The 72,089-nt window shown below is 36.6% G+C and overlaps 1 long non-coding RNA gene across 2 annotated transcripts; it reads right to left on the reverse strand.

Annotated features, from left to right (window-relative positions):
- Positions 1–22,867: 22,867 nt before the first annotated feature.
- On the reverse strand, positions 22,868–55,705 carry LOC149193172 (uncharacterized). 2 transcript variants are annotated; one of them, XR_016254424.1, is made up of 4 exons: positions 55,441–55,705; positions 55,151–55,230; positions 32,161–32,262; positions 22,868–23,159 (listed from the first exon to the last, which is right to left on the reverse strand). It is a non-coding gene; the product is annotated as an uncharacterized LOC149193172 (long non-coding RNA). The 2 variants fall into 2 exon arrangements; XR_016254423.1 differs by lacking the exon at positions 22,868–23,159 and adding an exon at positions 24,834–25,172.
- Positions 55,706–72,089: the final 16,384 nt, after the last annotated feature.

Genomic DNA, 72,089 nt, shown 5'->3' on the forward strand with positions numbered 1-72,089 from the left:
TTATGTTAACATGTAGCTAGTATAACAGAAACATTTGGTCTATTGAATCCACTCTCAGTATATCAATTAGAGTAGAATTCACCGTCACTATTTGTTATAGAGTTTTTGACGAAATGTGTTTGTCTCTATAATTATCTTAAAACGTTCTCTCTTTCAATTCTCCTTTCATTTATGTGCTTCACTCCTTTGTATAGTTTCTTGTAAACCATAAATCACTAAATCAATTTCTACTTAGGAATTGGTAGCGTACCTAGTCAGAAGAGTATGAGTTCGTTAATTGTTAATGCAATTATGGGTAATCCCATTAGTTCCTTTCGATTTGGTTAAATACTATAATGTTTTGATTGCTACATATAATGGATTATATTCCCCTTAAACCCCACATGGGCTTCAAAACAACCCATCTCATGAACTAAACCTTTATACCCAAATCCATAGTTTCGATGTTTCTATGTTTCTGGTATGTGATTTATTATACATATATTACATCAGCCCCACAATCATATTAATTCATATTCCAATATTTATCGTGACCATTATCTTTACCGTGATAGTGGTGTGTGAGGTAGGCAGCACACCTAACACTACAACCAATCTACTTTCTCTAGGTGCTCCATTTCCATGTGTTATTCACATGGGGTGCTCCATTAACTAAAATATAGATAGAATTAATGATTTCATTCATGGCCTCCATGAATTACCACCTGCCAAATTGCATGGTAGGTTCTGCAACTTGTTTGTTGCCACATGGTGATTAGATTTTGGCATTGCTATTGCTTTAGACTTTTCAACTCACTGTGCTGCACAATTGTGTTTTGGGCACCTTTTATATATATATATATATATATATATATATATATATATATATATATATATATATATATATATATATATATATATATATATATATATATATATATATAACCCACACACATGATTTTCATAATAGATAAGCCATTAAAGAAGTTAAGTCGGTAAAAGAAAGAAAGAAATGGATAGAGCTAGTGTGTCGAATATCATGGTGAAAATGGTGATGATTTTGTGGTTTGCTATCATGGAAACCACAATACCTCTGCATACTAGAACTATGACTATTAGTTTCCCAATGAAGAAGCCATATTATTCCTCCCATATTCATGGGGAACGTGCTTTACGCCATCATCATTTCTTTAGCCACATACCAGGTCCCAATACTTCTCTTCATCTTCATGATGACGATCTTTGTTTTATGACATCACCCATGAATGCACTTATCGATAGAAAGGAAGTGCATGCACTTTTTTCGTTCAGAAATGTGGTCATATCTGATCCATTTTGATACCTCCTCAACTAGACATCACAAAACTCACACAATGTCTGCTCCTGGAATGGAATCCGATGCAGGAAGGGCACAAAGAGAGAGGTGGCCATAACACTTTCTGGCATGGGATTAAAAGGTAGTCTTTCACCATATCTCGGTAGCCTTTAATTATTACGTACTTTCAATCTTTCTGGTAATAATTTGTCGGGAACAATTCCATCGGAGCTGGGTCAACTAAAAGCTCTGGGAATACTAGACATTCACTCTAATATGCTTTGGGGTCCCAGTCCAAGATCACTAACTAATTGCATGCACTTTCAGTGGCTCTGACTTTCTGTAAACAACTTGACAGGGACTATACCCACAGAATTCAGTTGTCTACTCAAGTTGGAACATCTTCGCTTGACTGACAATAATCTTACTAGACGTATTCCAATTTCTCTGAGGAACTGGACATTTCTCCAAGATTTGTCCATTGGATATAACAATCTCACTAGTCCAATCCCTTCAGAGTTGGGTATGCTCATAAATCTATCTGATATTTACCTTGAAGGAAACTCACTAAGTGGCCATATCCCTTTAACTCTTAGCAATTGTACTCAGCTGTGGTATATATATTTTTCTCACAATAGTTTGAGTGGAACAATTCTTGTTGAATTGGGGTTGCTGCACGAATTAAAGTACTTGTATCTACAAACAAACCCTTTTGAGAATTCCATTCCTCCATTTATGGGAAACCTCTCTTCCATGTGGATTTTATTTTTGGGGACAATAGATGGTAGTGAAGTGTACCACCTAATTTGGGAAGTTTGAAAAACATTGGTCAACTATCTATATATGGTCTCAGTAATATTTCATGTGCTATCCCTTCCGAACTAGGAAATTGCAATGGTTTAGAATGGCTAGATTTAGGAGCCAACAATATTCAGGGCTCCATCCTGAAAAGTGTATTCCAGCTTCTCCTGTTGACCTTAAGTCTAGTTAAGAATAATATGAGCGATGATATACCTAAAGCCATTGCACATTTTACTCGATTGAAATTCCTAACTTTGGGTATAAATATGTTCTCTGGTGTCATTCCCGAATCCATTGCCACATTGAACCAATTAACCTATTTAAATCTTGGTACAAATAGGTTAAAATGCAACATACCTCAAGGGATTGGTAATTTAAGTATGCTAGAAAAGATTTACTTTTATAACAATTGTTTAACATATGGCATACCCCAAGAAATTGCTAATTTAACCCGATTGATCTAGGTAAATTTGGGTGGAAATAATATCACTAGATGCATACTCGAAGAAGCCATTACAAAAATTACTCACTTGTCCTTCCTACATCTAGGTTCAAATATGCTCAAAGGTGGCATACCAAAAGTCATTACAACGTTGATTAACTTGACCTTCTTACATCTCGGTTCCAACATGCTAGTTGGTAGCATACTTGAAGGCATTGGTAATTTGAGTAAGCTTCAAAATATCTACTAGGATACTAACAATCTCACAGGTACAATCCCTGAAGGTATTGGACATTGTGTGGAATTGTTGTAGTTAGATTTGTCAAAAAACAAGTTGAATGGAACTATCCCTGATTCTATAGGGAACTGCAAGTCTTTGATGGTTTTGACACTTATGGATAACTTGCTTTCAGGTACACTACCATCAATAAAGAGGTGTACAAAATTGCAAAGGCTGAAGGTATTTGAAAACAAACTTAGTGGAGCTCTAGATATAGACTTTCTTGTGTTTATGAAAGTCATTTTTTCTTATTCTAATAACTTGTTTGGGATCATTCCTAAATCATTGTCCATTTGTACCCAACTTTAGCTACTAGATTTAAGAAAAAATTGATTAACAGGGGAGCTTCCTCCATACGTTGCATTTTTTAATGACTTAAGAGTTTTAAGTCTTGGTTATAACAAGTTCTCTAGTGGTATTCCTCAATGGATTACAAATCTCACGCAGTTGCAAGTGTTAGATTTATCCAACAATGAATTCAGTGGAAGAATGCCATCCAACCTCTAAAGATTAAAGGGGTTCAAAATTCTTGGGTCTTCTCAACTGAGTTATAATACACTCTATGAGGATTTGAGTATTGTAATGAAAGGAGTTGAATATGCTTTAACATATGTGCTAGCTACAAATACCATATTTGACTTTTTTAGCAACAATCTCACTAAAGAAATACCTCAAAGCATAGGAAGTCTTATTGGTTTAAGATTATTGAATTTATCTAGAAATCATCTGAATGGAAAAATCCCTACATCTCTCACTGAGATATCTACTTTGGAGTAATTGGACTTGTCTAGAATTTTTTTAAATGGAACCATTTGTCAAGAGCTCTCTATATTAACTAAGTTGGCATCTTTGGACCTTTCCTAGAATATACTTTGTGGTAAAATCACGAAACGAACATTGGTTGACACTTTTAGTGAGAATTCATTTAAATAAAACAAATGCTTATGTTCATATCCTTTACAATTGTGTAAGGAGAATAATAACACAGTGGAAGGTGTTTTCATTACTAAAGGAAAGAGATGGCTAAGTCATGTAGATGAACATGTCTCATTATTTGCATTGGGATTGGCACTGGGGATTGGATTTGCTGGAGTTGTAAGTGTGATGATATTGTGGGATGGTGCTATACATTGGGTGATGCCCCCCAATATACAACCATATTATGGAGTGTACAAATTCTCTAAATAGCTTGAAGGTTTGATCTATCTCCAACAATAAGTTATTGCCACAAAAATTATAAAATATAACTCTAATATTTTCCATAAAATTGTCAATTGGGTTATCTTAGGTGGTATGATTGTTATCCTTCGCACCTAGGCTTAATTATTGTAAATGATATGCCTAGCTCATATTAAGTATATTGTTGCAATGGCTTTGAGCCCTCTTGTTATAGGACCTTGAGTCACCTAACTCATATTAAGTATATCATTGTAATGGCTTTGAGCCTTGTTGTTATAGGAACTTGAGCCTTGAAACATATCTTCTGCTTACTTACAAGCTAGAAGGTGGATGTATAAACGCATAATAATGAAATTATTATTTGGATGTAGTATGAGTGGTCAGAAAAATGATGTATATTAAGCTTATAATGAATATTTTCACTTAAAATATTTTATCTAAATATCAATGTATTTCAATTTTTTTCTACAATTATATATATATATAATCAATCTTCGTCCACAAAAATACAAAATATAAAAATTATATTGCAAATTTGATTTTACTTAACAATTTGTAAACCATTTTTTGCATTTACATGTTACTTATTGTTATATTGGAATACTTATAGAATTTTGTGGCCTACCTTCCCTTAACAATGATATATTATTTACTTTTCATTTCATATTTTTTGTGATGCTCTATCGACCCACTATGAGGAATATGTCCCATAAAGTTACATTTAAAAATAATAAAATAATACATATATTCATCAAATTAAAAAAAAATAGTAATAATAATAAAAATATCAATATCAGGAATAAATGAAATATGTCAGTTACCACCTTAATTTTACATCAACTTTATATCAAGAGATAGAATAATTGAATGAAAAAAAAAAAAAAACCTAACTAATTTACTTAGGTTAGAATTATGGAGATATGTAACTCCTTCAATACTTAATATGGAGTTGATAGATGGCATGTAAAAATAATATTAGTGATATTACATGATATGTAGCCATTCTATGTTCGCTTTACATATAATATTTAAAATAAAAATATATCAATAACAAAAAAATATGTTAGCATTAGCAATAACTAAAAATATCTCAATGTCCATAATCTTCTCTGTCCATTTAAATGGAAATTATGTTTCAAGAAAGAAAAAAAAGCAAATTGATATATTAAGTGAAAAATCTGCATTTCTAGTTGTCAATAATCTAGTGCTCTTACCTTACAACCAAAACATCTCATTTAAATTAGTGAATATTCGTCATGTAAAGAATACAGTGAAAATATGAAAATTTGTGCGTTTGACAAAATAAGAAATAATTACAACACAACTGAATATGTCATGCATAAGTGGCCACAATACAATTTTAATGTATGACAGAATACACTTACCAAGGATAGAGAAAAGAAGCATTGAAGGGATAGGAAAAATGAATCTTACAGTAAGTTAATATGGTAGAAAGCCTCTTTTCCATAAGAGATTTGATAAAAAAAAATCGTTGAAATTTCATCTGTAACATATTCGATAAAAAATTAGCTAGAGTATAATGGGTTGCAACATGGTCCAAAAATTTTTCACATTTAATGTCTAAGTTATGAGAAGGAGAAAAGAGTTACATTAACGAATTCAACTAAAGTTTTAATCAGCTGGGAGTGATATTTGCATTTTATCTCGAACTTGGATTACAAGATCATCCTCAAAAAGCTATTGCCAAAATCATGATGCTTGCACTGAATATTTGCAATTGCTAAGGGTTATCAAACTTTATCGGTGACATGGGAGAGATGACACCAAGTTTGGAAAAAGAGATACAATTTTTTGTCTTAACGAAATATTTTTTTCAATATTAATATTTATACTTTATTTATTTCTAAATTTAAGCATTATAATTTGTACTATTTACTGCTAAACTAATAGTAGTCAAGAGGAAAATCAATTTCTAGATTCCTTTTTGGGTAGGGATTAATAAATATAATTTTATACCTACCATTTTCTTTTGTAATTCGAGGTATTTTATTAACTAAAAAAGTTAAATTTTGCAATTTACATCTCCAAAATTCTACTAGCGTCACTCTAAATTTGTTGACTAGAAAATATGAACCCATATACTTAGACAGCCTACCAAATGCATAAGAGAACCAAATTTTTACTTGCTAAAAATGCCAAAATACATGCAAATTTAGAAAAATTCCCACGGTCATCCTTAACCAACAACATTAACTGGAACAGGGTTGTCTAGACGGGGGCGGTTTGAAATCACAGTGAACATTTCCCTCCATATGGGTCAACCTTGCTTCTAGTCTCTTTATTTTTTCCAGAGCGTGACAGTGACCATACCATAGACTCACCATTTCACACAACTTCCACTAGTTATGTTGGTGTTGTAGTGGCTACAATCACCCTCCAAAATTTTACCTGTGTTTCGTTTTGGAGCCCCACCTAAATCATAGTAGATTATCTCACACTGACCCAGGTACTTGTGCTTTGATTGAGCTTTATCTTTTGCATTTTGGCTTGTGTTTTCTTACTTTCTTTACTTCCTAACCCACAATCCAATATCTTGACTTGGTTTTCAACTTGGTTCGAGGCTTGCCTTAGTGAATTGGGAAAATCTTGAGGGAAACCAACCTTGCTCTCAGGACTTGGGAAGTCCAATATGACAAGGATCCTTTAGCTCCAAAATTGTGCAGAGCTAGCTGACAGCCAGCCTTCAGCTAGGAAACTACGTAGAGCATGAGAGGCAACCCAAAGCCACTCAACCCAGAAATTGCGCAGAAGTCTTCTACTCAGAAACTGCTCGGTGCATGAACCAAAGAGTTGTCGAGTTCTTCCTAGAACTCTGCAATCTTTCTGAGCAATGCATGGAAAGTTTCCCCCGGAAAGGAAATAAATCTAAAGGAAAAAAACATCCCTAGGAAGTAGGGATCTATTATTAGTTTCCCAAAGGTGACACATTACTATCTTTAGAAGTTTCTGCCAAGTGTTGTTGTTGTCTATGATGTCAAATATGCATGCCACAAATTCCATTTTTTCTCAACTCTATGTCATGGATGCCTCTAGAGCTCATTTGTACATTTTGTCATCAATCTCTAGTATTCTCGAGTAGACCAAGGAACCTTCAACGCATTGTCGTCACTTTTCGGGGTGAGTTTTGCTTTTATCACCTTATGTCACTTTTTCTATTTCTTTTTGTTGCTCAACTTGTGAGAGTATTGTTTCATTTGTTTCTATCAAAAATTGTTGGCATTTTAACTTGTTTTAGCTTGTAGAAGTCTTTTTTTTTCAAGTTATAGATTGCCTTTCTCAAGTGTTGCATGAGTTTTCTCATTTTTGCACCAACGGCCACCTTTATGGCGACTCCCTTTACATGCCTCATTTCCCTTTAGTTCAATCAATTTATGCACTTGTTTCACATGCATACATATACACTTAATGAGATCTACATTCATCCTCACATCATCCTTCAGATTTTCTTGTTTGCACACTCCCCATCGGAAAATATGGGATCCCCTTTCTCAGATCTCACATTTCAATGCTCGGATCTCAAGGGATTTTGCTTGGCTTATGGAATTGTGCAGAGGTTGTCCTGGCCTGGCTCCAATTGTGCACTACACAATTCTAGGAACCAATCTACCAGCTTGGTCACTAAGACTGTGCAATGCACAGTCTCTCCCAGGCCCTGGCCTAGACTAAACTGGACATTACGTTGTTCTAGTCATCAAGCTTCCATACTGTCTGTTGGGACTACGTAGTGCACAATTCCCATAGTGAATCAGTCACCCCTGTCAGTCAAAATTGCACCATCCCTCTCATCAGATGCCCTAGTTGCTACTTCATCATGATGTGAAGTTAAATTTTCAAGAGTTAATGTTTGCTTGCCATGAGTGTCCTTTCTGTCCCACAGGTACCACACTTGCGAAGCACTTCTCTCCAGTAGTCATTATACCATGGAACTAGAGAGAACTACTTCAAGAGTGACCACTAAAAGTAGTACTATGGAAGTAATTGAGCAAGTGTTAGTTTACTTCCCAACATATGTGAATTCCCAACTTTTTACAGAAAATGAGTCAACACTAACATGGAAACAAGACCAACAACAGTGGTAGAAGACAACAATCGAGTACAAGATCAGAGAAAGAGGAAATTTCTGACATAATAAAGGGAGAACAAAGCCACAGAGCAAAAGCAGATTCAAGCTTCATGCATGGATCTTTGACAACAGAAGCAAAAGGAAGTAGAGGACACAAATAGTAGAATAAAAGAAAAGAGAAAAGAAGAGCTTGCAGAACTGAGATCGTAGCAAGAAAAACAAGAACCCAAGGAAGAATGGGAGCTGAGGAGGAAAGAATAGGAAGAGAAGTAGAAGAAGGAATAAGAACAAAGGCAAGGTGCAATGACAAAGAAAACAACACCAATATAGGTTGATGAGCCGTAACAGCTCACAATTGAGGAAGAGAGTGAATAGATTTAGGTTCCCTCACCGATGCTAAACATAAGAACCAAGTTCGACTAGAGGTCGACAGGTACATGGAGCATCTCAGGTGAGAGGACACCAGCGAAGACTTAGAGCTGAGCATAGAAAACATGCATAATTGCATTGGTGGTCCTGCCATATTCAAGACCATGTTGCACATGCTTCAAGATGAGTTGGAAAAGGGTTCCAAGACCACATACCCAGAAGCTATGCAGGCAAGAGTCCTCTATCAGAAAGACACCATCAAGCAGTTTGGGGACACCATAACACAGTAACAAGCTTGGTATTAGTACATCACCAAGAAGCATCAAGTGGAGGTTGTCGAGTTGGTCTTTCCTCAAACATTTGAGTCATACTATTTTGTTTTGTTAGGCTATCTGTAGCCTATCTTTTCTCACATGGGTACATGTGGAAAATGTGTTTTATTTTTAAATATGGTGTAAGTGAAATTCCAAGTGTCACTAGTGGAATGTGAACAGTCATTATGTAATGTGATGATTTTTTATAAAGAAGTTGAAGAGTCATGAGGGTAGTCAAAGAGTCACAAAGGGGAATGTCAAGGCCCACCCCACCCTTTTTTGTAAATAGAACCTCATAAATCATAGAACAGGATTTTGGGAGCCAAGAGTTTGGCTAGGCTTAGGCTTAAAGAAGGCTTGGGAGAATTGTGACGAGCCTTAGCTTCTCCAAAGCATAAAGTGAGTATACTTATTTAGAGGAGAAGGTGTTCTTGACTATAATGTTCCACTCTTGGGGCTAGTGGTTGTCAATGGTGTATGTATAGATGGGACTTTCACTTATAATAATAATAACATAGCCATCATGATTTCATGCATATGTTGTTATTGTAGTTGGACTATTCTGGCTACCTTAGAAATGTATGTTGTTTAACTTACACATTTTCTTATGAACTAGTTTGTATGCAAGTGTGTGAATCTTGTTGAATGCATGTTGTTAGATTAACCCGTCACTTTAGTTTGTGGACTATTTCGCTTTCCAAATTGTGATTTCATTCTGCTCATGTGTTCCTTTCAAGTTATGTACTATTACAGGATTCTAATGGGAACACTTCCTTTCCCCCTCTGTGTGTTATAACCCCCATGCATCTCACTTACCTTGTTGCAAGGTCACACACTTGCTTCTAACCAAAGCCATCATACTTATCTCTATGTACTATCATGGTCAAGGAACTATATTCCCACCCACTGCTAGGACTCCTACTCCAAATGGTCTAAGGTCTTGTTGGGACTTATTACTGGTGAGATCCCCATGAATGTCGGTGGGTCAAGCGCCATCAACATTTTTGGAGCTAGAAGGAGGGCCAAATGAAAATCTGAGCCCTTGAAGTCTATCTTGAATTTATGCACATCATTCATGACTTGTATCACAATCTCAACCCCGACATGTTGTTCTCATGCTATTGATTTTGATGCGCCAGTGGATGTTATAGATGAGTTGTCATAACTTAAATATGATGGTGAAAGTGGAACATCCCTATTAATTCAGGAAGTTTCCTTTTTGGGTTTTTTCCATAGGAATGAAGTCCCCTCGGATGACATTCCATGTGGGTTGTTCGCTTACACATTCGAAGGGTGCGTCAAGCAATGGTGTCACAAATTGTTCGTGTTGGGTGTGGAGCCTTATTATCTTCTTTATTCAGAGGTATATTCTTTATTTTGAGGTAGAAGTTATGTTTTCTTTAGGGTTTTTTTCCCTAGAAGGAAACACCTCGCTATATATGAGGGAATTGTATTGCGTCTATGTAGATCTGTATTCTGAGTGAGAAAGAGAGAGGAGATTGTGTGAGAGCGAAGAGGGAATTACAATAGATCTGTTGTAGGTTGTATCTCTTCATTTTGCTAGATAATATAAAAGGAAGGACTGGTTGTTTCTCCTTGGATGTAGCCCAAACTGGCTGAACAACGTATATCTATGTCTCTCTTGTTTTATGTGTTTTCTGTGTTTATATTTTTGCAATATATTTTAAGTGTTCCATTGCTCTGCAATATATAATTTTCTAACAGCTGGTATTAGAGCCGAAGGTCTATTTGGTTGATAAACTCACAGGAGAGAAGGGTTCCTGGTTCTAGTGGGAGCAATGATGGAAGATGGTAGGTTTAGGGTCAAAAACGTTAATGGCCAAAACTGCCAGCTATGGAAGATGCAGATGGAATATTATTTATATCAGAGAGATCTTTACCTACTATTGAGTGGAAAGACAAAGAAGCCGATGAGTATGACAGACACAAATGAGATATTCTCGACATAAAGGTGCTTGGAACAATATGGCTATGCCTAGCGGCCTCCATAGCCTTTAATATTTCAAAGGAAATGACAACATAGGGCTTAATGTCGGCATTGGCCAAACTATATGAAAAACCCTTGGCCTCGAATAAGGTATTTCTTATGAAGTTTTTATTTAATATGAAGATGTCAAAAGGTGGATATTTTGTTGATCACTTAAATGAATTTAATACAGTTACCAGTCAGTTAAGTTTTGTAGGGGTAACTTTTGAAGATGAAGTTAGGGATCTGTTATTTTTGTGCTCATTTCCAGAAAGTTGGAATGGTTTAGTTATGGCTATTAGTAACTCTGTCTCTGGATCTAGTACTTTAATGTTTGATGATGTTGTTAGTGCAATCCTTAGCGAGGAAATGTGACGGAAAAGCTCCACTGAGACATCAGGTAAGGCTTTGACTGCAGAGACTAGGGGAAGAAAAATGGAAAGAGGAAAGAGCCTAGGATATCGCAGTAAGTCAAGGAAAGGCAGATCTAAGTCCACATCGGGGATAGTGTGTTGGAAATGTGAGAATAAAGGACACCTAAAGAAAGACTGCAAGTATCGAAAGGGAAAAGAAGGAGACACACAAGAAGAAAAAAAAATCATGAAGCGAATGTGATAAGTGATGTGTTGCAAGATGCTTTGATTCTTTCATTAGAAAATATTATTGATGCCTAGGTGGTAGATTCAGGGGCCTCATTCCATGCCACACCTGATAGGAAACATTTTCATGATTATGTTCAAGGAGATTTTGGACAGGTTCGATTGGGTGATGATAAAACTTGTAAAATCATCAGAATGGGTATATTTTTCATAAAACAGTGGAATGGAAATCAATGGCTATTGAAGGAGGTAAGGCATGTTCCAGATCTAAAGAAAAGTCTGCTTTCAATAGGGCAGTTGGGAGGTGAAGGCTGTGTGACTACTTTTACAGATAAAACCTGGAAGGTCACTAAAGGAGCCCTGGTAATAGCCAAAGGAGAAAAGGTTGGTACATTGTATTTATGCAATGGTATTTCTAATTATGCTAATGCTTTAACCTCTATAGGAGAAGATACAACATTGTGGCATCATAGGCTCGAGCACGAGTGAGAAGGGGATGCAAATTATTCACTCAAGAAATTTGTTGCCATGTTTCAAGCATGTTGATTTAAAATTCTGTGAGAATTGTATTTATGGAAAATAGAAGAGAGTCGGATTCCTCAGAGTTGGGAAAGAAAAGAAGAGAAAAAAATTAGAGCTTGTGCATACAGATGTATGGGGACCTGCTCAGGTATCATCTCTCGGTGGCTCTCATTATTAAGTTACTTTTATTGATGATACAACCAGAAAAACCTGGATTTATTGTATTCGAAATAAATATGATGTATTTGATACCTTCAAGAAATGGAAAGCTTTGGTTGAAAATGAGACTAGAAAAAGGTTGAAGTGTCTCAGATCAGACAATGGAGGTGAATATTGCAGCAGGGAGTTTGATAGGTACTATTCAAAGAATGGAATTTGCGGAGAGAAGATAGTTGCAGGAACACCACAAGAAAATGGTGTGTCAGAAAGGATGAACATGAAAATCATGGACCGTGCAAGGTGCATGATATTTCATGCGGGATTGCCCTTACAATTTTGGGCAGATGTTGTAAATACTATTTTTATCTAATAAACAGAGGGCCTCCAAGTTCCTTGGATGGTGGTATTCCAGAGGAGGTATGGACAAGTAAAAAGGTAAACTGCTCATTTTTAAAGACTTTTGGTTGTGAAGCCTTTGTCCACATTAATAAAGAAAGTAGAACAAAGCTTGAGGCAAAATCAAATAAATGTACCTTTATTGGATATGGTGTTAATGATTTTGGTTATCACTTTTATGATTATTAAAAACACAAAATCATTAGGAGTGGAGATGTCATATTCAATGAAAAGGTTTTGTATAAGGATCAGATGCAGGAAAAGAAACAGGAAAAAGAAAACAGTGAATACACAATGTTTGATGAGATCACAAAAAAAGTGAAGTTGCCTGAAAATCATAATGATCGACAGCCAGAACAAGAACAACAACCACAACAACAACAACAAGCACATTAAATTCCTAAAATGGTGTTAGAAGATCTACCAGGGTAAGTAGACCCCCTGAACGATACTCTCCTTCATCATATTATGTATTGTTGACTGATTCTGGTGAACCATAATGTTATGGAGAAGCAGTGTAAGTAGAAACTAGGAAGAAGTGGGAGCAAGCCATGAAAGAAGAGATGGACTCCTTAGCACATAACCAGACTTGAGACTTAGTTAGGTTGTTTGTAGGTAAAACAACATTGCAGAATAAATGGGTTTACAAGTTCAAGGAAGAGGATGGAGGCAGAAAAAGGTATAAAACTAGACTTGTGGTGAAGGGGTTTGCACAGAAAAAGGGTATAGACATTGATGAGATATTTTCTCATGTTGTTAAAATGACTTCAATCAAAAATATTTTAATTCTAATAGCAGCTGAAGATTTTCATCTTGAGCAGTTAGATGTAAAGACAACCTTTCTCCATGGGGATTTGGAGGAAGAGATATATATGCAAAAACCACAAGGATATGAGGTAAAAGGGAAGGAGAAATGTGTGTGCAATTTGAAGAAGATATTGTACAGCTTAAAACAGGCTCCAAGGCAATGGTATCTAAAATTTGACAGCTTTATGTCTGAACAAGGTTATACTAGATGTCACTTTGATCATTGTGTTTATCTCAAAAGGCAAAATGATGGCAGTTATATTATATTGTTATTATATGCAGATGACATGCTTGTTGCAGGTTCTAACATGCATGAAATAAATGTGCTCAAAAGAAAATTGGTGAACTCATTTGCAATGAAGGATTTGGGTGCTGCAAAACGAATCCTTGGTATGAGAATAACTAGAGATAGGAAGAATCAAAAATTAACATTGTCTCAAAGTGAGTACATAGAAAAGGTGTTGAAAATATTTAATATGCAGAATGCAAACCCAATTAGTATACCTTTGGCTAGCCATTTCAAACTATGTAAGGAAGTGTGTCCCAAGACTCAGGAGGAAATGGCTTATATGTCTAAAGTTCCATATACATCAGAAGTTGGAAGTTTAATGTATGCAATGGTCTGCATAAGGCCTGATATTTCACATGTAGTGGGAGTTGTAAGAAGGTACATGAACAATCCAGGAAAAGAACATTGGATGGTGGTGAAGTGGATACTCAGGTATTTGAGAGGTACCACAAATAAATCATTATGCTTTGGTGGTTCAAACATTGCTCTACAGGGATATGTTGATGCAAATATGGCGGGTGATAGAGATAACAAGAGGAGCACTAGAGGGTATGTGTTTACTGTAGGTGGAACATCTGTCAGTTGGGTTTCAAAACTGCAAAGTTTTGTTGCACTCTCAACAATGGAAGCAGAGTATGTTGCTGCTATAGAGGATAGTAAAGAAATGATTTGGTTACAAAGGTTTCTGGATAAATTAGTTAAGAAGCAGGAGTTGGGCAGGTTATACAATGATAGCCCGAGTGCCATACATCTTGAAAAGAACTCTACATTTCATTCCAAGACTAAACATATACATGTCAAGTACCATTTCATATAGTCAGTGTGGGAAGATGGAGAGTTGAAGCTGGGAAAGATACACACTAGCCAGAATCCTACAGATATGTTAACAAAAGTTGTAACCAGGGATAAACTGAGATTCTGCTCAGTTTCAATTGGTCTTCAAGTATGATGAAGAAGATGAGAAACAACCAGGTCTAAGGTGGAGTCATTTTCCAACAAATGAAGCAACGGTGGAGTTTCTCTAATCAGTCTCCAAGTGGGAGATTGTTAGGTGTGGAGCCTGATTATCTTCTTTATTAAGAGGTATCATTGCATTGGACCCTAGTTCGTATCCATAAAATGTACACTGCCAAGGGGGTTTGGGGGCGGCGATGACAATTATTTGTAGCCCCCCCCCAGCAGGGGATCGGGGTAGCACCCCCGAAGCTAAAAATAGATGTAAAATTTCCTTGTAAAATGTTGTAATTTCATAGTCAATTTGGGTCATTCATTAGGTGGAGATCTGATAGTAGAAGTTATGTTTAATTTAGGTTTGTTTTTCCATAGAAGGCAACACCTCGATATATATGAGGGAATTGTATTGCGTCTATGTAGATCTATTCTCTGAGTGAGAAAAGGAGAGGAGATTGTGTGAGAGCACAGAGAGGATTACAACGGATCTGTTGTAGGTTGTATCTCTTCATTTTGCTAGATAATATAAAAGAAAGGACTAGCTATTTCTCCATGGACGTAGCCCAAATTGGGTGAACCACGTATTTTTGTGTCTCTCTTGTTTTATGTGTTTTCTGTGTTTATATTTCTCCAATATATTTTATGTGTTCCATTGCTCTGTAATATATAATTTTCTAACAGTTCGCAACCTCTATAGACTCTTTCAACCACATGATTAGAGAGTTAGGCCATTCTTTCTTTTTTTATGATTGTAAAGAACTTAATCAAAAAAATTTAAAATAATGAAAAGGACATGATGAATCTATTGTGCACTTTTATCATCGTTTTCTTCATTAATGTTTTGAATTTCCAAAAGATGAAGTTGACTAGAAATTTCTAACTAAAAGATTTTAATATCTTGTCCACATCTTGGAAAATCCACTTGAGTTATAATCTTTCGAACCCCTCCCAACATATCTCAGTGTTAGAGCTTCTAAATCTGAGATGGATCAGGTTGTTGTCCCAAGTGACCCTACATGCCCTTCTCATCAAACAGTTCTAGCTCTGAAGGACAAGGTGGGAGAAGTTTTGAAATTACCTGTTGAACTGTCACCTTCTCCTCCCACCCCACATGCTTTGGATTACTATGCATATTTGGATTGCAAACTTGATGTTTAATAGGTGGTCTCGTCTGCTCAACCTCCATCCACTGGTGACTTTGATCATCTAGATTTTGGTTTGTTGTGTTCATCCTTTCTAGATTCCACATATGATGTTCACGGGGATCAAGTTATGGACGAGGTTGGTGTGCGCTATCATTTTTTATGAGTATGTGTGGGAATCTCAACAAGAAGTTGCAGTGAAGGAAGAACGCCTTATATCCACACCTCGCCTGCTTTATCCTGACATCTTTTGTGATTCTTCCATTTCGGATTCATCTTATGAAAATCCATCTCTGAATGTTTCTACTTATGATCATTCACATAATGCATAGGATGTCAGTCTATCATTTGATTATGGAGAGGAAAAATATTTCTTCCTAGATCCACTCGATCTCTCATCTTTCATCTCTAGAAACTCAAACAGTAATTTTTTTTTGTTTTTCATCAACCCCTCTTTATGATTCATCAGATCATGAGGATGTCGATATCCATCTTGAATTTTCTGATCATGGTTGTCATGATATTTTCACTCATTCACTTGATCATGATTTTGATTCAACTATTGTTGATATTTCTAAGCCACTGGTCTTTGATGATCTATCTTTCTATGAAGTGGAAACTCCTCAAGTTGTCGAGGCACTTCAGCCCGATCTAATGGTTATGTCACGTTCACGTAGCCTTGAGTTTAGTTCCACCTCCAATCATAAATTTGTTCAACCTACCCAAGCTCCTCATCACTCTCGTGCTCATATTGAAAATCAATCTAGTTTACATTTTTTACATCCTTGACCAGAATCACACAACCCTATCACTCATGCATTGGAGGACTCATACATAGCAATAACTGTTGCGAAACGAAAATTTTATTCTTTTTTCATGTTTTCACGTCTACCAAGTTCGAAGGAGTGTACATGCTTGTTATCCACACGCAATGTGACAAAATACCATGATACGTCTACAAAGTGCTTTTCATGTGCTTTTATTCTTTTCTTTTCTATGGACGCATTCAAACTTTGAAAATTTTGGTTTTCATTGCTTCATATTTATTGTTTGTTGGTATGCTTGAATAGCTTTCTTGTTAGTCATGCCATCACCTACATGGGTTAACCAATGTGCTGGAGGCTGCATTGGAAATATCACTTCACGTGAGTTGGACCATGTTTGCTTAGCTTAGGAGTAGCAATAGTGTTTTCTTTCCTATTTTATTTTTCTTACCTGGTTTTTTTTTCATCTTACTTCTTTCCTTTGCTTGTTTGTTGTTTATGCACCTGTACTATTAGTTTCAGCATGAAATCGTGTTTGCCTTCTTGAGATAAGCAGAGTGAAATATAAGAGGACTTGTACAACTATCAACACTTATTTACCTGTCTATTCCCTCTCTTTATAAATATCTTTCATTTCTTATAGTCAATGATACCCTGATGGAAAATGCATTCCTTTCAGAGTAAGTCTTTGTGAAATCACAAGGCTTTCACTTTTTAATTAGTACCGCCTACTCTAATAGGTTTTCTATATTCAGTTAACCCTTGTCAACTCAGTAAAGTAGAGTAAGGTGAAGGGAGAAATCCTTAGCAAGTATGTCAGAGGTATATATAAACATCCTTCTCTGAAGGGACAACCTCTTTTGCTCTCAATAAGTCAGGATCCCTATTCCACCTCATGAAATAAATAAGTGCCTATGCACAGTTCTTTGAAAAATGAAAAATGAAAAATGAATGGAAAAAATAAAATAAAGGCAAAAGAAGAGAAAGGCTTCCTGCGTAGAGAGGTGAAGTAAGTAACTCCATTAGGGAACTATCCAGGCTTTCTGGTATTGGAGCAATGCTTGTGTTCCTGAATTGACTCCATTGGGGTACTGTCCAGGCCTATTGGCAACAGAGCAACACAAGAGATGAAACTAAAACTATGACAGTATATATTACTTGTGCATCAATATATCCCTCATAACCAAAGAAACAACTCAGTTGACTTGGCTTGGTATGTGTGTTGTCAATAAAGAGAATGGTAGGGGCTACTTATTTAACTCAATCTAGTGAGGAAGCTATGATGATCAAAGAATTGAACAATACTTCAAGAAGAACTAGACTCGCTTTGCACAAGACAAGGTCCATACAAAGAGATGGAGCTCTACTAGTGTGTTGTCAATATTGTAGCGGCTACAACCAAGTAGAAATGTTTTTCAATCATTTGTACACAACCACCCGGGGTTTGGTGTCATGCTTATTTTCATGATATATTGTTGGCCTATGCATCTTTTTGTGCATGCACTTGTGTTATTTTTAAGAAAATCTCATCATGCAAAATGTAGAATTTGTGGTAGAAGTTTATGTCCGTTGATGTTTTTATTTAGGTTATCTCACTACATTTGTTGTGAGCTTCTTCAATAATCTCTTGTTGTCCAAATTTTATATGAAAAATTGCAGTACAAAGTTAGTTTAATCAAGAGTTATGTAGGTATGGTTTCAATTTATGTTTGGATATCTTTGATGCTAGTAAGTCATACACTTAAACTCTTTACACACCCTCATATTTCAAATATTAATTATTTCACAATAAGAATTATCAAGGTTATCAAATAATCACTTCAGTTTACTATTTTCACAAAGGGTATTGTCTTTGTTATTTGTTCAAACAGACTTGGTCTCATCCACATTACTTATACGCCAGTAATTTCATGTAAATGTAGTTTTTAACCGTGTAAAAAAATTACTTGCATATGAATTATAAAAATAGAAAATAAGCAATGTTGAGAACATAAAACGTAAAATAGATATACACATAGACTTCCCTCGAATCCCAAAACCGACATTAACAATTTTTTTTTCATTATGTTCCTTTCAATGTTACAATACATATATATAGATGATCAAGCATTCATAAACCCCAATTCATAAACCATCAATTAGAACATAACTATAGTTCCCTTAATCGGATCTACAAAATACCATGGGAAAAAACCTAGCATGCCCAAAAATGTGTGCAAAACCCATGCACAAAACCATTGGTCTAGCTCTACAACACCCATTTTTTCTTTACACAAAGAAAAATTATCAATGCTCACAGAGTTTTTCAATGCATCTGCAACATTATTCAAAGTGTCCACATTTACCAACAACACCTTTTTGTCCTTAATCATATCCATCACAAAGTGACACTGAACATCAATATGCTTTGTCCTTCAATGATAAGCATGGTTCTTTGCCAAGAAAATGGCACTTTGGATATCACAATCTATCCTTATAACTCGTTGTACTAAACCCATACTTGAACACAATCTTTGCAAACACACAGCTTCCTTGCTTGCATGAGTGGTTTCCATGTATTCTTCCTTTGTAGTTGAAAGTGCCACTACAAACTCTCTCTTTCCCATCCAACTATCTGCATATCCAAATAGGTTAAGCACATACCCAGATGTAGATCTTCTCTAATCCAAATATCTAGCCCAATATTCATCAACAATGCCATGGATGTCCAAAAATCTCTCTAATCTTGATCTTCCTTGGTAACACAGACCATAATCACTAGTGCCACACAAATACTTGAAAAATCGTTTCGCTGTTGTCCAATGCTCCTTCTCTAGTTTTGACATAAACATGTTCAATACTCCAACTACATGTGCAATGCCTTGTCTAGTACAAACCATTGCATACATTAGGCTACCAAATGCACTTGCATATGGAACATGAGACATGTCCTCTTCCTATTTTTGTGTCTTGGGACACAAAAAAGTAGATAAATTTACACCTACTGGAGTAGTGATATTCATTGGTTTACTATATTTATATTAAACCTTCGTAATATTGTCTCAACATACTTCTTTTTCTTTAACTAGAGCTTCCTTTTGTCTCGATATCATTTAATTTCCATGTCCAAAATAGAGTTTTCAACACCAAGATCCTTCATGTCGAATTTGGAGAACAATTGGGTCTTCAAATCTTGCATAATTTATTTTTCATTTCCAATCAGCAACATATCGTCCACATACAAGACCAAATAACTAACACGGTCACCAATTAATCTAAAATACACACAGTGATATGATTTTCTTATGGTGAAGCCATGTCCCTGAATACATGTATCAAATTTCTCATACCACATCCTTGGTGACTATTTTAACCCATACCAGTGCTTTCTTACCCCTCACCACAAAGCCTTCAGGTTGCTTCATGCAAATCTCTTCTTCTAGATCTCCGTGAAGAAATGTTGTCTTCACATCCATCTATTCTACCTCAAAATCAAAAGCAGCAACAACAAATAAAAGTAATCCAATAGAATCTACCTTGGCAACAGAAGAAAAATATCACCAAAATCAATTCCCAACAATTGGGAATAACCTTTTTCTACCAATTGAGCTTTGTATTTCTCCACCTTGCCTTCTGCATTCATCTTCTTCTTAAATACCCATTTGCTTCCAATGGGTTTCCTTCCAATCAGAAACTCCACCAGATCTCAAGCCTCATTTTTGTCCAAAGATGTCATTTCATCAACCATGGCCTCTTTCTAGAGTTTTCCATCCTCTAAATTATTGCCTCCCTGACAGTTCTGGGATCATCATCAGTAATAGATAAAGCAAAATTTGAATAGAAAGCAGATGGGATATACCTTTCTGGTTGCCTTCTTTCTCAAACTAGCCTTCTCATAGCTAGATTTTGTGGCTGTTCATCTTCTGATTCTTGTTCTGATGTAGATTCTGATTCTTCCTCCTTTAGTTAAAACTCTATTTTTTCAAGTTCCTTTGGTAGGACTTCATGTTTAATAACATCTTTCACCTCTCTAAATACCACTTCTCAATTGCACACAACCTTCCTTGTTTTTGGGTTCCAAAGCTTATAACCTTTTAAACCATCCCTATACCCATTAAAGATGCACCTTTAAGATTTACTATCCTAGGAATCAAGTTCTACATTGAGATTAAAATTAAAGATAGAATGGAAATCATTAAAGAACTATGGGAAATTGATCTCCATTTTAGGAATCTAGCGAAAACAATTTGTTCACTTTTTTATTATATTAAGAAGGATATAGAAAATGATTGAGAATTCATTAATAATGAATTTCCAAACTTTGTGAACAATATTATCTTACTTAGTGAGTTCCAAAGCACACAACATAGCCTCATAGGGCATAAAAGACTAAAGCATATCAAAGCTAGTTGGTCTCCTATATTTAATATGTTAGAGGAGGCTATTGTTGATTGCACAAATGTTGATAGTAAAAGGAGCAATGCCTTTTTCAAAGTCATTCCAGTTATTGATGATGTTAATGGCCCTCCCATGATTATAAATGTTATGCTTATCTCTAAATATATTTTAAATGAAGAGATATAGATTATAAAGACTTCATTGGATTAGAAATTAGACACCTCACCAATTTATCAGAAGATGCATTAAACAGTGGTTAGTTACATTTGTAAATTATAATGAAAACTAGTTAGCTACAACAACAGAGTTGCAAGAATATATCTGGAGTATTGACAAGGAGATGTTTGACTTACATGTCAAGTAGGACATAACTGTTCCTCAAATGATAGAATATATTTAAGAATTTCCAAAGAAATAACTGAAAGATATTGTTAGTCTGCAAAAATTTTCAAATAGTTAGATTAACAACATCTCTCAAACCATATAATGGAGCATCTTCTTCAACACAAAATAAAGTCCCTTGACATCATTCTTGTGAGTAGAAAAATCCTTCCAAGCATTTACCCTCTTTCTTCCCATTATTTGATCATTTAAATTTCTTTATTCTTTCTTTACATCATTCAATCTTATCATGAACTATATAACTTTATTTTTCTTTAGCCATCTCAAATATTTACTGGTCAATAGGAGCCCAATACTAGTCGCCTTATGGGATGAATGCAATTACTTTTACAACATTAGGTGTCAGCATTTTGAAGAGTGTTTTAGGCGCCTAAAATTTCTAAGACTTTAAAATTATATATATATATTTTTTTATTCTTGCAAAGATATCCATTTCAAGAAAGCTATTCACTTGTGATTTTGAGACTTATTTAAAGCAATATAAATATTTTTAATGTTTTCCTATTCCTTTTATGATTTCCATGATCAAATTATTCTGTAGCTCTTTCAACGTCTGGAAAATTATTATTTTGTCTCTATCTATTATCTTGCTTCAATGGTGCTTATCTCATGAATGTTGAATCAAATGGACATGATTGGTTATATTTTCTTTATATTTATACTTTTAATATATTTTTTGGTTACAATTCCTAGTCCACTCACATGCATATGATTTGAAATATATTATTTTTTTATTTATACATATATTATAAATTTGAGTGTGATGAAAAGATGACCACTAGCTCTCAAAAACTGAATAGAAACCTATTTCTTGGCCCTATGAGCCCTAATAAAAAAAGGCTAATTAGTTACTAAAAAAATGACCGAAATTTGCATATAAACGACAATTTTTCAGTCGATGACCAATAGTAGCTAATTTACAGTATCTTATAACACGACCAACTTTTATTCGTTTTTAACTTAGTCATTAATTGGTTGTCTCAATTTTATTGTCTAGTAGTATATTTACTCATAAATTTGGTCATTGATTTAGTCATTAATTGCCACAATTAATGACCAAATATACAACAAAATATATTACTATATGGTCACCTGAGAAAACCAATTAATGACTAAAGAAATATGACCAAAATGTTGGTCGTGTTATAAGATACTGTAAATTAGCTACTAATAGTCATATTTATGCAAATTTTAATTATCGTTTGAAACTAATTAATGACCAAAAAAATATGACTAAATTTCGGTCATGTTATAAGATACAGTAAATTAGCTACTAATAGTCGTATATATGCAAAATTTAGTTGTCATTTGTAATCACAAATTTATCATTTGTAGTAGTCATTTATTATTTTTTGGTAGTTTCATATTCATTATTATAAATGACTGAGTCAGTAGTTTATATTCATTTCAATTAATTTCATTAATAATCATTATAAACAACTAACTTAGTCTTATATTCATTTTATTTGTATTCATCATTAATCAATATAAACTACTAATTTACTAGTTTTAGATTGATTTTATGTGTTCATTATTAATCAACATAAATTAATTAGTATGATTTTGTGAAAAAATTAAAAAAAAAATATCATCTAATGTGCATGTTCATCCAATATGAAAACGAAAATTTACATATGTTAATTACAATACTAAATAATATCAAGTTCAACTATAAATAATTTCAACCACATAAATTATATTATATAAAATGTCAAGTATTACAATATGGTTTTCCAACTTAATATTGGTTGGACAACAGTTTAAACATAAAATATTGTTTCATCACTTCAAAACATTATCATTGTGTTGCCAAGGAAATATAGGTGAATTCACCAACTCTAAAGACTTGACAATCAATTTGTATATGTGTGTCTCATGTGGGATGTTAGCTTTAAGGGCTATACCGGCTCTCTTGTCTCTCTTTTTCATTTCTGACTTCATTGTTATTGTTCTCCTCTTTCTTCAATTCCTGCTTGTTACCATCAACACTGACTTCCTCTTCTGAAAAATGAAAGAAGATATAATGTAAAGTATAAGAAATGAAAGACGAACACTAAAATATAAAATAAAGTAGACTATAAGTAATTGATTTGACATATACCTCAACATCAACAATTGCAATGTCATTTTTTCCTGGAAAAGAAAGAAAATCAAGCAAATTTTCTTTTGTTAGGCGATAGTGGCCACTATGTAGCGAGATTACTTGTATAAACAAAGGAAATAAAATGTCACCATAGAAAATAACACCTTAGGACTTATCATTCAACCTTCAGGAAAAACTTAAGCACAATCATGCTAACTAAGTTACATGCCAAAAAGCTCAAGTTGTAAATAACTTGTTAAAATAAAAGGACATAAAAAGACAACATGCAATAAATAATGTATGAAAGTTGGCTAAAAAATTGCATCATAGAAGAAAACATTCTCCTAAAGTTACCCATACATGTGGGTGTGTAGCCTACCCCAATATGTCGTGATGCTTAGGATCCATATAAAATAAACCTCTTACTAACATAATAATTTATTAGTTGCATCTTGGCCTCCAAACAACTACCATGATTTCCCTTACACATCATAATATTCAAATATTTAGAAAACAACACAAGAACCAAGGATATAAAATTTCGTTCAATAATGATGATACATTCAAAGCGTTGTGAGGTTAATAAATTAGTTTTGTGTAAATCTAACAAATATGGTAATCTGAAAAGTTTCACTATGCCTTTTTTATCACAAATCTAAAAATGTGAAACAAAGATCTCTGTAATTATTAGATGAAGATCTTTGTAACCCTTTATGCTGCTATTTTATCCATTATTAGAAATCTTAGAGGCAACATAAAGGGCTCTATTTCATATCACAACATACACAACAGACCTATGACCAACCATTTAGAGTCCTCCAAATAAAAATTATGCAAAGGAGTTGTCCACTAAGAGGATCTGCTCATATTATGACTAGTAACTACTATAAACAACAAAGAAGGGCACCCAGAGCAAAGGACTTACTATCCTTCAATTTATTAAAATGGGATAAAATCTAGAAGGGCTCTAATCATACTCTGAGCTCACCAGGATTCCAAAAGACACCTCTAACTAAAATGGAACATTCCCAAATTAAAGCAACTACATGTAAATTATTGAACTTGTAAATTTTAGAGTTAACATCTTGTAATTGTTGGTCATGTTATTGAATTAAATTACGGATGGTTGAGCTAGTCATAGGTTATCATATTTAAAAATTTATATCATATGAAGTGCTTAATTCACCATCCATCATCCTTGATAATTATATTCCTCAATACCAAATATAATATAGGGTGAAGGTATAAACAGAGTGCCACTACTTATGTATAATTTATCTAATATGAAAACCATTGATCTAGTGGCCTCTCACTCCTTCTCAAGGCCAAAAGGCCCTCTACTATGGGGAATAGATAAGATAAGATAATGTCGTTTGTTGGACGTTATTAAACTTATCTTATCATCGCCCTCCAGGGAGAAAAGATAGTGGGCTTGATAACGAGAATGTCTCGAAATAAATTTGTGTAGGTAAATACTCACTATAGATAGTTTTGTAGTAGTTGCATGAATCCTTACAATTTGATTTATCCTCCCTCTAGGAAATAATTATTCTCTCATTTGAGCAACCTTAGCAATATTTTTATTAACAACATAGGTTTTGAATACTACACAATTATCGGTTAAACCAAGTTACAAAAAAATCAATATGAATCATAAAGGTTTACCTATAATAAAATGAATGGCAACATCATGACTCTTTATGAAAAATTACAAGAAGATCACATCCCAATTTCATAAACAAAATTACAATTTGTATTATAAGATAGTTCAAATGGGGATGGGAAAAATATATTGGATAATGAATCTAACTAGTAATCACAATGTCATGAAGATGCTTCCCATGAATAAGACTACCATAACATGGCCCGAGACGCTCTCTTCCTTAGGCATGTGATGGTAATGGGGGAATCAATGGCCAATACTTTTCATCCTACAAAAAGAAAATCAACATTGGAATTTAGTAACATTTCATCAAGATACCAAAGTACATGGAAGAGACACATCAAGAGGAATTAGCAATATCATATAGACAACTTCAACACAAATGAAAGAATCAAGGCCCAAGACTACCTGAAACATAGTATCCCTGGATGAAAAAGATAGGTCATAGCTCATTGTTCAGCTAAGAATGAACTCTCATGGGAAAATTTCTGAATCTAGAAATATAAATCCTATTGCAGTGATTGGTTTAACATCTCCTACTTGTTATTTCATTCAAAAAGTTATTTAATTACATAAACATTGATGTAAACACTATTGCAACCTACACTGATATACAGATCATAAGCTGAAGCAATAATTGAAACACACACACAAGAGACACCATTATTTTTGGACAACACGTCCCTAGAAAAACCCAACTTGGGAAAACCAATGCAACAGAGAGAGGGTTTTATATTATTAAGCAAGCAGAATCTAGGTACAACAAGTTACCTCTCACACCGAAAACCTTACAAAGAAATCACGACAACAAGAAATACATACGATGGTTTACCTCGTCCCCAAGCCCCAACTAATTCAATGAGCGATCTGGAACCCTCCCTGAAAATACTCCACAGTCCCTATGTGATCACTGCATGGATTTGCGTCCTACCTCTAGAGGACTGTGTCACCCGATCTGCTGGATCGATTTGCTGGATGAAGATTGTCGTTCAACCCTCTTGGCTCAGAACTTCACTTTCCCAACAAAATCTCGGACTATAGATGACACTTTGCACCACCACTACATGAGGCCCTCTTGGACTGTGTAGGCTCTACGTGAGCCCCTCTTGGGCGGTGTAGTCCTCTGCGCTGTCTTCTTTTCACTCAAGTTGCCTCTCTGCCATGTACTCTTTAGCTCAAAACTTAATTTCTGATCCAAATCTCTGCTTTTTCCCCTCTCACTGCAACAGATCACTGGTTCGATTCTCTCATGAAACCGTGGCCCAGAAAATTGAACTAACTGATCAATATGCTCTCTTGGTGTATCTCCAACTGAACGTCAAGCCTCCTCTTATACTTTTCCCATTGATGAATCAACGACTGAGATTAATTCTCTAATCAATGATTAAGATTAAATTAGACTTGATCCTCATCTCTTAGAAGCTTCTCACCCATACTTTTATTAATACCCATTAATAATATAATTTTCCTAGGTTTAGACTTAAGAACCGCATTAAAAATATTTATTATTTTAATAAAATACAATCCGAGTGGAATTTGACCAAACGATTTCTGGGTCTTGGATATCTCATGTGTTCTAGCCCCTCCAAAAAATTTCAAAGCTGGAGCACATCCAATGCTACCCTAAAATCATCATCTCATAGGCTGAGATGAGTAATAAGAAGGTGTGAACAACCCAAAGAAGAATGGGATGAAAGGGTATGCAAGATGTCGGAGAAAGGAGAGGTAAAGACCAAATGGAATTTCTTGTTGCATTGCAAGGTGTATTCTCACACCCAAATAGGATATCAGTGAATTGACAGTTGGCAGGCTATTTTAGGAAAATCATGTTGAAGACATAATAAGCAAGTACTTATTTTGGCCAACGAGTTCCTCACTGCAGAGTTAAAAACACAACATGTTTACAGTAAGTTTTATTAACATGTAGTGATCTTTACACTCTCGAGTCTACTTATAAATACGTACCTATACTTCTGGCAATCCTCTTGCCTACTTGTATGGCAACTTTTCTTTATTTTCATAACTCTGATGGACAAAGAAAAGAATTGAATTGCAACATAAGATAAACAAGTCAAATTAAACTTTGATGGACACACTCAGATAAACTGTTGCAATTTATAGTATTACCTAGGCTCTATATTATTATCATTTTCACATGAAGGTCGATCTCTCTTCTAAACAATAAGACCAATGACCAACAAGGGCAACATAATACAAACATAAATATCATAAGACATAATTATTGGAAAATGTCAATTTCAACTCTAGTCAAATTTCTCAAAATATAATGTAAAAATTCCAAGAGAATTGCCTAAAATGATAAAATCTATTTCAAAGGACAAGGGTTTTTAAAACCAACCAAACTAGAACCAGAACCAACCAATTCAACCTGTTTGACCCTGAAAGAGGATGTTCTGGCCCTTGCACTGGTTTAGTGACCGGTTCCATATCAAACTGGTTCGTTTAGTACAAAACTAGTATGGCGGGCCAATTCACCATATATATAATCAATACTTTATGTATTTTCTAGTAAACTAGTTCCTAAATTGATTCTATGTCCAATTCCAACTTTTCAAGCATGGAAAACCATGGAACCATTTGAACACCATAATCAAAAGCATTTAACTGTCCATGATTAACTAACTAAAAATAATATGAAATGGACACCATGACTCTTCCCCCTTATCTCCATTTTTCTCAAAAGACGACCCTCTCTCCTATTCTAGAACAAAATCACTAGGACCAATTGTACGCATTTCCTTCTTCTGGCCAACAAAATTGGATATCGGAGTTTCTTTTCGTATTTTTCCAGACGCTCGAGATGCAACCAATTATTGTGGACGTAAAACTGCCCAACTACTAAAATTATAAGAGACATGGCGTTAACATTATGAATATAGGTCCCACAGAGATGCACAAGACACAACATAGTTTGAAACAAAGATTTTAGTTGAATACAATTATACAACTATATACTCTTATATAGAGATTTTAGTTGAATACAACCATATAGTCTTAAACATAGACTTTAGTTTAATACAAGTATATAAGGTCATCAAGTGTATTTTCTTCTCTCATGAACAATAGTATAAATGTTTCACTCATAGCACTCAAAAGTCACAAGAGCTCTCCAAATCATTATGAGGAAATGATTATGCATGCCCAAAGAGTGAGATTCATCTCTCTTTTATCATCAGAATGACATGAGTCTCTTTTTTATATCTTTTTTTCCCCTTGGTGTGATCATTTGGAGAGGGACATTACACTTGCACCAATATTGACTCCTTTGAAAATCACGTTATACATGATACAAGTCGGGTTGGCCATAAAAATTGGTGGATGGCTTAACATTTTGTTTATACAAGTAGGGGGCTGAATACAAGCTTTGGTTGATGGCTTAGCATTTTATGATTTTATCAATCTCTTAGGTGAAAATCAATGGCCTGATGGTAACATGATAGTTTTTTCCAGTCATTTCTTTGTAAGAAATGGCTACTCTCACTATTAAATGTAGAATGGTCAATTAGTACCCCGATAGTTTTTTTGGGTCATTTTTTGGTAGGAAATCGTACTTGAACTATGAATATTTCAATGTTATGCAATAGTATATAATCAATTTTTATGAGCTACAGGGACAACCACCCATATTACTAACCATTAGGGCATCAAAAGCCTCAATCTATTTCAATCTTATTCTAAGTCCTACCTGCTAAACAAAAATATCATACCCACTTATGGGAGTAACAAAAATATTTTGGCATCCAAAACATGGGAGTTCCACAAGGACATGTACAAGGAATAAATTGGATGGGGTTTTGAATAGTTGATTCAACATGGCCTCATCGAGGCTTTGGAACTTTGATTAGTGCTACAACTTTGTCTATTGGCTAGGAGGTAAAATTGGACTTAATTGAGGCATCTAAAAGTTTGATCAATGGGGTTTCAACATTCACATGTTGCTTGCCATACTTTGGGACATATCATATTGTTTTATAGATTAAGAGAAGTTTGGTATGAGAATATAACAATTTGGATTAAAACTCTAAATGTTTCTTTGAATCCTACATATTTTTTATTTTTATTCTTTTAGGTCATTTTGGATAGAACTATATAGTTTTGTTATGAGAATTGAACTAAGGTTTATTTCTTAGCATTTGATATACCTAGCCATTGAGTTTTGAACTAAGCACCCTATTGGTAACCTATTAGGGTTTTGAATTGGTAATACTGCAGGGAAAAACCAAGGATTTTCCCTAATTAGTGCTACAACTCTAGTTAGGTTTGGTTTTGGATGAGTTAAAAAAGTCTACAATGAAGTATGTAAAGGTTAGATTAATGTGTTATTAACTTATTATCATTCATGGTATTTTGGTCATAGGCACGATTTTTTTTCTTTGTTGTTAAATAGCCCTTTGTTAACTGTTGACTCTTCCTTTGGCTCAAATTCCATGAACAAGAAGTATCTATTCTATAAAGTCCATATAAGGCTTGACCTGACATCATTCATTGAGATACTCTACATCCTTAGGTCATCCATGTTACTTGGACTTCTACTGAACATGGATGCAAAAGTTAACTTTGTCGGCAGCATTGGTGTGACATGTCTTCTGGGTTTTGAACCCAACTCTGAGCACAGAAAGTGCTTTAATCACTTGACCATGTGCTCAATAAATTAATATGTGTTTGGTATTTAATATATCAATTTGTAGTCCATTATTTCAAGGTTTTTAAAAGCGAGAAGTAATTAAAATTTGACAGAATCCTACATTTTTTAGATGCATCATATATTACTTTAAGGGACAATGAGTACATCATGGAGAAAAGAGAGCTACAAAAATCTAATGACAAGAATACAAGGGAATCAACATCCTCATTAAGCTATAAATGCTAGCATATGAGTTTGTGCACTTGTAGGAAACGACTGGAATGGAAAAAGTTGAATTTGTCTTGAACAAGTAAAACCAATTCTTGTTTAAAAAGCCTCAACTCCCCAGAGCTAAGAGGGGATGGCTCTTCATGAAAAGTATCCTTACACTAATAATTCTAATGTTCCACCAAATTTATGAAACATGGGGATGCAGGAGCTGGGAAACACACTTGAGAGTCATATGAAGACACCCCCCCCCCCCCCAAATTTTAGGGGGCCTCATGGGGGACAGGGGGATGTTAGTGTCACTAGCATGGGAGACCCCATATCTAGATGACTGTAACTAGGAAGGGTCTCAAGAGGAAAAAATTAAATTTGGATTTAACAAGTAAACCCAGTTCTTGTTAAAATTATTTAGTTTCACTTGTCTAAGATGGGGTGCTTCCTCATGAGAAGAAACCTTACACTGATAATTCCAATGTTCCACCAAGTTTCTGAATGTGGGGATGCACGAGCTGGAAAATGCACTTTTAGGACAAGTGGAGACACCCCTTGAATTTTAGAGAGCATCATGGGGGATAAGGGGATGTTGGGGTCCCTATAATAGCGGACCCCATCTTTAAGTGACCATAACCATCTTCCTGGTTGTTAAATGTTGGACTGTAGGTTTCACCTTTCAAGTTAAATACTTAAACGATAAACCCTTAGCTATCAAATATCATAAACTGAGGTTGTTGATAGTTAAACACAGACTAGCCCAACAAAATCCAAAATCAGAATGATGAATCTATTTGGTGGCTTGGTTTTAGCTTTCTAATACCTCCTCCTAGTGGATCAGCTATAAACAACACCTTCTTCCTTCGCAAATTGACTCTCTTTGCAAAGAGAATTTGAAAGCTGAAAGAGAATTTTGAATGGTAAGTATAAATATCAAATGGAGATGGAAATGGTGTAGAGACACTAGGTTAGGTTAGGTGATTTAAGCTTTTTTAGCCTTTTTTTTCTCACTTTTTTATGTTAAAAAAAAACATGCCAGTTGTCCAAATTTCCCCCTTTGCAGGAGGGGGCATCCACAAGCCCAACTTTTTGGGAAGTGTCCCTGCACACCAACAAAAAATTTCACTGTGCATTTCATGTATTTTTTGAAAAAGAGAAGATGTAATGAAATCTTTTGCTAGGTTTCCTTGAGGCCTGTGGTCGTGAGGATGCAAGGAGCATGTCCCCAATCTTGGGAGTATGTCCTTGTGTAACACTGGATATTTCCATAGAAAGCTATTAGCAGATACTTGGGGTGCTGGCCTCTGTCATAATTATTTGCATCTATCCCTAATTGTCTGCGTGTGTTGAAAAAAAGTACCTTTCTAAGCAATTGGGAGGTTATAAATTATTAAAATCAGCCCGAAACCATGCCCAAAAAGTCTTGGCAGACAGGCATGTGTGCTTGCTTTGTCTTGGACTCTTGTTATATCCTCTTGACCATTTGAACATTCAACATTACATTTATCTGTTTACAAAAATTAACATGTGAATTATTATCCTTATGCATCACATGACTACCTTCATATATGCTACACTTACAAATGCACACAAAATAATGGACAAGAAATAATGTTATTATAACCATAAAAACTCAAAACATCCTAGGTTGGCATCCAAATCAAGAAATCATAGTCTTACAAGTGCGAAGAAAGTACATATCTTTTTTTTGGAAGAACAAAAATATTCACTCTCATTGGTAGAAGTGTAATAGAATGTGAAGGAGAGTGGAGTAATATATTGGTCCTAAAATTAATTTTGTGTCCAAGCAACAGATCAAGTCCATGATCTATCTTCTAGAGGGCTGAGGATCATCAACACGTAGGGGGATGAATTGCAAGCAGAGTTAAGAAGTTGAGAGCCTTGACTTGGTGCCAAAGTAAATATAAAATACGGAGGCCGAATAGCTATCCTTCTCTCAAAAGTAATCACTGATTTTGGTAGTCACCAAGCAGATTGATCAGCAAATATTAGGGCAGTATTGTTTCTTCAAAGAGGTTGAAAGTTCCAGCATATTTACTCCACATATTTTTCGAACGAGTCTCATCAAGGAAGTCGAGCCCTTTTTTGCATTAAAAGAAATCAATTGAGGTCAAATTAGTGCACTAAGAAGGAAGGCTCGAATGCTTAGACAAACTGAGAATTCCGCTCCAGAATTAGAAATATATTACGTTGCATGGGTCATTATAGAAAAATCATTGTTCCAGGAGTCAAGCGAGCCGAGTAATTACCTTCCTTACACTGTCCATAAGGGAGGAGATGAACCATAAAATTTAGAACATTATTTTGCTTGGGAAACATTGTTGCTAGTCATAAACAAGGGATCAAACTTGCAAGGATAAGATCATTGTACCAGATTTGTAGACCGAATTGTTCCTATCTATGTATAACAAAATTCCTTGAGATGCTCCTCCAGTCACCTTTGCCAAATTTTTCCCAACCAAGCAAGAACATCCTGCATCAGCAAAGATACACACATTATTATTAAAATCAGCCAAGGTAGAGTATTTGATGTCCTACTTTTTCCCAAACATTCCTCCATCTTGAACAAAGTCAATTTCAACAAGTTCTCATCTGTCAACATTTTTGAAACATTTCTCACTAGTCCAATACCACTGGAGACATCAATGAAAACACAAAATGGATTACAACATTGACAGTTGTCTAATGACTCTGTACTATATGCCTAGCAGCAGGGGAACAGGGGGTTATGATCCCAGTTTTAGGTGTGGCTAGGATACATGGTTTTGCACAGTTTTCTTTTACTTCTCATTCTCTATTTAGTGAGATTGAAGACGTCAACTCTCAAGCATTCATTAAGCTCAATAACAACCAACTCACGAGCCCTCAATGTTCACTTTACAAATGGAGATGCATGAAATATTCAAGTAGATAAGGACTATTTACTACTGATAGTTATATTTAATTTCAGGGGGAACTTTAAGGCTGTTTAGCACAATAGTATGTTCACCAATTCTTTTGATGATAACTAATTTTAAATTTATAACAATTTAACCCAAACAAAACCAACTTGCACAAGATTATGGGGTTGAGGGAATGGCAAGATGTGAGGATTATTTTATGATAGAGGGCACACTTTCAGAGCGCAGCACCATAGGTGGTGAAATAGATAAGGCACATGAATGAAAACCATAAAACACAAGTAACACATAAGGGACAGCTAGTTGGAAGGTTTGTTCCCAACTTGAGATTGAAAAGAGAAACTTTTCTTATTTTTATTCATTGTTTATGGGCATTGGGGAGATTATGTGACAGTTAGTTGGAAGGTTTTCTCCCAAATTGAGATTGAAAAGAGAAACTTCTCTTGATTTTATTCATTATTTATGGGTATTAGGGAGTAGGAGATGATAATTTGTCTATTCGAGGTTCCTGGGCCATCTCCCAACTTGTTTGAGGATAGCCAGAGATGGTTTTAGACTACCCCTTGTATTGAGCTTATGGAAAAGAGGGGGAAGAACATGCTGGAAAATTTCATTATACAACACAAGAAAATATAATATTGGAGTAAAAGAACGTCCCAATATATCCAAGGACTTTCTTCAAGAAATTTGGTACTATGGGACTTGCAAAGACTATTTGCTGCTTCAAGAAATCAATATATAAATGATGCACACGAATTTAAAATTTGCACGATTTATGAATATTAAAAGGCTTCACATAAAAATTGCCACTAACTAGACTCACAGGTTGAACTCACGGGTCACTGATTCATGAAGAAACTATTTTGGCCCATTTCCACTACTATCTTCTGCAGATTTTCAACTGTAGTTGTCAAGTTTTTTAAAAGAGAATGTCAAATTATTGACTCTTTTTCATAGCCAATTTTTTTCCAAGCCAAGTCGCTATACTTCACACACAGATACCTGAGCTACGATTCTATTTAATTTTCCCATAAAGTAATCTTTTTTTACTCTATTATGTAAGTGGATTTTTTGTTCAATCAAATCTAATGCAGAGAGTTGTCTGAAATGACCCTTGTTTTCCAAAATCATTATTTTTCCCAAATATTTTTTTTTCCTAGTCAATATTCGAAAATACCCACAGGAGATGAGAAATGATTATTTGAAAAATCACCAGTTTTAACAAGGAGTTATTTAAGCAAAGATCTCGAGTGTCTCCACCCTGAAATTAATTAATCAAATCCACCTAATGTATGCAGGCTCTTACAGTGCCTCAAGCCTACTTTAAGAGTCCTACTTTGGCAACAATGTTTTATTTTAATTATCAGTTGTCACAACCTAAGTCAGGTGGCCTTAAATTTGTTTATCAACTTTGTAGGATGAGGCCTCAAGAAACCAGATAGGAGAATCAAAATCATTATCCTTCTAACAAGTTTCAACATATTCACCATAAATAAAACCTTCGCAAAAACCGAATGATTCAATCCAATTTGTTTATTTTCATGCAGGAAATGGAATCAATTAAGATACTAAGTTCATATCCACATCCTTCCAATTAAAAAATACTCTCAATAATAGCCCACCGCCAGAACCTCATGCATTCATTGTTTGCAGGAAAAATTCAGAACTCAATTGGGTTATATTTTATAAATAATAACTTTTCCTGTACTCAACCCTCAGATGACACTAAGGGCATAAAGCCAGAGTGGCAATAAAAATATTTGTGGAAGAGACCCAACTACCAATTTATATAAGGAGGCAAAGTTATTTCTCTGTTGTTCATACACCTCCAAAAATCTGTGTATAACAGTTTACTTGGGGAGCTGAGTTTAGGTTCTGCTTGAGGGACCAAAACTGATAATAAAGTGGAACTTGGGGGAGACTTTATAGTTGTTGGAAGGAGGTCTGATTACCGGTGTATTAATCAGGTTCCAGTCTGAATTTTAGTGCTCTATAACAACTGTTTACTAGACTGTGAGCCATTTTATTGACTGCTGTCATAATTCTGGGTTAAGACATTAATGAAAAGTGATCATTCCATCGACACATGGCATATATCCATGGTATTTTCTAGTTTAATGTTTGTGAAAGATATGTTACCATCCTGTACTATCTCATTTGGAACCAAAACAATGAAAGTACACATACAATGCTCTGACATCTAACGTTTTCACTAAAACCTTCACCAGAAAAATTCATAAACTTAGAAAACTCAGTGCTATATTGGAAAATTTCAATTTGGGAATATTACACTTACAAGTTTAACTGTAGTGACCCAGTGAATGGTCAAGAGGTATATGATGTCGATGGGTAGTTTGTTTCCTCTGTGTGCTAAACAGGGCAGACCCAAACTTTGGTTGCATCACCATTGTTAACATCTAGAGGCATTTATTACCCTTCATTTGCAAAACAGATTAGATGTAAGGTGAAAATCAAACTCCTTGCAACTCATGAAGTTGTCAAGGCAATATGCATATTGTTGCATGAAGAGCATGCCTGACATAACAGAATATCAGGTATTTGTACCATTTTTTTCAAATGACCCAACCGTCCTAAAACAGTGTTGGATTGGGCTTCTCCAAAATCATACACTTCTACATACATGTGTGCTCTCAAAGGAGTACAATCTATTTTTGGATGGCACTCAATCAATAGCCATTGGATCAGTTGTGCTACCATATCTACATGAAGTCATACCAATTATTCTTCAATCTAGCACTTTGGATGCAACCAACGAAATTTGGGCATGGAAACCCTTACACCCAAAATACCAAATAAATGAATTCATTGGATACCAACACATCTGGTTGCATCATGGTTCAATTGGGAATACAAGATTTTAGTTTTCTTTGGGGCCTTGCAATACTAATTTTCTGTGAGAAATACCATGCAAAATCATTACCATCCTCCAGCTCTTGCATCTACATTATAAATGGTAAACTAGATCAAGACATTCATACAAATGTAGGCTCTAGGTTTCTCTCAAAACAAGGCTTTTATGAAAAATAGATGATTTCCTACAAATTTTGTCTCGATTTCTTGCAGATTCTTATATGGGTAATCATATTAGTCTTATCAATCTTGGAACAGGTTGTCAAGTTTTATCCGAATGATCGCATAAACGATGATATCTTTTTATTTATTGGACCTGAACTTTGTATGTACTGCAACATTTTTGGAAATCATAACTCTGATATTCCTAATCATGGTGATCTAATAGGTACCTTTTTAGGAATTGTTGGAAGCCTTCAGTATTGGCTAGCTCACAGTTTGTTACTTTCAAAGGTCCCAAACAACAGGTTTAAGCATGCTAAGCTTTTGAACAAGTGTTTGGAATTTTTGAATGAACAAGAGCATTTGCTGGTTTTTGCATGTGCTCATGAAGAACTCAATTCCATGATGAACACTGAAAGCGTTGCACAAGTTCATGATGTTGGGGACCTTCTTGCTATGCTGCAACAAGATATGTTTTTCAACACATATGAAATGAAGGAATATGACACCACACCAATAAAATTCGATAGGGTTTCAGAGATCTCATTAAATAAATTTCTGAAAATTGATGCTACATGTTATGATGCCTTGCAAATTTTTCAAGTTGATAAGCATCCAAGGAACATGGGCATTGGCAAAGCCAAGAAAGGATTTTTTGTTGAGAATGCAACAAGATGATGGAGCTTAGTGGAAAGAAGTCGCCTTCACTAAGTGGGCCCGCAGGCTATTTTTGGTGCAAAGTCCATTTTTAGACTATGTCTATTTTTAGACATATGGATCATGGTCTATGAGTTGCAGAATGCTATTTGTGGATGATTGGTCATGTTGGTAAAAATAGATGGACTTCTATTTTTAGACATATGGGCGGTTTCTATTTTTAGACTGCCAGGCTAAAAATAGAACAGTCGAATATTATTGTCTCATAATAATATTTGGACTATAAACATTATCTTATCCTCTTGGAGCACTTCAGTTTGAGCTACAGATGTGGCACATGCAGCTGTCAGAAGGAAATACACTTTTCTTGTGGGTCAGTTGAGCTATTGCATGCAGGACTTCAGTTAGAACTCATGTGGTTGAGTTTCGGTGGAGTTGATTGTGGAGTTGATGGAGTTGTGTTCAGTTTGACTTGGTTAAACTAGTTGTATTTAGTCTAACTGCAAATAGACTAGTGATGAGTGATGTGAATTAATTGTTAAATTAATTCACTAATTATTAACTCATAAAGCAACTGAAGAATGCATTAGTTAACTCAGTGCATGGACAATTCAGTGGAGACAGGTGTTAGAGGTTGAGATTTCTATTAGTTGTGACTATAGTTGTGCATGAGATCTTGCACAATCAGTGAGATTGAGTAATGCCAATGAGGATTGTGTGGTTCAGCCAAGGAAATACGAGTTTGCTTCAGCCATTCATCATTATTCTCTTGCAGGATTGCGCAGTGGAGGCAAGCAAACAGTGGAGGAGATTTGAGGCATCAGATCTGAGCTAGTTTGTGTGTAACAGGTGGAGATAGTACTGAGTACTTGTGAGGAGTATTGTACTATGTATTGTTACATGTTCTCAATCAATATAATATACAGATAGTGTGGGGTTTTCAGCTGTATGCTTTCCCCGGGTTACATACTGTGTTAATGTGTGCATGCGATTGATGTTTCATTGATTTTAATGCTGTTAAATTGATGATCAACGTAGAGGAGGTTATGTATTATGCATGTATTCCGCAATAATGTATAATCAGGATAATCTCTGTGAATAAGTGTCATATTATTCAAAATTTCTACGTGGTATCGGAGCAGTTGATCATCAGATCTATTATTCAGAAAGTGTTTACATTTTATTTCTTCAGGCAGAGTCTGTAATCGGGCCAAGTAGCCTCTGGATTCATCCTTCCTTTGGAAGGTGAGATATCCAGTAAAAGCCCATATAGTCAATCTTTGTACGAGAAATACTTTGTTCTCATGAATTTTAGATCAGAAGCGGTTGAGTTTGAGCTGGTGGAATTCGAATTTGCAGCAGTGTTTTCTTGGTGTCAACATTGCAATGCCTTTCAATGGATTGCGATTGGAGTATGCTCTTGAGAGCAGCTCGAACTATATTGCATGGAAGGACAGGTTGGAGGCAGTGTTAGATGATAATGGGCTGAAGGAGTTCATAGGGGCTGAGGTCCCAAAGCTTACTGATGCTACTGAAGCTGAGGTTTGGTAAAAGAAGACAGCAAATTGTCGAAGGATTCTGTTGGAGGGCGTGAAGGATCACATTGTGTCCAACCTGCATGGAAAGGCTTCTCCATACTTGATGTGGAAAGCGTTGATAGATCTATTCCAAAGCAAGAGTGATCAGAGGACGCTGGTGCTCAAGGATAAACTTAGAAACATTAAGTGCGAGAAGGGAGACAATATGCCCAAGTATCTCACGAAGTTCACTCAGTGCAGGGATGAGCTGGGAAGTGTGGGGGTGTCTGTCGATGATCAGGACTTGGTGAGCTTGGCTCTCCTTGGTCTTCTGAAGAGTTGGCATTCCTATCAGGACTCTGTCAATGGTCAGGAGAAATTTCCAGGACGGGAGAGACTTTGGTCAGATCTTGTGCAGGAGGAGATCTGTTATGAAACCAGCTCACAAAAAGATAGAAAAGAGAGATCCACGACTTAGAATTCAGCCTCTTCGAGGGGGCAACCTCCTTTACATTACATAAATGAACAATTCTTGGATGATACAAATGAAAATACCTCCTTTCTATATATAGGAGTCTAAGTGGTCCCAATACAATCAAAGCCTACATAACAATAATATTGTAGGGCACAACAATAACAATAGTGGGCTTCTATGTGGCACAATAGTAACAATATGGGCACTACATGGGTACAACAATATAAATAAGGGGTATAACTACAATAGTAATGGGGTAATCACTAGTATTATAGGGACCCAACATGCCCCTCTCCTTCAAAAAAGTGTTGTCCTCAACGCTTGAGTAGTTCTGGATACTTCTGCATAAAATTCTCATCCTCCCATGTGGAATCTTCAGCGGATAAGTTCTTCCACTTGATAAGATACTCTGAAATTGATCGATTTCGTAGCTGTCGAGTTCTTGTTTCTATGACTGCTTCCGGTTCCAATATAATTTTTCCTTCCTCGTCAAGTTCTGGCAATATTGTTTGAACTGGGAGCTTGTCGCCTATAACCTTCTTTAAACATGAAACATGGAAAACTGGGTGCAATCGAGAAGCTGCAGGAAGCTCCAATTTGTATGCCATAGTACCAATCTTTTGCAACACCTTGTACGGACCATAATACTTTGGTGATAATTTATTATCCTTCTTAGCTTGCTTGAGGGACATTTGCTTATATGGTTGTAGCCGTAGGAATACCCAATCACCTACATCAAAACTTCTTTCACTGCGATGTTGATCTGCCTGTTGTTTCATTCTATTCTGTGCCAACACGAGGTTATCCTTTAAGAGTTGGAGGACTTGTTGTTGATGTTCGATGTGATGTTCCACTGCCTGAACCTTAGAATTTTCTCTTAAATATGATGTGATGGATGGTGGTTGATACCCATAAAGTGCCATAAATGGGGTCATTTTTGTTGCTGTATGGAAGGAAGTGTTATACCACCATTCAGCCAGAGGCAACCATTTGACCCATTGTGTCTGTTTATCAGATACAAAGCAACGAAGATATCCTTCCAAACATTTGTTTACTATCTCAGTTTGCCCATCAGATTGAGGATGATAAGATGAGCTATGAGCTAACTGAGTACCAAGACAAGAAAATAATTCTGTCCAAAAATTTCCAGTGAAAATGGGATCTCTGTCACTTACAATAATCTTTGGGTTTCCATGTAGCTTTTGAATTGTTTCCATAAATGCAGTAGAAACTGTACTGGCTTTAAATGGATGTGATAATGCACAAAAGTGTGCATACTTGGTAAGTCTGTCAACTACCACCATGATGACACTCTTTCCCTCAGACTTGGGTAAACCTGTGATAAAATCCATTGAAACCTCCTCCCAACGTTGGCTTGGAATGGATAAAGGTTGTAATAGACCCGGTGTCTTAATTGTTTCAACTTTATTTTGCTGGCAAACCAAACATTCTGCCACAAACTTTTGAATATCTGATTTAAGGCCATCCCAAAAAAATTCCTTCTTAACCCTGTGGTAAGTTTTTAAAAATCCTGAGTGCCCTCCTAAGGGAGAAGTGTGCAATTCCATAAGAATCTTTTGTTTTAGCTGGGAATTCTTACAGAGGTATAAGCGATCTTTGTACCATAACGAATCATTTTTCCAGCTAAATGTATCAGATGTACTGGAATCTTGTTGTAGCTTTCGAATAAGTGCCCACACTTCTTCGTCATTCTTCCATTCCTCCCTTGCTTCGTTTATCCAATCTGGTTGGATAATAGAAATGGCGCACAACAATGCTTCCACATCCTCATCCTTTCTTGAGAGTGCATCTGCCACCACATTTTGCTTCCCTTTTTTGTAGATGATTTCAAAGTCATAACCCAACATCTTTGTGACCCACTTTTGTTGCTCTTCAGAGGATAATCTTTGTTCTAAAAAGTATTTAAGGCTATCATGATCCGTTTTTACCTTGAAGTGTCTTCCCATTAGGTAGGGTCGCCATTTCTTAAGTGCATGGAGTATTGCCAACATTTCCTTCTCATAAATAGCTTTGCTTAAAAACTTTCCCTTGATTGGACGACTTTCAAAAGCAATGGGTCTTTCATCTTGCATTAGAACAGCACCAATTCCATTTCCTGAAGCATCACATTCCACAATAAAGGTTTTTGTGAAGTCCGGTGTAGCTAAGACCGGTGCTTGGCACATTGCCTCTTTAAGATGTTCAAAGGCCTTTGTTGCTTCCGGAGTCCATGAAAATGCATCTTTCTTCAATAATGTTGTTAGAGGTGCTGCTATTCTCCCATAATTCTTAACAAACTTGCGATAATACCCTGTCAACCCAAGAAATCCTCGCAGATGCTTTATGGATGTGGGGATTTTCCATTCCTTAATGGCTTTAATTTTGCTAGGGTCTACCTTAACTCCTTCATGAGATACAATATGACCCAAATATTCCACCTCCTGGACTCCAAAGAAACATTTGGATCTTTTTGCATATAATTGTTTCTCCTCCAATAGTTGTAGCACCCTGTCAACATGTTCAACATGATCCTTCCAAGACTTGCTGTAGATTAGTATATCATCAAAAAATACTAACACAAATTTTCTAAGGAATGGTTTGAAAATTGAATTCATCAAACCTTGAAATGTTGAAGGTGCATTGGTAAGGCCAAAAGGCATGACCAAAAATTCATAATGACCCTCATGAGTTCTAAATGCCGTTTTCGGAATGTCTTCAATCTTCATTCTGATTTGATGATATCCTGAACGAAGATCCAACTTGGTGAAGTAAATTGATCCATGCAATTCATCCAGTAATTCATCAATGACAGGAATGGGGAACTTATCTTTAATAGTGAGCTTGTTGAGCTCCCTATAATCCGGACACATGCGCCATGATCCATCCTTCTTGTGCACCAATACTACTGGAGCAGAGAAAGAACTTTGACTCGGTTGAATTATACCAGCCTCTAGCATTTCTGCAACCATACGTTCAATTTCACTTTTTTGGACATAGGGATATCTGTACGGCCTGATGTTTGGAGGAACACTTCCTGGAATCAGATGAATAGCATGATCATGATCACGCATAGGTGGGAGACCTTTGGGAGTCTCAAATACCTTGGAATGATTGTCCAAGACTTTTTGGAGATCTGGAGAAATAGATGATTCCAATGTGGAAACATCTAGCGAACATAATTGTGCAATTACACCTCTTTGCTCCTTTTTTAGAAGCTTTGTCATACCATTAGAGCTGATTATCTTTCCTGGTTTCCCTGCAATACCCCTTAATTCAACTTCCTTTCCTTCCACAGAAAATTTCATGAAAAGTTCTTGAAAATTAAAAGCTATTGTACCCAAGGATTGTAGCCATTGGACTCCTAGTACAACATCAGCACCTCCCATTGGAATGGAAAGCATTGGGCTAGTCAATACATATTCTCCCATGGATAGCTTGATATTATGGCACTTTCCAGAGCAATTTATTGTTCCTCCATTTGCAATCATCACTTGACACTCTGGTGCTGGATATAGGAAGCAATTCAATTCTTTTGCTACCCTACAATGAATAAAATTGTGGGTGCTTCCTGAATCAATCAACACTATTACCTTTTTCTTCTTGATTTGTCCTTCTATCTTGATGGTTTGAGGAGTGGTAATTCCCGCCAATGCATTACAAGATATGGTCGGATTTATTTGTTCTTCATCTAGGCTTTGTTCCTGGAATATATCCTCTTCTTTTGACCTTTCTTGCTCCTTTTCTTCTTCCTCTTCACAATCTATGTAGAATAATTTCTTCTCAGCACACTTATGACCTTTTGTGTATTTGCTATCACAATTGTAACAAAGCCCTTTTGCTCTTTTTTCTTCCAATTGTTGTGGTGTCAACCTTGTAGGTTGTGGAAGACTATGGGCAACAACACTTCCATCTTTATAGTTGTGAATGGTATGCTTCCTAGTTGCCATAATTTTGCTTTCCATTTTTCTTGCTAACCTGAATGCCTTCTCTAATGAATCAGGTTCCCAAAGGCGCACATCATGTTGGATATTATCCTTTAAAGACCCTATGAACACATCAATCCTATGCTCCTCTGGAATATCTTTTACCCTTATGTTCAATTTTTGGAACTCCTCAATGTGCTCCATTATTGAACCCTTTTGTTTGAGACTTATCAATTGGCTAAAAAAAGTGTTGCTTTTTGTATCCTCATAATGTGCTATCAATTCTTCCGTAAAAATTGCCCAAGTGATAAATTGTTTACGAGAACAAAGCCATTGATACCATACAAACTGATTTGGTTCCAAATATAAAGTTGCCATACGTACCTTTTGTGTGTTTTGCACATTATTGAGATCGAAGAATTGCTCCATCTGTAATATCCATGTGGCGGGATCCTTGCCATCAAACTTCCTCATATCGATTTTTGGAACATGGTGAGTCTTCGATCCAACATTAGAGTCTATGGAATCATGATTAACATTTCTTTTGTTCTCATCATGAGTTTCCTTTACTACCTTTTCACCATTAGTGACCCTTTCTTGTAGCAACTTCTTCAATTCATCCATCTTATCATCCATGCCCTCAAATTTAGCGTCAATCTTAGCTTCCATGCCATCCATCTTAGCTTCCATGCCCTTTATCTTAGATTCCACGCCATTTACCTTAGATTCCACGCCATTTATCTTAGATTCCACGCCACTTATCTTAGCTTCTGTTAGCTTTTGTGAGCGTGACATTTGTTGCACTTGTTCTTGTAATTTTGATATATCATGTAGCATTTCTTCCTCTTCTTCATGAGTCATGCTAGAGCTTTCAGGTTCCTTACTAGGTGTTTGCATTTTCTTTCCTCGGGGCATCAGTTACCGATAATAATGCTTTACTATGCCCTTTGAATTCCGTTAAACCAAGCTTACACAAAAATTTAAAAAAAAACTACACACCTTTTTTCACTTTATAGAAGCCTGATATTGAATCTGATGTATCTCTGTAATTTCGGATCATCCAGTTCTGAAATTGCTATCTGTAGTAGCCTTCTGCGTCCTCTTTCCAATGCCACAAGTCTGAGCCAAATTGGATTCTCCAAGGAAGAGTTATGTGAAATCTCCCACAGTGACTTGCTTTTAGACTGGTTCAGTAGAGCGAACTTGTACGACGTGCCACGAGTCACTGTTTCAACCTTTGAATCTGAAACTCACCCACAAGAAACTACAGTCCGTCCTCTTTCTGTACCTTTTACGAAATTTCAATCCGATCCTCAGAGAGAGAGTTATGACGATTTTCCCCAGGTCACCTGTTTTGAATGTAATTCAGGAGTCTGCAAAAAGACCAAATTCCTCAGATCATATCTCCGAAAATATCGCGAGAAAAGCTCTGAAATTCGGACCCAAGGTTCAGCGCCAATTCTTCTCAAATGGGTTTTTTTTGTGACTTCTGAAACGTCACAGAAAAAAAGTTATAGCGAAAATGCCACGATGACCTGTTTGGAGCAGCGAAACCCTAGAATCCAAAGCTCTGATACCAAATGTTATGAAACCAGCTCACAAAAAGATAGAAAAGAGAGATCCACGCCTTAGAATTCAGCCTCTTCGAGGGGGCAACCTCCTTTACATTACATAAATGAACAATTCTTGGATGATACAAATGAAAATACCTCCTTTCTATATATAGGAGTCTAAGTGGTCCCAATACAATCAAAGCCTACATAACAATAATATTGTAGGGCACAACAATAACAATAGTGGGCTTCTATGTGGCACAATAGTAACAATATGGGCACTACATGGGTACATCAATATAAATAAGGGGTATAACTACAATAGTAATGGGGTAATCACTAGTATTATAGGGACCCAACAAGATCAGGCGGAATACCAGGGACGGATCTTCATCAAAGGCACCTGATGAATAAAATTGCGCTTTGGATGCCAAAGAAAAGAAGGGGAAGAACAAGAAAGCTTCTCATTCCTGTGCGAAAGGCAAGAAGCAGGACATGTCCAAGGTGAAGTTCTTTCATTGTCACCAGCACGGACACTATGCCACAAATTGTCCGCAGAAGAAGAAGAACAAGCAAGCTGCTGGATCTGCAGTGGGAGAGGCCTTAGCCTTGCAGTTTGAGCTTGATTTTTCATTGATCGCATGCTTGGTATCAAGTGTGATGGGATCAGTATGGTTCTTGGACAGTGGTGCGTCTTTTCACATGACAAGAGATTGAGATTTGTTTTCTGATCTAGAGGAGAAAGATCTTGTAGTGCACATCGAGATGGGCGATGATGGTAGATACAGTGCGACCGGTATCGGTACCATTTCCTTTGAGAGGGAGTCTGGTAAACCCTCCGTATTGAAGGAAGTGATGCATGTTCCAGGATTGAAGAAGAATCTTATCTCTGTGGCGATGTTAGAAGACAAGGGATATGATGTTTTCAGCAAGGGAAAGGCTTTCCTGTGCAGTAAGACAACTAGAGAAACCCGGAAGATAGGGGTTCGAGTCAGGAACCTTTATCAGTTGCATGTAGATGGCTATATAGCAATGGCATGCAAGGCAGAAGGATTGGTGAGCCGGGATGATGGCAAGCTATGGCACAGGAGATTGGGCCACCTTCACCATGGAGCCTTGAAGATACTGCAGCAGATCACTACTGGGCTTCCTAAAGGCACTCTTGTGCAGTCAGATCAGTGCAAGGGGTGTACTTTGGGAAAGTTTGTGAAAGCCACCTTTCACGAGAAGGATAGTCGTGCCACGACGATCCTTGAGAGAATTCACACAGACGTGTGTGGACCTTTCTCAGTAGCTTCGATAGCAAAGCACAGGTATTATGTGATCTTTGTTGATGATTTCTCTCAAAAGTGCTGGATCTTCTTCATGCAGAAGAAGAACGAGACATACTCAAAGTTCTGTGAGTTTATAGCATTGGTCGAGAAGGAGTCAGGGAAGAAGGTGAAGGCTCTTAGGAGTGACAATGGTGGTGAATACATCTCTAGCGAGTTCAAGGACTTTTGCAGTGCAGAAGGGATTCGAAGAGAGCTCATAGCTCCCCATAACCCACAGCAGAACGGGGTTGCTGAGCGGAAGAACAAAACGATCGTGGGTGTTGCACGGGCGATGTTGCATGATCAGAGCCTACCCCTTCATTTATGGGTAGAAGCATGCAATACTGCAGTATATGTGCAGAACCGTTGTCCTCACAGGATACTTGGCATGTGTACACCCGAGGAGGCTTATTCTGGTAAGAGGCTTGATATTTCTCATTTGAGGATTTTTGGTTCTAACATTTACATGCATGTGACGAAGGATGCCAGGAAGAAGTTGGAGCCGACCGCAGAGGTTGGGATATTTGTGGGGTACACTGATACGCCCCACAACTATCGTGTGTATTTGCCAGACAGTGGCAAGACTGTTGTGCGATGGGATATAAAATTTCAGGAGGAGAAAGCCATGAAGTGTTCGCCTGAGAGGGAGCCACACTTGCATTCAGATGAGGAGCTATTAGTTCCTAAGGATGAGCTTCAGGATGTGGATCAGCCACAGGACGAATTTCATGGAGTGGAAGAGACCACTCATGCAGCGCCAACCATCAGAGGGTGAAAGAACTTGATAGAAGCTGAGCGACTGGCTCAAGATGCAGAGAAGGTTGTAGGACCACCTACAGCTCAACGTAGACAGAGATAGTCACTCGATCGGTACACTGGATACATGGCTCTTGTGAGAAAATGTGTTGTGACTGAGCCATCCTCTTTCGAGGAAGCTGTGGAGGATCCCGCATGGGTAGATTCCATGGTGGAAGAGTATGATTCGATTGTCAGAAACAGTGCATGGGAGATTGTCCCAAGACCGAAAGGGAAATCAGTGGTGGGTTTGAGATGGATCTACAAAGTTAAGCAGGCAGCTGATGGGAGTGTGGAGAAGTATAAGGCAAGATTTGTTGCCCGAGGCTTTTCATAGATAGAGGGGATCGATTATGAGGAGACCTTTGCACCTGTCGCAAGGTATTCTTCCATACGGACGATTCTTGCTCTCTTAGCGCGGATTAGGTGGCACATTCATCAGATGGATGTGAAGACTGTGTTCCTCAACGGAGTCATTGAGGAGGAGGTGTACATAGAGCAGCCCGAAGGTTTCAAGATCTTCAGCAGCGAGTAACATGTGTGCAGGCTCAAGAGAGCACTGTATGGGTTGAAACAAGCACCACGTGCTTGGTACACATGGATAGATAGTTATTTCACCAAACTTAGATTCTCCAAGAGTGAGGCGGATCCTAACCTATACCAGATTGTGGTGGAGGGTAAGTTTCTTATCAATGTACTTTATGTAGATGATTTGATTCTAATAGGTGATGAGTTGTTGATACTTTCATGCAAAGATGATCTTGCTAAGGAGTTTGAGATGAAGGACTTGGGCCTCCTTCATTATCTCCTGGGATTGGAAATCTAGCAGCGCAGTGATGGACTATTTGTTTTTCAGGGTAAGTATGCTCGGGAGATATTGGAGAAGTTCAACATGCATGGTTGCAAGCCTGTTGATACTCCTCTTCCTGGAGGTTGGAGGAAGGAGGATGCTACTTCAGCAAAAGTAGTGGATGCCACTGTTTATCGACAGTTGGTGGGGTCGCTTATGTATCTGGTCAATACACGACCCGATATATGCTATGTTGTTAACCAGCTTTCACAAACTATGGTTAAGCCAACCAAGCTCTTCTGGAAGGCAGGCAAGCATGTATTGCGTTATCTCAGAGGCACATCGGGATATGGATTGTGGTACAGGCAGGAGGATGAGGTGAAGCTGTGTGGCTTCACGGATGCAGATTGGGCAGGGAGCCCAACGGACAGAAAGAGCACATCAGGAGGGGTCTTCAGTATCAGGTCGACAATAGTTTCTTGGTATAGCAGGAAGCAGAGATTCGTGGCACTCAGTTCCGTAGAGCCCGAGTATATGGCAGCAAGTTTGGCTGCATGCGAGGCTATATGGATGAGGAAGATCCTGGTCGGGTTGTTCGGTTCTTACTTGGAGCCTACTGTGATTTACTATGATAACCAGAGTTGCATTAAACTCTCGGCTAATCCAGTATTTCATGATAGATCTAAGCACATTGACATCAAGTACCATCATATCAGAGATTGTGTGCAGCGGAGAATCATGTTACTCTCATACATTCCAATGGAGGATCAGGATGCTGATATCTTGACGAAGGCGCTCACCAGGAGCAAATTCGAATACCACCGAGGCAGGATAAGGGTTGCTGATAATCCATATCTTGTTGAGAGGGAGTGTTGAAAATGTAACAAGATGATGGAGCTTAGTGGAAAGAAGTCGCCTTCACTAAGTGGGCCCGCAGGCTATTTTTGGCGCAAAGTCTATTTTTAGACTATGTCTATTTTTAGACATATGGATCATGGTCTATGAGTTGCAGAATGCTATTTGTGGATGATTGGTCATGTTGGTAAAAATATATGGACTTCTATTTTTAGACATATGGGCGGTTTCTATTTTTAGACTGCCCGGCTAAAAATAGAATAGTCGAATATTATTGTCTCATAATAATATTTGGACTATAAACATTATCTTATCCTATTGGAGCACTTCAGTTTGAGCTACAGATGTGGCACATGCAGCTGTCAGAAGGAAATACGCTTTTCTTGTGGGTCAGTTGAGCTATTGCACATAGGACATTGGTTAGAACTCATGTGGTTGAGTTTCGGTGGAGTTGATTGTGGAGTTGATGGAGTTGTGTTCAGTTTGACTTGGTTAAACTAGTTGTATTTAGTCTAACTATAAATAGACTAGTGATGAGTGATGTGAATTAATTGTTAAATTAATTCACTAATTATTAACTCATAAAGCAACTGAAGAATACATCAGTTAACTCAGTGCATGGACAATTCAGTGGAGACAGGTGTAAGAGGTTGAGATTGCTATCAGTTGTGACTATAGTTGTGCATGAGATCTTGTACAATCAGTGGGATTGAGTAATGCCAATGAGGATTGCGTGGTTCAGCCAAGGAAATACGAGTTTGTTTCAGCCATTCATCATTATTCTCTTGCAGGATTGCGCAGTGGAGGGAGGCAAACAATGGAGGAGATTTGAGGCATCAGATCTGAGCTAGTTTGTGTGTAACAAGTGGAGATAGTACTGAGTACTGGTGAGGAGTATTGTACTATGTATTGTTACATGTTCTCAATCAATATAATATACAGATAGTGTGGGGTTTTCAGCTGTATGCTTTCCCCAGGTTACATACTGTGTTAATGTGTGCATGCGATTGATGTTTCATTGATTTTAATGCTGCTAAATTGATGATCAACGTAGAGGAGGTTATGTATTATGCACGTATTCTACAATAATGTATAATCGGGATAATCTCTATGAATAAGTGTCATATTATTCAAAATTTCTACATTTTTGTTACTTGGCATGTTTAACAAGTGTGTCATTGTCATGCAGTGACATTTTTTAACGACTTGGTCCTTAAGGCCTATATTAGATCTCAACATTTTGAATGGTCATCTTAACACCATACTACTGCTCCATCATTGTTATGAAATGGTACTAGCCTTGCACAACACTTTGAAATCTATGAAATATTTTCCACATCTACTCGAGATTTCAGTGTTTAGGTTACCTATCAACATTGGATGATTGGACAACAATGTCAAAGCATATGAGTTCCATTTTACATACAAGGAAAATTTTTGAAATTGGGATTTCAGAAAGACAACATGAGCATGCAATAATGTTCAATTTGAATATTTCAATAGAAACAAATATGGAATGATGATTTCTTTTGGGATTTGTCTAAAGTTGGATGAATTGAAGGAAATATATGAGGGCTTACTTGAGGAGATTTTAGCACTTGAGGTAAAATGCCTCCCATGCCAAGCTAATAATCCCCAAACACGGGTCGATTTTGTATATACCTGGAGATTTCAACACTTGAGTTAAAATGCCTCCCATGCCATGCTAATAATCCCCAAACATGGGTCAATTGTGTATATACCTCAAATTGGTTATCAATTGTGCCATTCTGGACTAAAACTCGATGATAGTGAATTGGAAAATCTTAAAGACACAGTTTGCTTTTGCACGTGAAAAGGATCACCAGGAAGCATATTTTTATCGTACTTCAATGACAAAAGAGTTGGATCTTCTTCTAGGATACGTCTATCATAAAATGTTAGATATGGAAAGAGCCATAATAAGAGATTTAGAATTGCAGCTTTAGCCTTTCTCAATGCATTTTCATATGACATCAAAGTTCACTGGGGAGCTGGGCTACATGCTCTCATTGGAATTAGTTGAACACCAGTACAAATATGTCAGGCCAGTGCTCAATGCAGAGGATGCACTTGAGATTTAAAAAAAAAAGAGAGGAAAGCACTCATTTTCTATAGGGAATAATGCCTTCTCCCTCTCAGGATCCCCTGAAAGCATTGACAACCTTCCTGTAATGAATTTTGATTGCACTATTGTCCCTATGATAAAAAGGTCAATACATAAAAAATTAGAGACTAAAGAATCTAATCTATCCTAGACTGGTTATGTCCAGATTGCTTACAACAGAAAACCATCAGACAATGAAGAAGGGGATCCTATTAAGTCCAGCCTTGGAGTATTAGCAAACAAAAAAGTGGCAAAAAAATAAGTGGAAGATATGAATGCAAACAAATTACAATTTTCTATTTCTAATAAAAAGGGTTGCATAGTAGTACAACTCCCTCCAGTCCAGGTTATCACAGAGATGTATCATATGCATGGACACCAACTATCAGCAGCTAAGTCAATGGAACTTCCAAACATACTCTATGCAAAGGCAGTGAACCATGACTATGCTCTACATTTGAAACTTCAGAATATTTCTAGTGGAAGTAGGCACATTGCCTGGGTCATGAAGCAGGGAGAGAACTTCTGTCGGACAAAGGAATCGGGAGGTTGACTTGGGCATGGAGTGACTTAGTTCCATATCTGGGATCCTGGTATTAAATTTAGTCTAGGTCAGTTGGTGAAGCAGTGATTGGTGATGTCATTGCTTGAGGACAAGCAATATTGGGTGGGGAGGATTGTGATATCCCCAATCCCCTGAGCATGGTGATATCTTTCCACTAGCTTAACTTGTCTCCTTTAGGTTAGAAAAAGGGAAATTATTAATGGGACAAAAGGATTTTTTGCCCAACTCACTTTGATATTACTATTATAATAAAAGGAGAAAATTATTATTAATAAAAAAGGGGCAAAATTACTAATAATAATAAAAGGAGGAAAACGTTATTTGGAGGGGATAAGTAAATTAATCAATAAAATAATAAAAAGGAAATTTCTAGAGGATCCAACAAATTCTTTTAAAAGGGAGAATGGAGGCCATTTCAAATCATCCTATTTTTGTTAATTTTTCATTGTGTTTTGGTTTGAGCTCAAGCAAGTTCCTACAAGAGGGTTTCAGGTGATATCCTCAACTAGTTTTGGTGGAAAATCTCTACCACTATAGCTAGTACCTTACCAATTTTGGTGGATTCCATATGCCACCCTAGTTGGTACCTTGTAGAAGGTGATTTGTATTCTTATAAAGTTTGGAATTTCAGATGATATTCAGCTACCAAAGAAAATATTTTTGGGGGGTTTGTATAATTTTCAAGTGTCGATCTCTCTATTCCCCAAAAGGCCAAGTTACTCTAGTAGTTCTATATATTCTTGGAGGCCAAATTATTTTATTGCATATGTTTGGGTTGCCATTGTGATAAAGGTTGAGAAACTTGCATATTCTTGGCGTGATCTCCCTTGTTGGCAGGCCAAAATCTCTTATATTCTGGATGTTACCATTATCAGTCTGGCAGGGGAGATTATATTCATTTTATGGGCACTATTGTTATTATTTGGCACACCAGAATATTTGTATTTCTGAGCACTATTGTTACTAGGTTAGCAGACCAAAGCACACTTTGTAAGGGGGCTGAGGACCTTGTACCAAAGAGGCTAAATACCATCATTTTCTAAGTGTGAGTGTTGGGTTTGAGCAAGCAACCTTACACATGCCAAGAGCACCTAAGATGAGGGTCATACTCATGGCCAAGTTCATCATTAATATGCTGATAATATATTCTTGAGGGAGGGCTGAGATTTCAAGGGTGATTATTCTCAGATTTGGCACCATATATCAGTGTTTTCAAGAGGACAGATTGGAGATCAATCATCATATTATGAAGATGAGATAATATGCATGTTTCCTATAGAAATTTGAGGCCAAATTCTCTGTACTAAGCAACATCATTAAAGGGTTCGGAATTTCTGAAGGAGGCTAACATTATGGACCTTCTTTCTGAGTTTATACCAATGGGCATTGGTCAAGACTCAAAAGTTGTCACCAAGTGAACGTTACATCAAAAGTTGTCACCAAGTGAACGTTACATCAAGAGTTTCCTTCATCTTCCTATATTGTAATAACTCTTTGAATTAAGCAATAGAATTAATGATTGCCTCTTATTTCTACTTGCTATAGTATTTTCCTTATTTCTTATTGAATGTTTGATGAAATTATTACACTGTAACTGTTTGTAAGACTTTGTGAAAGAAATTTTGTTTATGAAGGAAATTTTTTATAATTTATTATTGGTACATCACAGATCAACTAACAACATATCATATCTTCAAATATAATTTCACCACGAAATCAAGGAGCCAGAACATACCACACTTAACCTACTTTCTTAGTTACAACAAACTTCAAACTATGAGTGAACAACTATAACCAGAGAACATATCATATCTTCAAATCTAATTTCACCACAAAATCAAGGAGCTAGAACATACCACACTTAACCTACTTTCTTAGTTACAACAAACTTCAGATTATGAATGAACAACTATAACTAGAGAATTCCAACAACAAATTTCTTCAACCATCTGACGTTACATCAAGAGTTTGAGAAGTTTAAATCTTTTACCTTAGTCCTAACATCCTCTTATTGGTGTAATAATTCCCTTCTACAAATAATATTCCAGTAACAACATACAATGGAAATCTTTACAAAATCCTAGTCATCCATGCAAAATAAAGAATAAATGGAGGAAACTTACATTGAACTTGACCATTAACTTATTTCCATGAAGAGATCTTCAACTAAGCTTGGAAGGAAAATACCACTCATCCAACCATGCCTTGGAAATGAGAACTGCTCCTCATTTTGTAGCTTCTTTCATCAACCACTTTCTAAGAAAATATTATCATGAGTTCTCTACAAAGTTATGGATCCCCCTTTTCCTCCAAAACATAATTCTAAACTATACATAAGGTCTGGAAGCCTCCTTGAAGGAGAGCGCTCATACAGGTTCTTATTTACGATTGGGAAATGTGATAGATACTTCCTTGCTACTATGTGTCACTCCTCCAAAAATATTCTAATATGATGGGTGTTCCTCCTAGGATATATCTTTGACCTTCGAAGAAGAGTTTTAAATGTCACTTGTCACCATCTCATGAATGCTGCTCTCTATAAACCTCCCCATTGCTTGTAAATCCCATTATAAAATGAGTCACGCCTCAAAATATGTAGTTTTTCATAGTGAAGTGTGAAATGCATCAGAAGATGCTCCTCTATGGAAGAATATGTATGAGAATATGTAGAAATGGAAACATTTGTCACCAAGTGCATCATATGATAGTCTACTAGCCTCCACTAAGATCACCATGCCTCTTTAGGTGGCAATAGTGATGACACAAATGAAACTCATTCCATTCTGATAGTCGTAGAATGTCTTTGTCACATGGTATGATCAATAATAAAAATGTGTTTGATGTTTTAACTGAACTCTAAGGCATTAAAGACCAACTATTAAAAAAAATTAGGATGCCATAGTTCTTCTAAAGAACACTTGGTCAAGACCTTTATTAATCATTCAACCATTTTCTCATGAATATCCAATAATTTTCATCCATAAACCCCATTAATGATTTCCTGTAATGTTAGTAACTTAGTTCTTAATATCTAGATTCTTGAGTTTGTCTTTCTAGACATATTAGTACAACCCATGCAGAATGTATATCATCAATGAACTTCTCCAGATCACATTGAATGAACATTACCATATTTTTATTTTCTTGGTTTATCAATCCTCCCAGGTATTTGGAAGTTACTTTCACTAGACAAAAAAGGTTTCTCCAATACCACTTGTAGCTTCTCCTAGAAGGTACCTATTTATGAAGACAAAATCTACAGTAAAGTTGACAATGAACCAAAAGAAAACTTTCCAAGTCCAAAAAAGTGATTATTATTGAATCTTGATAATTAAGATATATAAAAGAGTCAGAATAGAAAACAAACAAGTTTTGGTGACTCAAAAAAAGACATGGAAAGTATTATCAAATAACAGAGACAAAAAAGGAAAACACCCAAAACTGAATAAAATATGTTTGAATGGAGATTTTCACAGCTATTCATATTGTAGATAGACTTCTGGAGATGAACTGTGCAAGTAAGATGAAATGTCTCATGTTTCAAGAAGACACTCTACCCATCCTTAGGGAAAAAGAAGTTTTTTGAATAATGAAGCTTTTTAAATAAAATATTAATTTACTTTGAATGAGTGTTCAAAATCTGCAAGTATGACTCATTTGGCTGCTTCAAATATTGTTTGGGTTGAAAAACAATTACATGGATATCAACAAGATACATAGCCTTTACCCAGAGTAATGTATTTTCCCCTTAAAATGTCTATTGTAGATTACTTCCTTACTTTTTTCCAACCTAGTTTCAAATTTTCAACCATAGATATAAGAAATTTTTCAGTCTCTACTTCTGCAAACTACAAATTTTTTATGATAAAGGAATGTAACATTTGCTACTGAATACTTCAAGAAATCATCAAAAACTAATTTTGAAGAGGGAGCAAAAAAGGTGCTTGGCCCTCTCTATTCCATGAAGTCCCTGGCCCAAACCCTATTAGGGTTTTCCCTTCATAGAGAGTTATGCATGCTGCTAGCGAGATAGACACCAAGCAAAATTGATATTCAGCTAGAGATGTGCTCTTATGCCTGTGGCACATAGTGTGGGATTATTTTTTTGTCGATTTTTAGGAAATTGGGGCAAGTATAGATATTGTTTTGGTCATAATTTGGGGGTTGCTATTAGTGGCTTGGTATCACAGGAAATGACTTGCATTCTTACTTTTCATTACTGGCACTTATGGGGTTCTTGCCTTTATGTGGATGGGGTTGAGGATTGCCTCTGGAATGATACAGTGAAAGTATTTGATTGCATATGTTTTTTAAGGTCCACACTTGCTCCTAAATGTTCACAAGAAACAAACACTAAAAAATGTAATAAATTATATGAAAGATGTGAGCTGTAAACAGACAAATTGTGGCTACAAGTATGTGTAGAAGAGGTGCGAGTATTGATTGCTGAGTTGAATGATATTTTGGCTGATGATATTGGAGATGAAGGCAGTCTTTCGAAAAATAAAATTTTTAATCTCAATCTAGAGTGCTTTTGTATTTGAATTATGCTTCAAAATTCAATTGATACAAAACTTAGAGTGCATAGAGCATGTTACAGAAAAATGTGGACATTGGAAAGGTTGTATCCGTAGAAAGTGACAAAGGGTAGAAAACATAAAGTCCAAGAATGAAAACAAGAGATCCAAGAACCTGCAAAGCACTAAGAAGGTTTGGACAGAGTCACACAGATGCAAACAAAAAAATACCCTTTCCAAGATGACAGAAACTCATGCAAGAGTAGCGAGATCCTGGTACAAACCCGAAACGAAATCATCCCTTCATAAGTACTCAAGCATCATGCAAGGTAGAAACGCATACCTGGTCAAGAAGAATCAAATATCCATCACTCGCAAGGGAACAAAACATGCTTGGTCAGGAAGAATTCCATCACTCATGAACTGTCACACAAGTGTGTAGGGAAAAACATGTATGAAGCACAAATAGATTTGAGATTGCCATCTAACCGTAAACAATCATGGCCATGACAAACCACAATAAGGCAACCACGGTATGGGAGCTGTAAAAATGATTAATGATAAATGCATTATAAACAACAACAGATTAAGGTGAAAACTCATTGCCAAAGAAAATGGGATGCAACTGAATACCAAGGGTGTCATGGCCCAAACAATATGAGATCCAGGTCCATTGAGTGACCTGCAGCAAGAAATCTAATGGGAGTGGTAATTTTGTTTGAGATCGAATCGGAAAAAAAATTGAATGTCTCCAGCCTGGGGAAAGCTTCAAATTCAAAGTCCGTCAGTCCCTGAAATCTAAAATTGCAGTAAGAGGCCGATGGCCCTTCCTCTTTTGAGGCCACTCTCAGAATTTATTTTTCCTTTTTAGCCTAAACACGAGACTAATTAATTGTGGCGGGAGGCTTAAATTTTATTTATTTTTTATATGACTTTTAAATTGGTTGTTATCTTCCATATGAGGTTAAATATTTTTTCTATTTTGTAAATTCAAAAATATCAATATAATTTATATAATTTTTAAATTTTGTAAAGGAATATAAATAAATTTAAATGTTTTCAAAATGTCACATATATTTAGTCTTAAATAAATATAACTAATATAAGAATGGATAAACTTGTGGGCCTATAGTATGTTCTAAAATTATTTTTTCTTGACTTAGAGGTCATTTTCTTTGGATGTGAGGAAACAAGCTAACGAACCAAGACCTATAGGCATCTCCGAGGAGTGAAAGCATGCCCCCTTACAGACCACTAATAGGTAATTACATGTGGCATGGTTTTCCTTAAATAACAATGATGAGTCAACATGCATTAGCAGATATCAACTAGTGATGATTGTCCCTTTATTGGTTTGACAATTGAGTTATGATAGGTTTTTCAACTTTTTAAAAAAAATGGATAAAATCTAAGTATTGAAAATATAACCAAAAATACCATTGAATTAATATTTAAACATTGTTAAAACTTTATAAAATTTAAGTATTGGAAAAAAACCAACAATAACAATGAAATTAATATTTTCATAGAGTTGTCTATGAGGCATAGAATAGAGGATGACAGGGTGTTTTGTTAAGGCACTCTGTGGTGTAAAGGTCGTCGATTCGAAACTACATGGGAAAATATCCATCAATGTTAAGGGTTGGTGCATGTGACCCAATCCAGATGCGATCTAGATTTTGATAACTTAGATGCCCCTAGGTCGTGACTACTCAAGCCACATGTTAGTCATGTAGTCATTTTAAGACTCACATAAACTTGAAAACAAAATAAATATTTACACAAAGTTAGTCTATGTGATGTAGAGCAGATGAAGACAGGCGTTGATGATGATTTTCGTCATTGACTACTAATTCCATCTCAACTATATCTCTTGCCTTACTGCACCTAATTTTGTGCCTTCGTTTTGCAATCTACCAAGTTTAAATCAACATACTTTGAATTCAAATTAATAAAATCATTGTCTCTATGAATCTATTGCAATAATCAACCATGGTATGTAACAACATCACAAAAACCCCACAACAAATAGTTTGTCGTCTGTAAGATGTGAGGAACAAATTCCTATTGCCCCTTAAAACCCTTCTATAAAAATTTCAAACTCTCTTTCTTGTCCCTCCTTCCAAAAGGAGTATAAAAATAGTATATATTGTAAACTTATACTCTATATTGTATAAAACTATTATAATTTTAGCATTATATATGGATTCATAGACCCCTTTAAGGGGGTCATTGAATCCACCTACCTAAATTTTAACATTGCAGATAGATTTAGAGACAAGGGGGTCTCTAAATTTAGTGAAATGTAACACCTTAGTATCCAAATTCTATTTCCAGAGTGGAAAAATTAAAAATGAATAGAATAAATGAATTATTCATATACTTTTTGTACTTGTTAGTTGTTCATGTTTTTATTCTTACACTATAGTAGTCAATTATGTTAATCATTTTTAATTTTGTCACTAATTATCTAGTCATATATTTTAATCCTGGAATAAATTAGTCATTTAAGTTAGTCGCTTTTAGTTGAGTCACTTATTATCTAGTCGTATATTTTATCCCTAGACTAAATTAGTCATTTAAGTTAGTCATTTTTAATTGGGTCACATAAAATTGCTCAAATTTTGTGGTAACTCACTTGAAATAATTGTGGTGAATAACTTGTTTCGTCGCATAGTCAATAATCACCCATTTTGTACTAGAAATATTTTTAATGTTTTCTTATTCCTTTTATGATTTCCATGAATCAAATTATTGTGTAGCTCTCTCAATGTTAGGACAATTATTATTTTTTTTCTATCTATTATCTTGCTTGAATGGTGCTTAGTTCATGAATGTTGAATCAAATGGACATGATTGGTTATATTTTATTTATATTTATACTTTTTCTATATTTTTTTGTTACAATTCCTAGTCCACTCACATGCATATGATTTGAATGTATATGATTTCTTTATTTATACATATATTATAAATTTGAGTGTGATGAGAAGATGACCACTAGCTCTGAAAAACTGAAGAGGAGCCTATTTCTTGGCCCTACGAGGTTGACTTTTTTTCTTAACCAGAAAAAAATCAACAAGGACCTATGGAAGGGTGAGAGGGAAGAGAGGGCTTGTAAATTTTTGAAAGGGAATGTGAAAGGCCGAGGGGGATGAGAGGCATTTTGTAGGGTGAGAGGGCTAAGAAGGCCTGTGCAGGTCTGAGAGCGCCTAAGAAAGAGAATTGAGACATGTTGTGGCACGTGACATTGTGAGAATTTTCTCTCAAGTAAGAAATATATTCACATCAAATATTACATGATTTCTATGAGTGAGATGCTTATTTATGCCAAGCCCAAATAAAGAGAAAAACAAACGAAAAGGAGATCCAGATCAAGGATAGATCTGGGGCTTAATCTACTGGATCAGATCCAAGGGAATTGTTGTCTATGTAATTTCCTCGAGGGACATTCTCCCTTGTACAAGAGCCCTTGCTTCTTGTTGAAGGACTAATAAGAATTGTGATTTGGGCTTAAATTTTGTGCTTATTATGAATTATCTAATTATTGGTTTTATAAGTTCCTCTTGTTGGGTGCAACCCAACTTGACCTAGATTTTGGCAAAGACTTCGTATTTTGTGGGGTGGAGTGCATCGTGGAGAAGCAGAGCACATTTTTAGGAATTAAATATACTGCGCAGTGTCGTAAGGTCTTTGAGTGGGTCGAAGCCCCTCCTTTTTGTAAAATTGTTCGATTTTGTAAGGGATCAATGGTTTTGGGACCATAGTTGCTTGCTTTAGGGAGTCCATGGTATTTGGATCATGGTATTTTGATGATATAACCCTACAATGTAAAAGTATATATAGGGTAAAATAACAAGAAGAGAATCATTGAATTGATCCAGAACAATGTTATGGGAAAATCATTGTGATCTGTAATTTGGTAGAGAAGGCGAGGCTCTGTAGCTGAGTGTGCAGACAGCTTGCAACTTAGTGCAGAGGCCAAGAACTGTATGTTATTGAAAGATTTATTATATTAAGCAACAGTTCTTGTGGATGTATCCCTACACTAGGGTGAACCATGGTAAATCGGCGTTTTGATGCATATATTTGCTTATTATCTATTGTAGAGTAGCAGTTATTACAGCTGCATTTTACTTAAGTGGAAAATCAGTTGAGTGACTCTGGACAAGTCAAATGTGAGTGTTGGGGGCCTTTTGGGTGCAACCCAACTTGGCCTAGATTTTGGCAAAGAATCCACATTTTGTGGGGTGAAGCATGCAGTAGAGCGCATTTTGAGGAATTACATATACTGCGCAGTGTTGTAAGGGCTTCAGGGTGGGTCGAAGCCCCTCCTTTTTTCAGAAGCCCATGATTTTGTAAGGAATCAAGGGCTTTGGGACCATAGTTTCTTTTTTTAGGGAGTCCATGGTATTTTGATGATGTAACCCTACAATGTAATAGTATATATTGGGCAAAATAACAAGAAGACAATCATTGAATTGATCCAGATCAGTGTTATGGGAAAATTATTGTGATCTATAATTTGGTAGAGAAGGCAAGGCTTTGCAGCTGAGTGCACAGAGGCCTGAGTCTGCAGTTGAGTGCGTAAACAACCTATAGCTTAGTACACAGGCCAAGAACTATTTGTTGTTCAAATATTTATTATATTAAGAAACAGTTCTTGTGGACATAGCCCTACACTAGGGTGAAACATGATAATTTATGTGTATATTTTCTTATGATCTGTTGTAGAGTAGCAATTAGTACGATTGAATTTTAATTTAGCACAGTGATGGTTTATATGGCATGTTTAAGTGATTAATCTAATATGGCAAAGTGATTTATAAGTACTAAGAATAATAGAACATAATAATACCACATCTCCCAGTCTCTCAAGGCTGCAAAAACCTGGTTCTACATCCTCCCATAGTCACTTTGAGTGAGACTGCAATCTACTTGCAGGTCATTGCCAAAAGGGCCAGTGATTGAGGGTTTTGTTGGTGCGCAATATAGATTGAACCTGGGTCAGCCCAAACCAAGACAACATCTCTATACCAAATTTATTTCTACCTAGGCATATTAGTGTTTTTTAGTTCATTTGATGTGTAAAGTTCTTAGGAAGTTGTTACAATATATTGTGTGTGTGTTCATGCATGCGTGCATGCATTTGTGCGTGCATGTGCACATTTGTGTGTATGTGTGTTCATGCATGCGTGCATGCATTTGTGCGTGCGTGTGTATGTTTGTGTGTGCGGACCCTGAGTTTGGTGCCCAAAATATAACAAAATTATTAACACTTCATAGATTAAGGTGAATATATGTTCTTGTTGGTCTCTCCCTCACACACACAATTTTAAATATATTAATCTCAATTTTTTTCAATGTTTTTTCATGTTACTTTGAGTTATATTATTAATCCCCTACATTAGCTCCTCCCTCCTGTCAATAAAAAAAAATAATATAAAAAACCACCACCACAATAATAATAATCATAAACTGAATTAGCATCGATCAATATTTTGCCTCTTTTGATTGTTTATCTCCTTCGATGTTTGACAGATATAGGGTTAAGATGGATTTACATTATGTTACTAAGAGAAGAGATAAAATTTACAACAAAATATGGATGACATGTAGAACATAACACTAACAAGCTAAAATTAAATGAAAGTTGAGATCTTTAATGTAAAAGTGAATTTTTTTTTACCATAATCATAAATAGTATACTCATATTACCAATCTTCCCTTTTTGTCATTGGGATTGATTTTATTATATTATCCTCTACTATATTTTTCTTATAAAAAAATGGATTGGTGTCATTGTATTGTATTCATTATTGAGTCATTTTTTCATTATTTATAAAGTATTTGCAGTAGCATTCGACAAATTTGGAAAATTTCCTAAAAAGATAAGAGATGCTTTTCTTTTTCCTTATAAGATAGTGATGCCAATGTCATTGCCAATAAAGTTGATATATGTTCATATGGATGCCATTTTCCTCTCTTTCTCATAAACATTTCATCATGACTTAAAGTTGCAATTACTTTGAGGAACGTTTTGTTTTAAAACATTGGCGTCCATACCATTGCAAATAAAGGAGTTATATGTTAATATGGATGCCAATGTCCTTCCTTTTTTATAAACATTTAATCATGCCTTATAGATTATTTGTAATCACTTTGAGGAATTTTAGAAAAAAATTGGAAATAATGGAGTCAATTCCATTGTCAATAAAGTAGGTATATGTTCATATGGATGCCATTATATTTTCCTTTTCATAAACATTTCATCACGACTTAGAGTGCCTTCACAATAAAATTGAGAAATTGTACAAATATTTTGAAAAGAAAGGTACCAATACCATATGTTCTCATCCATGACACACTAGTATTTATGTTACCAACCATCGTATTTCTAATAACCTTCAAGGAAACTAGGATAAATCCTTAAAATGATAAGGGACAATTATTTTTTCCTTATAAGACAATGGTGTCAATTTCATCGTCAATAAAGTAGATATATGTTTAGATGCATGGAATTTTCTTATATTTTTCATAAACTATTCATCATTACTTACAAAGTCTTTGCAATCACCTTGAGGAATTGTAGATATTTTTTGAAAGCAATGGCGTCAATATCATATGTTCTCATTAATGATACAAAAGTATTTATATTGTTCTCATCCATTGTCTTGAAAATCACTTTGACATATTGTATAATTTTTTTTTAAACAATGGAATCAATTCCATTGTTAATAAATTACGTATATCTAGTGTAGGTCTTGGGAGAGAACTGAGGGCGATGGAGGTTCACGGGCTTAGGGTTTCAGGAAGGCCGAGCTGCGCCGCCGCGGCCCCAGAAGTTTTCCACTGTTTTGGATCGGTTAGAAGCCAGTTTGCTGGATCCTCTGAGAATGTTGCCTCCCTCTGGTTCTGGGCCGGATCCGCGAAAGGAAAGGGTTGTTATGCCTCAAGCAAACAGGTTTCGCTGCGCCTGCTCTCTTTCTGGGCGCAGGGGTTTTATCACAAGGCGGCACCTAATCATCCAGAGATTTTTTCAAAACAATCCTTTCTTACACAGCCTCGTCTTGATGCGCCCTATTTCGTAAACGCTTTGCACAGGTCTGGCAGTTTTGTCAGCGATTATGGAAGAAAGAGGCGGTTGACATCCCCCATGAATCATTTTGATACGCCGTGGATCAGATCGGCCGATCTAGGGTCGATTTCTTTTGGCGGGGTAGAAGATCGAGTATGGGCAGGGAGTATAGATCTGGCTCCACCGAGATTTGAAGACTATTTGCCCTCTGGAGAGCAGATCGGGGTTGATACCACCTCGGTGCAACTTTTTAACAGAAGGCATGCAGAAGGCGGATTAAAAAGGAGAGATAACGTCAACAGGAAGGCCGATCTGGGAAATGGCCCATCAGATCGGGCAAAACTTTGGAAAACAGAGGAGGATTTACCAGATCTGGCCAGATCCAGTGGATTTTCGCCAGAACTAGAACACAAATCTGAAAAATGGGACTTGATCAAGGCAAACACCGCGGATCTGAAGCAAATCTTTGTCAGATCAATAGAAGGCAGGCACGTTTGTGTGCAGATCTGGGAACAGATGAGTATTTTGGATTTAAAAATAGAGATTCAGGACAAATTGGGAATTCCAGCTTCACTACAAATACTATTATTTTCAGGGCTCTGCATGCAGGATCAACACACCCTCCAGCACTACAGGGTTGGAAAGGACTCGACTATTATCCTAAATCATCGATTGCGAGGCGGATCTAAGGGATCTCCCTCAAAATCTACAGGCACCTACCGCGATGCAGCCAAAGGGAAAGAAAATCCAAAGGGGAAAGAACCCAAACCAGCTGCAAATGCCCCTCCAGGGCAGTATATCGTGGATCAACTACCAGAGAGCCCCTCCATTCCGCTGGATCTACCAGAGGTAAAGTACATATTCTCAGATCTACAAAAAAACGCTGTTATTTGTAGATTTAACGGTTTCTGGCCTAGAACCGATGCTTTGTACCAATGGATCCATACGGTCTGGACAAAAAACTGCCAGATTCACCTATGCTCTAAGGGTTTCTTCATAGTAAATTTCAACGCAGAAGAAGAAAAGGAAAAAATTCTCAATGAAGGACCATGGTTCTGGGGCAATGCGGGACTATTCGTTACCCCATGGTTCCCGGAGTTTGATGCAAATACTATGGTGGTATCAAGGATGCCAGTATGGGTAAGGCTGCATAATCTTCCGATACATTTTTGGCATTACAAGGCCTTATTAGCTATAGGGAATACCCTTGGAAGAATGGTAAAGATTGATTCAGAAAGGCACATAAAAGGGATCTTTACCTTTGCTAGGATCTGTGTAGAGGTAGATCTTAGCCAAGGACTACCTGAAAGCATCATTCTGAACTTCAACAATACACAGTGGAAACAACCTTTGGACTATGAGAATACAGCATTCAGATGTAGGGGATGTCAACAAACAGGTCACCTGTTCAATGCCTGCAAAAGCTTCAACAAAAGCAAGCCACAACAAAGGAAATCCAAAGGATGGCAGAACATAGATGATGTAGTAAAGAAGAGAGCCATGGAAAAGAAAGCCTCTTCGAAATCAGAAGATGAAGAAACAGAAGCAGAAGAGGATGATACCACCATTGAGGAAGTTGAAACAGAGAACCAGAAGGAAAACATATCAGACAACAAGGCTCCAAATCAGGCAGAGAACCACCAAAATCAGGCAGAGACGACAAGCATGGATCAAAGCATGGGAGGCATCAAGCGGCATCATCACTCAGATACTTCAGATTCAGACAAAGAAACAGGCCCTCAGACTGAAGAAACACAGTTAGTCATTGTTCCGGTCGAGCCCACTCAAGGAGAGTGGCGTAAAGTTGAAAAGAAAAAGGGGAGAAAAACTTGAAGTGGGGGTTTTTACTCTTCACCTACTTTCTTTCCTTTCTCTCTTCTTTGATCTTATTCTTTGTGCACGTTAGTCTACTAACGTTGTGTGGGGTGCGAAAGCACTCGAGCCCATGTGGCAATTTATAGAATGCTTCACTGCATCTGCTAGTGTAACTTTTCATTAATTCTTTAATAAAAGGTTATCGTTTTTTTTCTTTGGAAAAAAAAAATAAATTACGTATATCTAATTTAACTTCTTATCACGTTAAAAATAAATTGAGCCATATTACAGTGGAATTTCAAAACTATACCTGCAACCAATGTCGAAATAAAAAGTGGGATTGATGGCTCTGCAACCTGCAAGATCCGCATTCTGCGTGATCTGAAGACTGCGATCTGAAGACTGCGAGCACCCCGCCCTCTACGAATTCCCCTACGGGCGTGTCCGCCGAGGCCTTCGCTTGAAGCTGCGGCCGATCTGGTTGGATCTGCTGGCCCTTCATGGAGGAGATAACCCCACCAGGGGTCTTCCTCCCCTCCTCCACCTTCCACCACTGATGCCTTCAGAACCTTGCTGGCCTCTCTGCCCAAGAAGAAATGCGTGGAAGCTGCTAAGTTCGTGAAAAAACTAGAAGATATCCTCGAGATTTCCCTTCCACCTGAAGGTCCGATTCAAGTAGCCTTATCTCTGGCAGATCATGCTCTAGTCAGTCAATTTACAGGCCTTTGGCCTTCCCCGAAATCAATGGAGAACTGGGTCGCTAGGAACTGGGCTCCTCTGATAAAAAACAAGGTAACCTCTTACTTCCTCAGAAGAGGATATTTCTTATTTGAATTTTCTGAAAAAGAAGACAAGGATCTCATTTTCAGGAATGGTCCCTACTTTATGGGCCCTCAAGGCCTATATTTAAATAAATGGATGCCAGACTTTGATCTGGCGGTGGATGTGCCTTCAGCGGTCCCGGTGTGGGTAAGACTCCCCAATCTTCTCGTTCACTGCTGGAACTGTGATTCTTTGAAACATATGGGAAACACTCTTGGGAAATTTATAGACAAGGCCAACAGCAAAGATCAGTACGATTGCGCCAGAATTTGTGTGGAGGTAGATCTAGAGGTCGGACTACCAGAAGCCATCAAAATAATTGTAGGTCCCTGGATGCATGTATAGAAATTGGACTATGAACAACTGCTGTTCAAATGCCAGAAGTGTCACGTCTACGGACACTTCGCCAGAGACTGCCCGTCCAAAGGGGTAGAAGAAAAAGGGAAGGAAGAAGGATGGAATCAGGCAAAGTGACCCAAAACTTCACACAGGAAGAATGCAAAAGCTCCCCAAGCGGGCCCTGCCCAGAAACCATCCATGGAAAGCCAAGGGAATAAATTTGAGATCCTTGGATCAGAAATCATGAACACGCAGGAGACAGAAGTCCCGAAGGAGATCTCTCCATCTAAATCCAAAAGTGTACCAGAGAGATCCAAAGGGAGGATGTCAGAAGAAGAAGAGGAAACCCAAGAATCCGAGGAATCGGAGGAAGAAGGGGAAATAGGTGAATCACAGTTTACCCCTAGAAGATCTACAAGAGGGCGAATGTCAACAAAGGAAAAAAGAGACCAAGAAACTTATAAGGACAAGTTTCAGGGCAGCCAGCCAACACTAGAGAAACTCCTAGCAAAAACCCCAAAGATGAAGAGGATTCAAACCCAGACCTCCAAAGAAGCTCATCACAGCAAAAGTAAATGATGAAGATATTCTCCTAGAATTGTAGGGGAATGGGCACTAAAGCTAAGGAAGAAGCAATGAATAGTTTAATCAGATTGGAAGCCCTGGACATTCTTCTCATCCAGGAGACTAAATTAGAGGATTCAATTTTCCTCCAGGCAAGCAAAAAATTTTGGAAGAAAGACGGAGTGCAAGCAACCTCTGCCCGTGGAGCATCGGGAGGACTTGGGTCGCTCTGGAATCCAAATAAGTTCTCATTAATCTCTGAGTCCTTGAACACACATTGGATTTTGTTAAAAATGCAGCACTTAGAATCTAAAGAAATTATTTTCCTATTCAATGTATATGCTCCTAACAATGCAGGTAAGAAAAAAGTATGCTGGGACTCCATCAAAAACCTGGAAGATCTAGAGAATCTGGAGAATATAATCATAGCCAGAGACCTCAACCTCACCCTCCTCTTGTCAGAAAAAGGAGGAGGCAGTATTGTCAGGGATCCGGCAAGAGAATTAGCGGAAGATCTCATTCAAGATTGGGATTTGATAGACATTAAGCCAACTACTGGCAAGTTCACGTGGTCAAATAAGAGAGTCAGCCCGAGTTACATAGCGGCAAGACTTGACAGATTTTTGGTGCAAAGATCCTTCCTACTTCTTGGACTAGAAGCTAGAATGTGCATTCTTCACAGCAGCGTATCAGATTGCAAGCCTATTAGCCTAGAGCTACTGCCCCCCAAGGATCTGGGGCCTATTCCTTTCAGATTCAGCTCTCTCTGGAGAAAAGAGACAGATTTCATGGAAAAGGTCAGAGACTGCTGGAAAGATCCAGTCAAGGGATCAACCTTTTTTGTTTGGGAGGAAAAACTCAGAAGGGTTAAAGCCATGCTAAAAAATTGGGCTAAGACCTTGCCCAACCCTGCTACGGAAAGGAAAAAAATACAAATCGCTCTAGAAAGTCAGCATCTCCATCTTGAAGCAACTGAAATCACTAAAGACAAGTTGGATAAGGAGGCCAAGCTTCAGCAAAGTTTCCATAAGGCCTGTCTGGCAAAAGAAGAGTATTGGAGGCTCAAGTCCAGAAGTCTTTTGCTCAAATCTAGCGATAGAAACTCCTCCTTTTTCCATAAACAAGCCCAAGCCAGGAAAGGCCGCAATTCCATCACTGAAATAAAAGAAGACAACTGCATACTGAAGGACTTTGCAAGCATAAAAAAGGTAGCCTCAGAGCACTTTGAGAAGCTGTATAGGGAAGATTTAGGAGTTGGGCAAAATGACATTCTGTTGGACGCTGTCCCTAGCCTTATCACCTCCAAGATGAACCAGGCACTTGAAAGCAAAATCACGCAAAAGGAAGTCAAGGAGGCCCTTTTCGCAATGGATCCCGACAAAGCTCCAGGACCGGACGGTTTTACGCCTAGATTTCTCCAGACCTGTTGGCAGATTGTTGAGAAGGAGTTCTTCAAAATGATTCAGAAGTCCCAAGACTGTCAGAAGATTGGAGGCTGCACAAATTCAGCCTTTCTCGCCCTCATTCCCAAAGAGAAAGGAGCAAACTCTTTCAGCAGATTTCGCCCAATCTCCTTATGCAATATTGGGTACAAAGTGATAACCAAAGTGATAGCTAATAGGTTGAAAAGAATTCTCCCCAAAATCATCCCGGATAATCAAGGTGGATTTATTCATGGCAGGCAGCTGGTGGACAACTTCGTTCTGGTTCAAGAGGCGATTCATTCTAGCCTACACCGAAAGGAAAAAGGTATGGCTATTAAATTAGATCTAGCAAATGCTTTTGATCGTGTTAGACATAGGTTTTTGTTTGATGTGTTTCAAAAACTAGTGTTCGGTCAAAATTTCATCAAGTGGATCAGAGCATGTACTTTGGAACCTTGGATTGCCCCCCTCGTGAAAGGTAGGGCTGCTGATTTTTTCAAACCTCTAGAGGGCTGAGGTAGGGGTGTCCCTTTTCACCCCTCCTATTTGTCCTATAGGCCTCTGTCCTCAACTTTTATCTAGACAAAAAGCAGCAAGATCAAGACATCGCTGGCCTGTGCATTGCAAGAGGGGTAAAAAGCATCAATCATGCCCTCTTCGTTGATGATACATTACTACTGGGGGCTGCTTCTCTTCATTCAGCTATTAAATTCAAAGAAGTACTAGAAGACTACTGTAAGGTCTCAGGCAGCATATTAAACAATGGAAAATGCCACATCTACTGTTGGAATATTCATGCTTCAACTGCTAGCTCCATTGCCAGATGCCTCAGATTTGTAGCCTCAACTTCTTGGTCCTCATTTAAATATCTTGGTATGCCCATCTTTCACAAGAGGGCCTTGAGCAAAGACTGGTATCCTCAGTTAGATAAATTCAAAGCAAAAATGCAAGCCTGGGGATCCTCTTGGCTCAACATTGCCGGAAAATCAGTGCTCATTAAAGCAGTGCTCAGTAGCCTTCCATTATTCAAATTCTTTGTTCTCCTGGCGCCTGTGGGAATCATCAAAAAGATGGAGGAGTTAATTAGACAGTTTTTCTGGAAAGGAGGCAAACAAAACGAGAAGAGAATTTCCCTAGTCAATTGGGAAATAGTCACCAGACCAATTCAGGAGGGAGGACTGGACTTTAAATATCTCAGTGCTCAAAACATAGCCATGGGAGCTAAATTGATTTGGAAAATAATAGCTTCTAATCCAGGTTAGGTACAAGTTGCACTGTGAAGGAAATACTTCAGAGGAACGAGACTTAGATGCCTGGATCAGCCCATGTTCATCAATAGAATTGGCTCGCTAATAAGAAATCACTCCTTCTGGATACCGGGAAATGGAAAACGTATCCACCTGCGGAATGACAGTATCCTGAATAGACCTCCGCTGGCATAATCGAGAGACATGACAGAGTTGAAATGTTGGATGTTAGATGCTAACATCAACACACTGTGGGACCTCTTGAACTGGAAGGATAATGCTTGGACAGGCTCGAAACAAATCCCAGTTCCTCCCGACTTGCATTCAGAGCTGGCAATGCTCACCACAGAGATACATGGGCTGGATCTTATTCATGCGCGTAGGCAGGACGTGAGAGGTTGGGGCACAAATCGGGTAGGATACATGGTAACTCAAAAAATATGTTAAATGTCTAGAGCGACCCCATGTGCCTCCCAACCCTACCCCTTAGGTAGGCATATGGAAAATCCCTTCAATTCCAAAAGTTGACCACTTCTGTTGGCTTCTTTGCCATCAAAAAATTCTCACTAAAGACAGGCTTCATAAAAGGGGCATCTATGGGCCTTCTAGATGCATGCTTTGCAAGGAAAACTTATAATCCTCCTTCCATCTCATGATCGAGTGCAAGTTTGCAGCTTCTATATGGCATGAGCTTCTTGTTTCCTGGAAATACAAGTTCATCTTCCCCTCCTCAGTTTCGGATCTATTCGCGGGCTGGATGGCCAGATATCCAGGTCCATTTCCAAAAAATAAAACAATCAGGACAACGTGGAGTGCTCTGCCAAAATTCATCAGCTGGCAAGTCTGGCTGGAGAGGAACAAAAGGATATTCCGGAGTAAGGAAGGTAAGACTACATAATAGTTGCCAACTCAATGAAAACTCAACTAGTTGAGTGGCTGGAAGACAAAAGAGATGATTCAAATCTAAGCCAACAGGACATAGATTTGGGTACTGCCCTCAATTTCAAGTTTCAAAAATCGAACAGCTCTCCGCCAACCCTCAAAGAATGGCAAATTAGGAAAAATAAAGAAGATTTTCAATCCTGGCTGTCCAATCAACCACTTCCCTCTCTCTTCTTTGATGGGGCAGCCAAAGGGAATCCAGGAATTGCTGGAGCTGGAGGGCTCATCATAAACCCAGTTGACACATCTTCGCACAGATTTGCTTGGGGATTAGGCCATTCCTCAAGCATACAAGCTGAAGCGATGACCCTTTTTCAAGGAATCAAACTCCTCAAAGAGCTGGGCCTTGAGGAGCCAAATGTCTTTGGGGACTCCCAGGGTATCATCAAAGTAGTGGCGACCAATTCTATTTTAGTGGACCTGCAGCTAGCAAGGATAATTACAAGGATCAAAGGCATGGCAAAGTCCCTAAATCTGAATTATTTTCATGTTTTGTGAACAAATAACAAAGAAGCAGACATTGAGACAAACAAGGCAGTCCATTTAGCTATCGGTATTATTCTCAGAGATAAGGAAATCCTTTGGGAACCAATCCCCTAAAGAGCCATGTTTTATTGCATTCTTTTGCAACAGTTTGTTTGTATTTTTTAGCTCGGGAAATTAGCAGCAGAAGTGCACTATATTAAATGTAAAAAGAGGAACCTGATTAGATTAGGCATTATATTCCTCTTCTTGGAAAGTTATGCAGAAATCTGCTTCTCCTTTTGTAACCGAATTTGTGGCTCTTAGCCAATTAGTTAATGAAATTCCATAACCGTTCTTGTAAAAAAAAAATAAAAAAATACGTATATCTATGTATGGATGCAATTGTATTATCCTTTTCATAAATATTTCATCATTATTTAGAGATTATTTTCAACCACTTCGAAGAATTGTACACAAAATTTGAAAACAATGGGAACAATATCATATGTTCTCATCCATGATATGCTAGGATTTATGTTCTTATCCATTGTCTTTGCAATCACATTTGAGGATATTGGGAGAAATTCTTAAAATGATAAGAGACACTTTTATTTTTCCTTATAAGACAATTGTGTCAATGCCATTGTCAATAAAGTACATATATGTTCATATCAATGCCATTGCCTTGTAATTTTCGTAAGCATTTAATTACGACTTAGAAATTCTTTGCAATAAATTTTAGGAATTGTAGACTTTTTTAAAAAAACAATGGTGTCAATAACGTTGTGAATAAAGTATGTATATGTTCATATGGATGCCATTGTTTTTTCCATTTCATAAGTATTTCATCATGACTTCAAGAGTCTTCGCAACAACTTTTAAGAATTGTAGAAAATTCCTAAGAGAAATGGCATCAATGCCATTGTTAATAAAGTATGTATATTTTAATATGGATGCCATTATATAGTCATTTTCATAAACATTAAATCATGACTTAGAGATGCTTCATAATAATTTTGAGGAATTGTAAAAGAAAATGAAAACAATGACATCAATGCCAATTTCAATAAATAGGTATATGTTCATATGGATGCCATTGTCTTGTCTTTTTCATAAACATTTCATCATGAATTAGGAGTCTTTGCAATCACTTTGAAGAAATACAAAAACCTTTTGAAAATAATTTGTCAATTGCGTTATCAATAAAAAGGTATATGTTCATATGGATGCCATTATATTGTGATTTTCATAAACATTAAATCATGACTTAGAGAGTCTTCGTAATAATTTTGAGGAACTGTACAAAACTTTTGAAAACAATGACATCAATGCCATTGTCAATAAATAGGTATATGTTCATATGGATTCCCTTGTCTTGTATATTTCATAAACATTTTATCATGACGTAGGAATTCTTTGCAGTCACTTTGAAGAAATATACAAAAATTTTGAAAACAATGTGTTAATTCTGTTATCAATAAAACAGGTATGGTTTCATATGGATGTTGTTGTCTTGTTTTTTCCATAACCATTTCATCATGACTTAGAGATTCTTTGCAATAAATTTGAAAATATCGTGATGACTTAGATAGTCTTTGCAAAGACTTTGAAAATTTCATCATGACTTAGAAAGTCATTGCAATCACTATGAGGAAATATACAAAAAATTTGAAAACAATGTGTTAATTCTGTTATCAATAAAATAGGTATGTTTTCATATGGATGTTGTTGTCTTGTTTTTTCCATAACTATTTCGTCATGAATTAGAGAGTATTTGCAATAACTTTGAAAATATTGGCATGACTTAGATTGCCTTTGCAAATACTTTGAAAATTTCATCATGACTTAGAAAGTCATTGCAATCACAATGGGGAAATGTACAAAATTTTTGAAAACAATGTGTCAATCCCATTATCAATAAAATAGGTATATTTTTATTTGGATGTAATTGTATTCTCTTTTGCATAATAATATCATCATGAATTGGAGATTCTTTACAATTACTTTTAAAATTTCATCATGACTTTGAAAGTCTTTACCATCACTTTGAGGAATCATATATAAGTTTTGAAAAATGTGTCAATGTCGTTATCAAATAAGTAGGTATACGTTCATATTGATTCCATTGTCTTGTACTTTTCATCATTAATTTATAATGGTTTAGGTAATCTTTGCAGTTACTTTGAAAATTTCATCATGACCAAGAAAGCCTTTGTGATCACTTTGAGGAATTATACAAAAAAATTGAAAATAATGTGCCAATCGAAATATAAATAAAATAAAGTAGATATATTTTCATGTGCATGCTATTGTCTTTTATTTTTCATTAACATTCATCATTAATTAAATAATATTTCCAATCACCTTGAAAATGTCATCATGACTAAGAACATCTTTGTAATCACTTTCAGGAATTGTACAAAAATTTTAACAATGTGTCAATGCCCTTATTAACAAAGTTGGTATATGTTCATATGGATGCCATTGTATTTCCTTTTAAATTAACATCTCATAATTACTTAGAGATTCTTTTCAATGACTCTAGAATTTTAATTGACTTAGAAAGTCTCTGGAATCGCTTTGTGT

This window comes from Pinus tabuliformis, chromosome 2_2, assembly GCF_031772625.1.
Source record: "Pinus tabuliformis cultivar Carrire ecotype Pingquan chromosome 2_2, CPIR1, whole genome shotgun sequence".
Taxonomy (NCBI): Eukaryota; Viridiplantae; Streptophyta; class Pinopsida; order Pinales; family Pinaceae; genus Pinus; species Pinus tabuliformis.